The sequence below is a fragment of the Silene latifolia genome, chromosome 1, assembly GCF_048544455.1.
Source record: "Silene latifolia isolate original U9 population chromosome 1, ASM4854445v1, whole genome shotgun sequence".
NCBI lineage: Eukaryota > Viridiplantae > Streptophyta > Magnoliopsida > Caryophyllales > Caryophyllaceae > Silene > Silene latifolia.
Window position 1 is genome coordinate 50,863,174 of NC_133526.1, and position 72,089 is coordinate 50,935,262.

The 72,089-nt window shown below is 41.2% G+C and overlaps 2 protein-coding genes across 10 annotated transcripts; both read left to right on the forward strand.

The window, feature by feature from the left end:
* Positions 1 to 23,665: 23,665 nt before the first annotated feature.
* On the forward strand, positions 23,666 to 26,075 carry LOC141646555 (uncharacterized). Its single transcript, XM_074454426.1, has 3 exons — positions 23,666 to 23,745; positions 23,911 to 24,949; positions 26,061 to 26,075. The coding sequence occupies exons 1-3, from the start codon at positions 23,666 to 23,668 to the stop codon at positions 26,073 to 26,075; spliced, it is 1,134 nt and encodes a 377-aa protein (XP_074310527.1).
* A 12,489-nt stretch (positions 26,076 to 38,564) lies between these two features.
* LOC141605349 (phytyl ester synthase 1, chloroplastic-like) lies at positions 38,565 to 42,723 on the forward strand. Of its 9 annotated transcripts, XR_012526335.1 has the most exons (7): positions 38,565 to 38,722; positions 38,964 to 39,067; positions 40,009 to 40,082; positions 40,436 to 40,568; positions 41,197 to 41,297; positions 42,000 to 42,053; positions 42,214 to 42,723. XR_012526335.1 is itself a non-coding variant. In XM_074424072.1 (5 exons), the coding sequence occupies exons 1-5, from the start codon at positions 38,700 to 38,702 to the stop codon at positions 41,226 to 41,228; spliced, it is 366 nt and encodes a 121-aa protein (XP_074280173.1). In that variant the 5' UTR covers positions 38,565 to 38,699; the 3' UTR covers positions 41,229 to 42,723. The 9 variants fall into 9 exon arrangements, 2 of the variants coding, with proteins under 2 accessions (XP_074280173.1, XP_074280204.1); XR_012526340.1 differs by lacking the exon at positions 42,000 to 42,053 and having other exon boundaries at positions 38,565 to 39,067; positions 42,214 to 42,330; positions 42,440 to 42,723; XR_012526333.1 differs by having other exon boundaries at positions 41,197 to 42,330; positions 42,440 to 42,723.
* The last annotated feature ends 29,366 nt before the right edge of the window (positions 42,724 to 72,089 follow it).

Here is a 72,089-nt window from a genome sequence, read left to right on the forward strand (position 1 = left end):
TGCTACAACACTCTGTTTAGAACTCTTCCAGCTGACCGCAGCACCATTAAGAGTGAAGACGAACCCGGACTGAGATTTTGAATCGTCTCGATCCATTTGGAAGCTAGCATCTGCGTAACCGGTTGCGCATAGCTTAGTATCGCCTCCATAAGTCTTGAGGATATTTTTGACTGCTATCCAGTGTGTTTCACCTGGAGTCTTTTGGTACCGACTCGTCATACTCAATGCATATGCCACGTCTGGACGTGTGCATATCATGGCATACATGATCGATCCTATTGCAGAAGCATAAGGAACATGACTCATGCGCTCAATACCTTCAGGCGTCGTGGGTGACTGAGACTTGCTCAACTGTATCCCAGTCGTCATAGGAAGGTTCCCCTTCTTGGAGTTGGTCATGTTGAACCTCTCAAGAACCTTATCTAAATAAGACTCCTGACTAAGTGATAACGTCCGTCGTGTTCTATCTCGGTAGATACGGATTCCCAAAATACGCTGTGCCTCACCCAGATCTTTCATCTGGAAATGGTTCTTCAACCATTCTTTAACCGAAGAAAGGAGAGGAATGTCATTCCCAATCAAGAGTATGTCATCGACATACAATATCAAGAATACAATCTTGCTCCCACTCGACTTGATATATAAGCATGGTTCTTCGACCGATCGAGTGAAACCATACTCTTTTATCACTTGGTCGAAACGATGATTCCAACTCCGAGAAGCTTGCTTAAGTCCATAAATGGAACGCTTAAGCTTGCATACTTTCTTAGGATGTTTAGGATCTATGAAACCTTCGGGTTGCACCATGTACAACTCTTCCTCCAAATAACCGTTTAAGAAGGCGGTTTTCACATCCATTTGCCAAATCTCATAATCATGAAATGCGGCAATCGCTAAGATTATCCGAATGGAACGTAGCATGACTACAGGTGCAAAAATCTCATCATAATGCAATCCTTGCACTTGAGTGAAACCTTTTGCCACAAGTCGTGCCTTATAGATATCTGGTTGCGCGTCTACAGAACGCTTTATTTTGTAAAGCCATTTGCACTGTAGAGGTTTTAACTTATTAGGTAAATCAACTAGATCCCATACGTTATTCTCATATATGGAGTCTATCTCGGATTGCATGGCTTCGAGCCATAGCTTTGAGTCGGAACAGGCCATAGCACCTTTATAGGTTGCGGGTTCATTACTTTCTAGAAGTAAAACATCATTCTCCTCGACCATACCAATGTATCTGTCTGGAGGATGAGAGTCTCTACCCGACATCCTAGGTTCCTCAGGAATATCAACCGTATCATCAGTTGGAGGTACAGCTTCCTCTATCTGTTCCTCGGTTGTTGGTTCTGGAATCTCCGACAGCTCGAAGGTTCTATTAGTCGACTTGTTCTCGAGAAATTCTTTCTCTAAGAACGTCGCACTCGCCGCAACAAATACTCGATGTTCGGTTGGCGAATAGAAGTAATGACCAAATGTTCCTTTTGGATAACCTATAAAGTATGTCTTGACCGATCGCGGGCCGAGCTTATCCTCGTGTCTCCACTTGACATAAGCCTCGCAGCCCAAACCCGAATAAAGGACAAGTTAGGTACCGTTCCCTTCCACATTTCATATGGAGTCTTGTCGACAGCTTTAGACGGACTTCGGTTAAGTATAAGAGCAGCTGACAAAAGAGCATAACCCCATAATGAATCAGGCACGACCGTGTGACTCATCATGGATCGAACCATATCAAGTAAGGTTCGATTTCTCCGTTCGGACACACCATTTAATTGAGGTGTTCCAGGTGGAGTTAACTGTAGAGCGATTCCACAGTCTTTCAGGTGTTGATCAAACTCATTTGAAAGATATTCGCCACCCCGATCTGAACGGAGTGCTTTAATCTTTCTACCCAGTTGGTTCTGTACCCTATTCTGGTATTCCTTAAATTTCTCAAAGGACTCACTTTTATGCTTCATTAAGTAGACATATCCGTATCTACTCAAATCGTCCGTGAAAGTGATAAAATATCTATAGCCATCTCTAGCGGTAATTGACATAGGTCCACATACGTCCGTATGTATGAGTCCCAATAGGTCACTAGCGCGCATTCCAATACCTTTGAAGGAAATTCGAGTCATCTTGCCAATGAGACATGATTCACATGTGCCATATGCTGAAAATCCGAATGAGGGAATAGTCCCATTATCGACGAGTTTCTTTACGCGTTTCTCATTTATGTGTCCTATTCGACAATGCCATAGATAGGTTTGATCTTTGTCACCAACCTTTAATTTCTTATTATTCATGTGTAATACTTCCGTGGTTTGATCTAAGATATAAATTCCATTCATGGAAACTGCTTTGCCATAAATCATTTCATTAAAAGAGAAAATACAACTATTATCCTTTATTGAAAATGTAAAACCGTCTTTAGCAAGTACGGAAACAGAAATAATGTTCTTAGATAAACTGGGTACATAGTAACAGTTATTTAATGATAACTCAAAACCACTAGGGAGTTGGATTACATATGTTCCCTTCGAGGCGTGACTACTCGTGCTCCATTCCCGACTCGCAGGTCCACATCACCTTTTTCGAGAGGTATGATGTTCTTTAGGCCCTGCAAATGATTAAACAGATGAGAACCACAACCAGTATCTAGTACCCAAGTTCTGAAACTTGCATGGTTAATCTCAATCATATGAATATAAGATGACATACCAACAGGAGCGACACGGCCTGCTTTGATGTCCTCACGGTAGACAGGACAGTTCCTCCTCCAATGTCCAGTCTTGTGACAATGGTGGCACTCTATATCACCGCCCTAGCTCTTTGTCTTGCCCTGTGAGCCACTAGTCTCACCGGGCGCACTCTTACCGTTTCCTGGCTTTTTAAACTTTGGCTTACCTACAGCTAGGTCGCCATGAGCCTTGCCCTTACGTTTACTCTTGTTGTGAATCGTGAGAGCATCCTGCTTCATGCTCCCACTCAATTTCATATCCTTCTCGGTCTGTACGAGAAGGGAGTGTAGCTCATGAGGACTCTTTTTCAAGTCATTCATGTAGTAGTTCGCCCTGAAAAAGGCAAAACCATCGTGAAGAGAATGAAGCATTCGGTCAATGACAATGCTCTCACTGATTCTACAATTCAGTGACTCCAGTTTCTCGACATTCTCAATCATGTGAAGAATGTGTGGGCTAACCGGTTGGCCCTTCTGGAGTTTCGCATCAAAGAAGCGACATGTATGCTCATATGTGATGATTCTCGGTGCTTTTGAGAACTCATTAGTGAGCGTGGTGAAAATCTTGTTTGCACCTTGGGCAATGAAGCGTCTCTGCAAATTGGTTTCCATTGCAAAGATGAGTACGTTCTTTATCGCACCCGCTTCCATAACGAAATCACTATAAGCGAGTGACTCGTTGGCTCCTGCATTTGGGCCTGGGTTGACCGGTATTGGCTCGATTAAATACCCGAGCTTACCGTCGCGCATGGCGACATTCCGTAGTGCCGCCTCCCAGTCCGCAAAATTTGACCCATCATTCTTAAGTCGAGTGGACTTATTCATTTGGTCCATGAACATTTTAAGCCAGGACGAACGATCTAGTGTGGCACTAGGCATTGGGATTGCGTTATTTCCAGCCATTTGTTGTAATAGTATTATTGATAATAAGTGTGTTCTACACTGCGAAAGAAGAATAAAATAATAAGCATGCATCGTTTTTATTTTAAGTCTAATGAACTAATGTCATAACGCGAAGACTCAAAGACATTTATACTATTGACCTCCCTCAAGAATTATATAAATGACCCCAAGACTCAATTCTCTATAAATTGATATGCTAAACTTTTAGCTAATTCTACCGTTAGAATTCTTGGTCGATAAATTTCTGTAAATTCTATCTATAGTCCATCATAATCACGAGAAACTCTTCGGACTATGATGTTGAGGTAAACTAAGTCAACACAACTACTTACCCAACGTAGAAGGGGTCATATTAGGCCTACCGACGAAGAAGGGACTCATAGATGTTTGCCCTTATAAAGACTAATCTCAATTTCCGTTTTAGAGGAAGATCCCATCAACTTTTTAATTCATTTTAAGTGAACTATAATCTAGCATGCGAGAATGATTTAAACTAAGGTGATGGCTTAAAGACTGTGACATCTGCATGTCCATGAAAACTAACATACAACCTATATGAGTCAATTTTCATGCATTTTAGTAATAGGTGGTTTGGTTTTAGGCGGAAAATGATGCATAAACTAACATGTGAATGAAAAGCAATAAAATGAAAAACGTAAAAAAAAACAGTAAAAGTCCTAGTGTGGCCTATCCTATCAAAATGAACAATAAATACAAGTTTGGAATCCATCCTTGGACCCGAGAAGCTTGTCTTGATGTTCCATCTTGATCCATGTAGCGGGAGTGAGCTTGAATCTTCATCTTTAGTCTTCTTTGAAATTACAATAAATAAAATTACATAATTGACCTATTAATTACATTCTAATTTCAAAAACCCAAAACTAAAATAAAGGAGATTCGAGATCTCATAATTACATAAAAATTATGTTTCCTTCATTACGAAAACATAATTGACTAAGGCCACACTAAGTATTACAAATTACAACCGATTGCAAAATTAAATACGTAAATAAAATTCATTCATTCGATTCATTCAACATTATTAAAAGCATCAACTAAAAATAAATTAAACATACATAATACAATAAATAAATTATGTTGATTAATTTATCCAAACCACCTATTTAAATTGAATTAAGTGACAATTCCGCAATTTAATCACATTAATTTCATACTTAATCCATATTATACTTGTAATATGAATTCTATCCGTCAAAAATTTTAAACTGCTTTAAAATAACTCGGTATCATTAAATTGTGAACCGATTCACAATAACTAATTGGCCAAAATAAAGAAAAATAAAATCCAATTCTCTAAATTTTACTCGGCCCAAAAAAAACGAAAAGTCCTTTTTTTTTATTTGACACGGCTGAAAAAATAAAAAAAAAAACAACTCCTTTCCTATTCTAATTCGGTAAATAGGAAAAACAAGGAAAAAAAAAACTTTTCAAAAAAACTTTTCTCTATTTTTTTTTTCGGCAAAAGGCAAAAAAAAACTTTCCTAATGTTTTTTTTTTCTCTTTTTCACGGTTTACCATAAATAAAATTAACAATTTTTTTTTTTTTCGTAAACCCTAAAAAAAACAGCCTACTTTTTTTTTCTTTTCTTTTTGCGGCAATTATGCCCTAAAACAAGATTTGATGATCAATTGTTTACCTTTGCTATTAGAACATGATTAGCATATGAAATAAACATGATTAATTTATATGCCAAAAACTATATAGCAAAAACAATCTTTTAATCATAAACATGACGATTCCATTTGATTTTAACTTAATCTGCATTAAATCAAAAACTACCAATTCTTCATATGATAATTTTAACTGATTATAAACTATAATATGAAAAATAGAATGGAAAAACTATCATCAAACAGAAAAAAAAACGGCACAACAATAATGGCATAAAAATTTCGATCCAAAAAAAATCGAAACCCAAATTTTTCTTCTCGAAAATCTTATCGTTTACATACAAATTTTATGAAAATCATCAAAATTAAAATCGTAGCCTTAAGCTCTGATACCACTTGTGGGAAATAATTTGTATACTTCCCTCTAACATGAAGGATTATAACGATATAATAAAGATGATCTATGGTCATAAAATAAAATACATAAGCATAAGTAAAAAGATTTAGAATTAACCTCGGGTCCTTGCAAAATTGGCCTAAGAACAATATCAAAATTGATATTCGCCTATTAGTTGCACCCAAAACGATCTAAGATATACCCTTTGATTATGCTAGAAATCAATCTAAAATTTTCTGTAAAATTTTATTGTCTTTGTGTTTTTTTTTGTGATGAGAAAGAGGAGGCTAGGTCAGAAAAAGAATTAGGTTAGAAATAATTCTCTACCTTTCTCTTATATAGACCGAATTACCAAATTAATTAAGAAAAGGGAAACCTCCCTAATTTCGGCCAACTGAACCGAAAATAAAAAATTAAATTTCCTTATTTTTGGTCTTTCCTAAAATATATAAAGTGTGTTAAATTGTCATCTAGTGAGGATCGAACCCATGACCTCTTGGTATGTGTACCCTCACTATTACCACTATGACACATTCAACTTGTTGATATTAAATACAACTGATTATATTTAATAACGAATTAATGATTAATTCTTTCAAACTAACCTTATATATATATATATATATATATATATATATATATATATATATATATATATATATATATATATATATATATATATATATATATATATATATATATATTTAATTAAATATAACTTATTATATTTAATTTACGAATTGACAGTTAATTCGTCTCAACTTAATATTATTTAATTTTCATTAAATAATTATCTCATCAACACATTGACTAACTTTTTAGTCATTTTGGGCATCAATGTAATTATATTTCTATAACCACATTTCTCAAATACGTCCTATAGGTGTGACCTTTAGGGACCAGTTGATCACCGCCATCTGTATGATAATAACGTCAAACTTTCTAGCAAGCCAACCGTTATTAGGTAAACGTTAATCAACTGATTAAATATACGAAGTATACCCTTGTGAACCTGTAAGAGATTTACAAATGTTATCACACTAATTTGTGGAGGACACCAGCTCCAACACGTAGTGCACGTAAAAAAAAAAGAATTTGGTGCCAAAGAAGAAGGCTAATAAAGCGACTGAAGAAGGCAGTACCATGTACACCCCTGTTCCGCGCCTGATTTGAAATACACGGTTCCACATGAAATAGGTGAAACATTTTGGGAAGTTTTTTGGCTGAAGATGAACTGCTTGTTAGACCAGTTAATTTTGTGTTGACACTGTACTCATATATGTTGTAACATATATGAAATCAAATTGATATATCTGCGTTCATACACGTTACCATATTATGATGCTACAACTGGTCACATTTGTATAACAAGGTGGTCACATTATTACTTATACTCCAATGTCACCATTTTTAGTCATAAACTAATTATTTTGACTTGAAGTTTAGTGTATGGCTGTTTATTTTGGATAACTTGCGACCTTCAATATTTGTGTTTCTGTTGAAAATATGGGTTACCCTGATCACATTTCTAAAAGAAAGAGGTGACATTATTAGTTATACTCAAATGTTACCATTTTTTTTCATAAACTAATTTTATTGAAGTTCCTTTGCCACCTTTCAAAAGTGGCTTTTTGTTGATCAATATGAGGGCAATTTAGCTGTGGATGATACCATTGTTTAACAAACTTTTATTAACATTTGGTTGCATACTAAAGTTAACATTGTGACTTAACTGTTAACATGGGAACATCAGTGACTAATCATGGTGACATATATGTCATTGTTAAAAATTTGACCACCCTAGCAGAGACATGTTTCTATGTTGTTACATGTTAAAAGGCGAGCATTATAACCTGCTGACATTTATGGTCATGATAACAACCGTGGTTTATAACTTGCTGACATTTATGGTCAACATCAAAATGTTAATAATTTACACAACAATGTGACCATGTTTGTTCACATATGTCACAATATTCGTACATCATAAATTTGTTACAATAGGAGGAGTGCCAAACAACTTCAAAATGTTACTACAGTACTCGTAATACTAATACCAAATTAGTCTACACATTTGTAGATCATAAGTTGTTAACAAAACGAGGACTATTGAACAATCTCTTCACAGCACGAAGGACCAAAAGTGATGTCCCAAAATACTACATCATTATCAGCAAACGACAGTTATGTGCCCCTACTTCACTTCTTCTTACAGGCAGGCTTTGTTACTGGACAGCTCGGGGCACGGGTTACATCATTAGGGCAATTATAAACAGGAGCTCCTGGTGCACAGTCTCTAGCACGCGTGTACCTGAGCTCGTACGAGGGTGGTTGTCTGCCAATGTCATCTATCCCCAAGTCAAACGAGGGTGAGAGAACCACGTTCTCCAAATCCTGGTCCACCTGATCAAACATGGCAATGAAGTCAGCATAGAATACGGGGTCGTTATCCAATTTCTGCGTCAACGTCTCTGTTACTTCTCCCGTCTCTTCAACATCTGCGGGCTGCTGTTGCCGCGCCTGCTGAGACAGGGGAGGATCCACCGTCATTTCCACTACTATTTCACGATGTAAGCGTGATACCAACTGCTGGTACCTTTTGGACTAGTACCATTTCAGTACACGCGCCTACACATTCACCAATATTGATTATGAGCATATTTAACTAACTTGAATACACTAAAATAATGTTCAACACACATACATATAATGTCACATTTAAACAAAACTATATATCACAGCTATGAAGCTCACCTTTTGACATGTAATAACATTTAGTTAGAATGTCACCATTTTAAGTTCTCAACAAACACTTACATATCACAGCTACGATGGTCACATGTCAATAGTCTATAAGAATGTAACCATCTTTAGTCAATATGTCACCATATTTTTTAGTTTTATATATAGAGAACATGCTGATACATTTCATACTAAAAGATCTACATATCACCACTACCATTGCCACATTCTAACATAAGATCATTATATAACCATTTTATTTCAGAATGTCGCCATTTTAAGTTATACACATACACCACTTGCTGTCACAATTAATACTACAACACCTACATATCCCAGCTATGATGGTCACATGTTAACAGTCCGCGAGAATATATCCATTGTTTATCAAAATGGTGACATTGAGAGTTTTAAACACACAGGGTCACATTTTATACTAAACCAGGGTCACCTTATAAATCACAATGTAACCATCTTAAGTCCCAATTTCACCATATTAAGTGTTCCACACACCCAAAAGACTGTAACCATCTTTAGAGTAATGTGTTCCCAATGTAACCATCTTAAGTCCCAGTGTCACCATTTTAGCAGTTCATAAGATTTTAACCATCTTTAGAGTTTTAAACACACAGAATATGGTGACACATTTCATACTAAAACAACTACATATCACAACAACTATGGTCACATTTAAAAAATAAATCATAATGTAACCATCCTAACCCAGAATGTCAACATTTTAAGTTTTAAAATGACACATAACATGCCGTCACATTTCATACTATGATGGTCAAATTTAAAGATTCAATCAAAATGTAACTAACTTTAGTAAAAATGTCACCATTTTCAGTTTTCAACACATTACATGCTGATTAAGGGTCGTCTTCATATATCATACAGTATAAATTGATTATGAAGGCTAGACAAGTGTTGGTACTTACGTCGTTATACAGACGGCGGAGATCCTCGTCGGTAGGGAGGTTATCTGGTAGTGGTAAAGACACAGTCCTACATCCTTTATCATCTACAGTTGCACTGTTCTGGGCCGGACGAGTTGCTTCCTGCATGGTAGCTTTAACTTCAGGAACCACCCTTTCAACCGTCTGTTGGTAGAATGACTTTTCTAGATTAATGGAGATTGGGTATATCTTCAAATCCCACACCCCTATACCAAACCCCCTTGTGGACAGTGTAAGTTTTGTATTCCTCTTTAACTCGCTTCTTCAGTTCATCATATGTCCAATGTTGTATCAAGGGTAGTGTACTCAGTGCAGGTTCACCCATCCAAGTCAGTCGGTGAAAGTAGAGTAACTGAAAGAACATTATGCATCCGCCAATACTTTTGGATTCGTTGTCCTTCCACGACTCCACTGAATGGTCTAAACGATCCAGAACATAAGAGCAACAGTCCATCTTCGGAATGGCAGCTACATCCTCCACCACGCTAATTAACCTTGTGTCAACTCGTTTGTGAACGGTTGGGGACAGGAACGATCCCATTGCAAACAACACAAATATTTTCTTAAAATCTGATCCACCTTTTACCAATTGCAGCATCTCACCTCTAACCTTGTCCAATTGTATGTCTTTCTTCGGCAAAGCACTGAACCTCTCTCTCTAAGACTGCACTAACTCTTTATCGTCTTTAACCAGCAGCACATCCTCCCCCGCATACGGCAACATGAACACATCATAAACATCGTGTTTACTGATTGCGAAGTGGACAAACCTATTAAACAACATCAGCCTAGTATGCGTATCATAACGCTCCAACAACAAATCTACCATGGTATGAATAAACTTAGATGCCTTCAACTCAAGAAGCCCTCCGAACCCAATATCTTCAACGTCCTTCCTCTGAGCTGTCGATAAGTGCTCGATGACATAGTGTAGGAAAGCTGGTGACCAATGTCCCTTCACTCCCTTCAATTTCCTATATCCGGACACAATCAACTAGTCGTTAAAGAAAACAGTTAACATGGTTGCATGAAGAGGAATAGTCAAAGCAATCTCAATCAAATGGTAACAGAGTTTAAAGGATTGTAAACATACGTTCCTTTCTTTCTCTGTCGTTTTTTTCCCAGGCACTGGCCCATCTGTTAACTTTCTTTTTGAGTCTTGGCCAACCTTCACCTCCTTCGGGGTTTGCCCAACAGCTGCCACTTTGAGAGCCCCTGCTTGCACAAAAAAAGGGTTGATGGTCAAAGAATATGTGTACAAGTTACAATCACAGATGTCACCATGTTAGAATCAAAGTATGTCACAGATGTTACCATTTTAGAATATTAATCTCACTAAAACAAACAGACATATTAGACGTAAGATGGTCACCTAATAACCCTAAACAGACATATAACTGATGTTACCATTCTAAGAATAACATTGTAACCATTCTACAATGACTTCTATAATGCAAGATGGTCACATGTTAACACTAACGAATATGTCACCATAATTAACATGGTCACATTTCCACTACTAATAAATATGTCACTATGTTTTTCATAGATGTCACCAAATTAAGCTAAGCTATGGTGGCCACTATTTCAACAATAACACATATGTCACAGTGTTAAGCAATAAATGAGACCATGTTAACATATAAGGAAATCTCAGACAAAAGTTTATTTTCTAATAAAATTGGTCACATAATAAAGAGTTTATTGATACGTGCATTTTGTATAGTCTTTTTAGCCTATTTTATGCACGTATTTCTACGCTTTTATCGTGGTTTTATGCTACGAAATGCCCCGTATATGCTACTTTGGGTTATTTTGTCTTAATTGCAGGAATGAACCAGAAAGTAGCGAAATCAAGTCATTTACCGTCCATTTTGCATGCATTTGGAGGAAGAGTAGATTTGGAGCGGGAAATATTGCTGTCTTGGGATGCGTGAAGGTGTTCCGGGAGCTAAAAGGACAAGTCAAAGTCAAACTAGCATGAAATACAAGCTGCTGAAGTCAATTATCACTCGATCGAAGACATTCTTGGTCGATCGAGTGGTTTTAGGTTGAATAATCAGTCGATCGAGTTGTGTTCCTACTCGATCGACCAGTTCCTGTATAGCCTTACTCGATCGAGCACCCTTCTTGGTCGATCGAGCTGTTTTTGAGTCAAGTTCACTCGATCGAGTGATTTAAGTGGTCGATCGAGTGGATATTGATGACGGGCTGGGCTTCTTAGTTATTTTCCGTCATTAGGTTTAATCCTACTCCTAATTTCTTATAAATAGGAGTAAGGGTTGTCATTTGTAATCATCCAATAATCCGGGGATCACGTTGCTTTTCTCCTTTTTCTCTATACACTGTTACTTTGTTCTCTTATTTCCGGATCGCTTAATTTCAGTAATTCTTCTTCCCTTATTCACTTTTTAATGTTTATTTCTTCTTTTATTATTGTTCTTGTTTATTTTATCATGCATAGCTAATTCCCGTAGTATGTTAGGATTAGGGAAGCCGTGGTAGCGATGCTTTAACTGTATTAAATAGATTAGCCTTGCGGTAGGAATTGTATTAGGCAATTTAATTGTTATCCGGTCGAATGTATGCATGCAGGAGACCATAATTCTAGTTAACCCCGACCTAGATCGAAAGATTGGAAGGGAAGGCTTGCTTAATTACAATAGGGTATTGCAGTGAGGGCGAAAGTTAAGCTGTTTACACTCTAGGGCGGTTTAAGGACCGAAAGGTGACGACCATAGCTCTTCCTATCAATAGTCTAATCGCCTTAATATTCCTGATATAATAGATCTAATAGCTGCCACGGTGGACCGACTCTTAGCATACTTCTTTCTCTTACTATTTATTCATTTCCCTTGCCTCAATCATTAGTATAGTTAATTCAATCAAACCCCCAATTGTGACATTTAGACGGATAGAATCGACAAATAGATAGTACACCGCCTCCCTGTGGAGATCGACCCTACTTACCGCTGACTTCTGTTAGTTGTACTTAGGTATTTTATTTTTGGTACGAAACGACAAAGATCAAATTTTGGCGCCGTTGGCGGGGAGGCAATCTATTTATTTATTTGTTTAATTTTATCTCTTCTTTAGCCTCAAGGGATTTTTCCCTTGAGGCCGTTTTAATCTTTTGTTTAGTGCTGTTTTGATAGGCCTTACAGGTACTACCTAGACAGTTCTAGGTGAAAGATAGTCAAAGGGAAGGCTTGAGTACCTTTGACCCACCACCGATGTCCCATTTTATGGAACAGACGGTGATTTACCGCGGAGATGTGGTTCTGCACGAGCACAATGCAAACTGTAGTTGTGCCGCCACATCCGCCCCCAAATGGCCACCGCAACAAGATTCCCCCGATATACAAGAAGAAGACCTTGCAGAGCTGAAATTCTTGATGGAGGAACTTGCATTCCAAGTGCAAGAATATGTCTCGCGATTTGATGAGCTCGAGTCTCAGCTTGCTCAATTAGCACCGAGATGGAGAGAGAAGAGATCGCGGAGCTGACATATTTGATGAGAATGCTTGTATCACAAATGCAAGAGAGTGATAGATATATGGATGCTCGAATCCCTGAACTGGAGTCACAAATAGCTCAGTTAGCAGCTGAGATGCAAGAAGAAGAAGTTTATCTTGCTGAGAGCGGTTTTTCTCGTAAGGAAACCGTGTTGCCCAATGATGAGGATGACTTCTATGACTCGGACGACGAGTTCCTATCATATTTCACTACCCCACGCGAAGATTTCAGCGCTGTACAGGAGGAATCACTCGATCGAGTGATAATTATTGGTCGATCGAGTGACTTTCCAGAAGAACTTGCTCGATCGAGTGAAAATTCTACTCGATCGAGTGGAATGCAGGAGGATAGTTCTCGATCGAGTGAATTGCGGGAAGAAATTGGTCGATCGAGTAATAATTCTGCTCGATCGACTGATTTTGTCATTGGGAGCTGTAATTCGTCATTTGGGCTTGATTTAGATGACGACTTTGATGATGACAACGGTTATGGTGAGTCTCCCTTATTCAAAGCCGAGCTGGATGCACTTGAGGCTGAGATTTACGGGACGGATTCCACTGAGGGCGACAAAAGGACAAATTGAGTCGGTAATTACTCCTAGCACGGAAGAGGTAATAAATTCTTTTATCTATGATTCCGTCATTAAGAGTGATCCACCTGAGGTAGTAAACGGTAATTTTATTATTATTTGTAAATTGCCTCGTCTTATTCATGCGTCCTTTTTCAAAGCTATACCCCCTCATATGTGGACGCATAAATTAGCAATTTCTCACCATCCTTGTCATTCTAAAATTGTTAATCTAATTTGGAGCCCTAAATTATTGACAATTGCTCCCGCGCTCCTTTATTTGGTGGATAAATTTAGGAGCGCCCATAGGAAATTTGTTAGACTTAAATGTCTACATATCTTTATTTCCTACCTTGCTATTCCACTTTTGTGCTACTTATGCTTTTGTGTAGCACATGCGCAGATGTATGATTTGATGCTGCGCGCTTTGAGCTGTTTTGATCGTGATTAATTAGAAGGCTCGAAGAAAAAGAAGGTCGAGCTGGACTGATCTGAAGCTAGCGCTACCCGGGAGGCAACCCGGAGATTTTATTTTGTTTTTATTCAATTTCAGTTGTAATAAATGGTTCTTATACCATAAAACTATCTCAGTAAGCTTGTTTTTGTTAGTTTGCGGGCTGTTTTAGTTCCATTTTGCAGGAATTACATCGAGGACCAGTCGATCGAGTAGTCATTCTACTCGATCGAGCACTTTAGCTGAGAGATCTTCTCGATCGAGCAGTCAATCCTTTTGATCGACCACCTGCAGAAACAAAACCACTTGATCGACCACATCACCATTCGATCGAGTTGTTCTTGGATGCCCACTCACTCGATCGACCACTGTTGGACGGATATCGAGTGTATTTGACTTGGATTAGCTTCCTGAGACGGTTTTCCGGGCCCTTAGCAACCTCCCATTTCATGGTCGGTTTGGGGAGGTCCCCTTATTTCGCGCTATCTTGTAAGTTTCCCGCTTTTACTCTCTTTCTCCTTTAGTTTGCATTTCCTTTCCATGTTTTGGTACAATGGGGGCATTGTACGGTTTGGTTTGGGGAGGTTATGCATCCATATCTGTGTCTGCATTTTGTTTTTATTGCATTTCTGTTATCACGTTTAATTTTCTGTTTGCATTGTTTTTATTTCATTAAAATCAAAAATTCCATAAAAATTTAAAAATTATTGAAATTCAAAAAAAAAAAAATTTTTTCACGTTTATTTTAGCATATAGGTTGAGTCGGAACGGTAGATTTCAATGATGATATTGCACTATAACTGTCTTTTTGCTTAAGCCTTGCATTGAACTGTTATCTTTTAGCTTTGTCTTTTGCATGTCTACGAGTTAATGTTTAATTTAGCTGAACGAATAGACTTGACCTGAAATTTTGGCAACCTACTTATAATTTCTAAGATTTAGAGCCGTATAAACTGGTGTCATTTATGACTAGTTTCATGTAGGATTGTGAGTAGTTACTCCTTGCATAGCATGTTCATCAATTTGCACATATATGAAATTCAATTGCTTTTTGCCTACATACATTCGGGTTAGTGGTTGGTGTCACATGCAGGGAGGTGCTTACAAATTCCCTTTCTTTCATTTTTACCCATTTAACTCCACATTAGCCAAATTTGCCAGTTGACCCTTAGCTACATCCAAATTTAGCCTGCCTTGTCAAGCTAGTTTAGATTGTTGTTTTGCGGTATATATTTCATTGCATCAAATGTTGGCGCATATTCTGTTGATTCGGAGTTGGTATCTATGAAGAAAGGGAGGATGAGGAAAAAAGACGTGAAAAATAATGAAAGTGAAAAAATGAAATGAAAAGAAAAAAAAAAGAAGAAAAAAATGATGTGAAGAATGAAGAAACCGAAAAATAAATAGAAAAAGAAAAGAAAAAGATGTTTAAAAATGGTTGACGGTTTCTGCTCCTATGTTCTATCTTATATCATTTGAGGAGTGTCTGCAGTTGGGTTTGGTGAGATTTTATGCCAACTGAAGGGCATGTGCTTAATTCATAATTGAGTTAGAATCGGATGTTGATATATGGTTTTGTTTAGGTACTAGCTTGGCCGCCTATACCTCCACATTCCCATAAATGTTTTGCCTTTTCTTACCCATTGCCTCACTTTACCATATTTTTGTAAGCCCTCGGCTGTGACAGGACCTTGTTTGGTTGGAATGTGTGTTCGGTAGTTAGAATTGTCTATCATATTATTTGCATGCATGTTTATGTGGGTCGCAGTTAGGTGAGTGACTGTCTTTTCTTCTCTCTTACATATGCTTACCCTTTGCTTCATGAGAGAAAGAGTGACCCGTGAGAGTCCATTATTTAAGGTCTTACAAGGTCGACGGTTCAGCTTTATTTATAAACATCTTATAACTCGTTTGCATTTGACTGTTTAGCTATAAGTTTTAGTTTGCTTGCATTAAATTGGCTTAAGTGGGCATTTGTAGCTAGCTCTGAGTTATTTTTCCGTTCCATTAGCGTATAGTTTTGAGTTTACTCGGGGACGAGTAAAGGTTTGGTTTGGGGAGATTTGATACGTGCATTTTGTATAGTCTTTTTAGCCTATTTTATGCACGTATTTCTACGCTTTTATCGTGGTTTTATGCTACGAAATGCCCCGTATATGCTACTTTGGGTTATTTTGTCTTAATTGCAGGAATGAACCAGAAAGTAGCGAAATCAAGTCATTTACCGTCCATTTTGCATGCATTTGGAGGAAGAGTAGATTTGGAGCGGGAAATATTGCTGTCTTGGGATGCGTGAAGGTGTTCCGGGAGCTAAAAGGACAAGTCAAAGTCAAACTAGCATGAAATACAAGCTGCTGAAGTCAATTATCACTCGATCGAAGACATTCTTGGTCGATCGAGTGGTTTTAGGTTGAATAATCAGTCGATCGAGTTGTGTTCCTACTCGATCGACCAGTTCCTGTATAGCCTTACTCGATCGAGCACCCTTCTTGGTCGATCGAGCTGTTTTTGAGTCAAGTTCACTCGATCGAGTGATTTAAGTGGTCGATCGAGTGGATATTGATGACGGGCTGGGCTTCTTAGTTATTTTCCGTCATTAGGTTTAATCCTACTCCTAATTTCTTATAAATAGGAGTAAGGGTTGTCATTTGTAATCATCCAATAATCCGGGGATCACGTTGCTTTTCTCCTTTTTCTCTATACACTGTTACTTTGTTCTCTTATTTCCGGATCGCTTAATTTCAGTAATTCTTCTTCCCTTATTCACTTTTTAATGTTTATTTCTTCTTTTATTATTGTTCTTGTTTATTTTATCATGCTTAGCTAATTCCCCGTAGTATGTTAGGATTAGGGAAGCCGTGGTAGCGATGCTTTAACTGTATTAAATAGATTAGCCTTGCGGTAGGAATTGTATTAGGCAATTTAATTGTTATCCGGTCGAATGTATGCATGCAGGAGACCATAATTCTAGTTAACCCCGACCTAGATCGAAAGATTGGAAGGGAAGGCTTGCTTAATTACAATAGGGTATTGCAGTGAGGGCGAAAGTTAAGCTGTTTACACTCTAGGGCGGTTTAAGGACCGAAAGGTGACGACCATAGCTCTTCCTATCAATAGTCTAATCGCCTTAATATTCCTGATATAATAGATCTAATAGCTGCCACGGTGGACCGACTCTTAGCATACTTCTTTCTCTTACTATTTATTCATTTCCCTTGCCTCAATCATTAGTATAGTTAATTCAATCAAACCCCCAATTGTGACATTTAGACGGATAGAATCGACAAATAGATAGTACACCGCCTCCCTGTGGAGATCGACCCTACTTACCGCTGACTTCTGTTAGTTGTACTTAGGTATTTTATTTTTGGTACGAAACGACAGTATCATTTATAATATGTCACTATGTGTTATGTAGATATGTTATGCTGTTAAGCTCATGTCACAATATCTTCACTATATTATATAACCATGCTAAGATATTTACTGTACACTAAAGTGGTCACATTTCATCACAATGTTCAGAAAACTCAACACATACGTACATTTTTAAACTATGGTGGTCAGTTTTTAAACAACAACACATATGTCACACTGTTAAGCAATATATGTCAACATGTTAAGATTTATGAAAACTCAGACAAAACTACATTTTCTATCAAAAAGTGGTCACATAATAAACATTTTATAAAATGTCACTATGTGTTATGTAGATATATTATGCTGTTAAGTTCATGTCACATCTTCACTCTATTATGTAACCATGTTAAGATATTTATTGTATAATAAAGTGGTCACATTTCATCACAATGTTTAAAAAACTCAACACATGCATACATTTTTAAACTATGGTGGTCACTTTTTAAACAACAACACATATGTCACAGTGTTAAGCAAAATATGTCACTATGTGTAAGTATAAATTTTATGATGTTAAGCTCATGTCACAATATCTCTACTCTGTTATGTTACCATGCTCAGATATTTACTCTACACTAAAGTGGTCAGATTTCAGACTGTATATATACCACAAGGATATGTTATAGTATTCAGTTTTATTCATAACAATAGATATGGAGCATCCACTTGTCAAAGTGGTAACATTTCAACGGTGACTAATATGTTACCATGTTTTAAGCATATCTGTAACCCTGTCAAAGTTTGGTAAAAAAAACCCAAACGAAGCCCTATAACCCTCACTACGTCACATATCTCAGATAAACCAGTGACATTTCTCGATAAAATGGTCACATTTCTCAGATAAATCACTGACAGCTTACCATCTACCGTGCTTGTGTCTTCCTTGCTCATCTTCTTTGCACCAAGAGCAGCTGCCATTTTCACGACTTTATTCAGCACCTCTGCCAAATCACCATCTTCGCATTCCGACACCTGCTTCTCCTCCTCACCACTGCCTTCCCTCTACTCGTCACCACTGCCTTCCACCCTCACCACTGGCTTCCCCATCTTTCTCACCACTGGTTTCAGTCTCCTCTGAAATGTCCTTTGATTCATCCATTTCTTCCCTTTCAATCGTTTCCACCGGTCTCTAATGAAATCCTAGATTTCATCTTCTCTTTACCCTTCTGCATCGGCTGCTTCCCTTTTCTTTTCTTCTCATCTCCTATCCATGAATATTGGTATTAATCAATTTTATCAACCAAAATAATTTCTTTAACATAATCTGACTTCACCTGACATTATTGTAACCTAAACATTGATGTCACCTAACCATTTTTGTGAGCTTATCTAAACTGACCGTTTTTACAACATCCATATAAAAAACAGTTACAAAACCAAATCTGACCTTTTTTAACCATTTTAATTATATTAATGTCACCATTCTTTAGTAAATAAAAGTCAACATGTTCAACAACTCCATTAATTACATCTACTTATGCATGCATGGTTAATACACAATATTGAACAATAAAGACCATTTTTTTACTTAATCTGACACACCATTCTACAATAAACAACATTCAACAAATGAAATAATATCATACCTTCCATATTTTTCTTCGGGGGTATCATCCTCGCCATTTGTTTCTTGCCCATCGTCTTCGGGAGATTAATCAAATGTTCAAATATTGAACAGATGAAGCTGATGACGGAGATTTTGAAGCTAAAAGACTGCTAAAATGGCGATTAAAATGGGAAAATGACGATTATTGTTGATGATAGAGTGAGAGTGATGAGAGAGTGATAAAAAATAGAAAAATTGATGTGAGACTGATGAGAGAGGGTGAGGTAGTGTAATTATTTGCCTGACATCAGACGAAATATTGGGAGTTCCCCAATTGTTTACTATTTTTTTTTTTTTGCTTTTCCAAGAATTCCATAATTAAAATAATAGGTAGACATGGCCCACTAGTATCCATATTACTCAATATGGTATTGATTTCGCTCGTCTTCACCTTATGACGGATATACTCCGTCACAAGGGAGACTAATTGTTGTTTAATATACTTCATCTGTTTTGTATATATGACTTTTGTATTTTCGAGATTATTATATACCTTTGGTTAATAATATTTAAAAAAAAAATATATTTGTTAAAAAATTATTAAATGACAAGTGGAACAAATTGAGTGTAACTTGATCAAAGACCAAGAAAAAGGACAAGTGGAACAAATTGAGAAAAAAATTATTTAGGTGGGGTCTCTCCCATTTACTCCCTCCGTCCCGGTCATTTGTTATCCTTTGGTTTTGGCACAAAGACCAAGAAAAGAGAAAGGGGCCAATTACTAAATGACAAGTGGAACAAATTGAGTGTAACTTGATCAAATTACTCATCAAATTCATTCTTAAAATAGAAAGGACAACAACACAATGAGACACCCCAATATGAAAAAGGACAACAAATGACCGGGACAGATGGAGTACTTGGTAATTAATTAATTACTCTCACGGATATTTCATTAACTACTCATTAGTTCAATATGTTACACTCTATTATGCTTTCATTAATAATTTCATGAAAAATGAGAATATAACTGAATATCTCATGTGAATATGTTGCTAATCTTACAATATATGAATTACTAATGTGTGCCCTTAGACACACATTAGAAAAACCCTTATCCTTGATTTGATTAATTATAATCTTATCTTATATATGAAGCTCACAAAAAAAAACAAGTAAATTGTTTAGACAAATAATTTCGGCACAAATTTACGAGAAAAAAAATCATATGTAACAAAAAAGAACATAAAATCTAAGGAAGTGGTGAACTTAGAACATTAGCTATATAAATTTAAACAAATCGAAAAACAAAATATAATCTCTCATGTGTGTTAAGTGCTGAAGTTAAATTTCGAGTTTGTAGAGAGTATGAGGTAGATCATTTAAATTTACAGAGGTGAGTTCGGGACTTCGGGGTGGGGTGTACACGGAGGGTGCATAGGGTTTAGTTATCTTTGATTGCTATATTCGTTATCTATGTTTTCGAAATTATATATTATTTGAAATATGGATGATTATTATAGTTGTACCTTCCAACTGGTTTTAAAATTGGAAAATCATTGTTGGGATTATCGTTTAAAACATATATACCTATATTAATTTATATGTCTTTTTATATTGATTTCTTAGATATAATTATTCTTATTTTAAATTATAATTTTGTGCAATTTATTTTTTATATTTATTCATTTTGTCAAATTACTGGATATCCAATCACGTGCAATTATGCACGGGTTTAAAACTGGCTCATACGAAAAGCTCATGCATATTCCCCTCAAAAAAAAAAAAAGCTCATGCATATAAGTATACCTATCATAATTCATAATACAATATTTAATTAGTTTATATTTTAAGAACTATTGAAGAGAGAGAAGGTCATATATATAAAAACAATAGGTCTTGGTATAGACGGGTGGGCCGAACAGACGGGTAAATACCTCTAATAAAATGGGTAGGGGGGACAAGGTGGGGTACCCCCATGTGTTTCCCACTTTATGGCAAATGGGTATTTTGTGAGGGAAAGTGGTATCCGTCTATACGTATAGACGGATAGTGTCCGTCTATAATGAGAATTTGTGATATAAAAAATAGAGTATATGAACTTGTCATATGTTGTTAGCTCCGACTGATTTAAACAAAGCTTTTGACCAATTATTTTGACGTGATTGAGAGGTTTGTACTAATATAATTGCAATAAGAAAACTTGGATATTATAAAAAGTCAACTATTAACATAAGAGATGTATGTTTCAAATGTATAAATGGATATGTTCTATGTCCTATATTCTGGAAGGCTACAACTTGTAGTAGGAGGATCCCATCAATTTATCAAATCATCAAGGAAGTAATTTGCAATGGAAATTCGAATGAACAACGGTGAAGGAGAGTTTAGCTACAAACAAAATTCATCCTCTATTCCAGTTACGCTTTATTCTTTTAACCTATTATAATTTCTTACAACTTTATAATGTCAACTTTTATTTTCACTTCCATCGTGTTAGCAAATGGTTGTCACCTTTTTAATTTCACAATTACTCATTTAAAACCGGTACTATATGTCTTAAGCTTAAAATGGAACAAATAGGTACCAAATCACATGGCACGTTGCCTAAAAAATGCCAAAAGTTTTTCTTTATTAGCACCATCTAATAGTATTTGACCCAACAGTTATGTTCATTTTAAGTAAAATGATACGAATTGTTAAAGTGATTATGGATCAATCTCGGTCAATTTTTAACCAAATATGGTAATCTACCTAAAATACCAATTAACATGTCGCGTCTTAAGTATATGTAGTTTGTATATTTGTTGTTTTTGCCATATTGATTGGCACAACTAAAATCGATGTATCACTAGATGTTCCATGTGATTTTGTGAAATCTACGGCCTAATATATATGCAGGGAAAGGTATTTACTCATAAACTCAGACGTATGGTAGAAAATGCGATTAAAAATCAGGTGATACGTGTTAGGGATAAAATATCACTTATTTGTATGGTTGACGTGACAAAGGATCATTGGTAGATGGAAAGTGGAAGGGATCGCTGACGTGGCGCAAGGAGAGCCGCAAGATCAAAAAGCAAACAAACACAAGTTGGCAAATAAGAAAACACGCGTGCAGAAGGAAAGCTAACAACTAAGTCAACCAACAACCCCCTATTCTTATGGGTTGACCAAGGATATACGAGCAGAAATAGGATGGAGGTTTTCTTACTCTGAGTCTGACTTGAGCAGTATAAAAGCAAGAGAAGAGCAACACTCAGGGGCATTCGAAAATCATCTCAAGCAACTCGTCATTCCTCAAAAATCCCGTCTATACTTGGCAATAATTAATTAGCTAAAATAATCATTGTATTTTCTTAGTTGCATATTGACCCTCGATTATAGTGCAAAGTTGGTGGGATTCCGATTCCCCCCGCGGTTGTTCCCACACCGGGTTTTCCGCGTCACCAAAAATCCTCCGTGTCATTTTCTTTTATTTCGTCTTTTCTTCGTTCATTGTCATTGTTGCATCTAAACCGTAATTGGCACTATATTAATCACTATCACTCACATAATTAATTCGTAACCGGTAAATTTTTACGAAAACAATTTGGCGCCCACCGTGGGGCATAGTGTTCATTTTCTAAAGCCAAATCTCGCAAAACCGAACCAGCCGTCACCATGTCTGGAACCAGCCAGAATCCTTCCAGCAGCCAGAGCATGTTAGCCCTGTCTTCTGGAGCAGGACCTACTTCTGCATCCGCAGGATCAGTCAGTGCATCCCCAGCGTCCAGTCAGATGATCCCCGTTAGCATGTCAACCAGAGCCATACCCTAGACTCAGAAGCCACCGCACATACTCAAGGCAGCAGGCCCACCCAGTCACTCTAGATCCAGCAGGGAAAGCAGCCCCAGCAGAGATGAAGCTGTGTCCAGAGCTCCGACCCAGGAAGGATCGGGCGCAGAGGTTCTCAGAAGCAGAGGGCTCCCAACGCTTGATCCGATGCAGGTGATGATTCATGGGATGAACACTCTGCGTCAGGCCGTTGAGGATGTGAGGAAGGACAACTAGAACCTGATTTCTCAGATCGTAATAGCATTCCAGACCAAGCCAACATCAGCACCAGAGGCTCCGACCCGAACCAACGGTGGAGGATCGAGTCGATCAATTCCGTCAGAACTAGTCACCATACTGGACCTTGCAGGAGTAACACCCAATGAACCAATTGAGCCCAGAGGACTGGGATGCCTGTCATTTGACAACCCATCCAGCCTGCAGCAGACATCAGGTAATGCTTTGTTTAACACCCCGTCAGGATCTGATCTTCCACCTTTTTCAGGTACCCCCGCACACCAGACATCAGGATGGCAATCAAGACTTGTCATCAATGCAGCAGCCCCATCTTGTGGCCAGTTCACCAGTGGAGCCTGGATCGGAGGACTACAGTAGACACCAGGATGGCAGCCTGCATCCATAATCAGTGCCACCCTAGTAACCAGTCACCCACCATCATGCCAATTTTCTGGAGTGCCCTGGCTAGGAGGTACACCTGCTGGTTCCTTCCAGCCTATTTCTAACCCTCTTGCAGGAGCAGGTAACTCGCTGGAGCAGCAGTACCAGGAGCTAAGGGAGTTGATGTACAGGATACCACGCGTAGCCCGTCCGTTGAAGAAATCGGCCCGAGACAGCTACGCAGACTCACCTTTCGTGGACGACATAGCCCTAATCGGTGTTCCTAAGGGATGTGTGCCGCCGGCCATGATGCTCTACTACGGAACCACGGACCCGCTCGATCATATCAACCAATACAAGCAGAAAATGATGGTGATAACCGCAACTGGATCCTTAAAGGAAGCTTGTATGTGTAAAGGATTCGGGTCAACCTTGTCTAGAGCAGCTCTGTAGTGGTTCGTCGGCCTGCCCAACAAGAGCATAGCCAACTTCGCCGACCTAGTCAATGCATTCAACCAGCAGTTTGCCAGCAACAAAAAGCCGGAGAAGCAGACTAGTGACCTCTACCGGATAGTGCAAGGGTTTGAAGAGTCCACCCGTGATTACTTGAACAGGTTCAACAAAGAGAAGGTGGCTATCCCGAGTTGTGATATAGCAACCGCTATACAAGCCTTCCGCCGAGGACTGCACCAAGATTCAGATCTTTACAAGGACCTGACGAAGCACCCTTGCACCACCTTTGAGGAAGTACAGTCAAAGGCAATTGCTGTCATAAGGCTAGAGGAAGACTCTACACCCATTAGAGGCGTCTATGATTCAGATCCAGTATCCAGAAAAGATCCAGTAGAGAAGAGGAGTGAAAGACCCAAACCCTACAACAGGAGTGTAAACAAAGTTTCTGGAAGTTCTGAAGGAAAGAGCGAAGCAGATCTGCCTCCGAAAGTAAGTGAGTATGGTTTTACCACTAATCTTGCAGGGTTATTTAAAGCTTTGAAGGAGTTGGGACATAGAGTCAGATGGCTAAAACCTCCAGCAGAAGGATACTTCAGCAGCAGAAAGGAAACAGGCAAGAAGTGTGAGTTCCACGGCAGCAACACCCATGACACCGACGAATGCCATTCCCTCAGAAAGGAAGTCAAGTTCCATTATGATCAAGGAAACCTGGATCACCTCTTACCCAGAGGCACAACCAGAGTGAACTCAGTAGATCAGGTTCTGCCATCTCCTCCTCCTCAATGCACTAGAACTGTGAATGTTATTACAGGTGGATCGGAGCTGTGCGGACTGACATATTCAGCAGCAAAGAGGCACGCAACCAGAACTAAGGGAGACATACCAGAAAATTCCTGCAGGATCAACTGCCAGAATCTGCCATCAGTTACCTTTGACGAAACAGATACAGAGTCCGCTCTAGAACAGCACCACGATGCTCTAATCATCACGCTCCCCATAGGAAATTGCGAGGTGAGAAAGATCTTGGTGGATACCGGAAGCTCCGTCAACTTGATCATGTTAGAGACACTCAAAGGCATGGGATTCACCGAGAAAGATCTAGCAAAGAAGGCGGCCCCCTTGGTTGGTTTCAGTGGCGAAACAAAGTATTCCCTGGGAGAAATCGTCATCCCAACCTATGCCGGAGCTGTAAACAAGCAGGTAAGGTATCAGGTTATTGACGGACCCTCTACTTACTGTGGACATGGCCCACCTGCGAGCCCACTTCGATCTATGGACATACAGTGGTCTTTTGAAAGCCACGCTCGGCGGCGTAAAAATGCTTTCGACCGGATCGTTTTAGATCGGTCGGTTTCGTCTCGGTAAGGGTCTCGAAAAGATTAGAGATGTTCGGAGTCGCCACCAAGCATTTGTGGGATGCTTGGAACCCGTTCGAATCCACTTTATACCTCGGTAAAACGAAGCACAAAGCAGGGTTTGACATAGGTACTAAAGATAAGGAATCGTCCCTCTTTAGCATCCTATCTCTAGAATGACTCTCGTACGCCCTGGAGGTGAAGGTACGTATTGGGAAGCCCTTTAATCAGACACCCAATCCTGCCCGCTGTAGCGGCCTCTACTGATCGATCTTGGTTGGTTGAATGCAAAAGTTGATAAAACGGTTTAAATGCATGAATGCGCATCCAATAATTTAAACCTAACATGTGAGAGCTTTCTAAATCGGTTGATTTAATCCAAGTATCATGTATAAGATATCGGGTTGGATTTATGGTTGATTTGCATGAAAGACGGAAATTAAACATCCATTTACCGTATTAGGTTTATGGTGCATAACGTGATCCCTTTGTCTTAGTAAAGCATTTTGCAAATATGATTTTGAATGGGCAAGTAGTCATCTGATCTGTCCTATATCCGGGCTAACCGGAGTCGGGATCGTCCTAGACTAATGCTGGAAAAGGGAACAGGCCCTGTACCAGGCGGCTAAATGAGGCGCAAGCCAGCCGGCGGTACAAGGGGACCATCCCTGGTTTTGAAAATGAGAACTGAAAGGCCTGTTTCAGGCGCGGGTCAACCTACAGTTATATGCCATATTCTGGCCATTTAGAAAACGTTGTAAAACGTGTTGAAAAATGGGTATTTGAACCCGGTTTGGTTTGAAAGGGTCGTTTAGACCGCATTTGTTAATTTGAAGAACTAGACTAGAATAATCATCATGATTTTGACGTTATTTCGTGTCGGGTTCGACTTGACAGGCCTGACATGAATAGTTTTGAAAATAATTATGAACTAATTGTTTTAAGTTCATTTGAAGGTAATTAGCCGATAGTCATCATCGTACCTGGGTTGAAATCCGGCATGGTATGTAGAACCAAGGATGACTTTGTGTTGGGGACCAATATGTTTATTTTGGAAATGTAAAGAAATGATGAAAGGCTTTAAAATACCTCCCAAAATGTAAAGAAATGAAATAAAAGGGTTTAAGTACCTTTTAAATGTTATTAACCAAATATTATCACTGAAACACGGATTTAACCGTCATGGTATGAGGAACCAAGGGTGAAAAATTTTTTATGGTTAAAAGAAATAAAATAAAATAAGAAGGTTTGAAAATATTTGAAATGGTAAAAACCGATTACAAATATGAAAATGAATTAAATGGGAAAGACGAGAACAAACACGGTTGAGTTCTGACCTGGACACCCCATTTAGGCGCGGGCAAGCCGGCGAACCAAGGGGCTTCTGCCCCAGGCCAAAAATCGGTTTTGGCTCGTTTATCCCATGGTTTGGATCGTATTATACATGTTTTAGCATGTTATAGTCATGAAACAAATAAAAACATGATAAAAAGAGGATTTTTACACCTTCATACTTACATGTTTGGTTATGGCGAGTGACCGACGTAAGTGTAACAACTCGTTTGGTCGGAAAAAACTCGGTTTAAAACCGTTTTGGTAAGTAAAAAGAGTGTTTTAAGATTAGTGACGGTGTAGTGTCGAAGTGGTCGATCAAGTGATTTAATGCACGATGACGGTACCAAACAATGTGTAAGGCTTGTATTTACGATCGATAGGTCGTAAATACGCGTCGGATTGTGACTTAAGAAGTCGAGTCGAGAATTTTAAGGGAGAAAAGAGGGGGCGGACACTCGCGTCAGTTTTCAAATGGGGGCATTTGAGAGGTATTTATAGGAAAATGAGTGGTTGTGTGAGTTTTGAGCGACGTGGCCACCTGGGCTGCTCAAAGAGGCGCGAGCCACGTCGCGGTTCTTCGAGGTGTCTTGTCGCTTTCACACAAATGCAATCATGATTTGTTCTAACCTAGGATTTGTAGTCACATGTTTGGTACTTGACCATTCACGAATCCGGGAAATTTTAGTATAGAAGGCTTTGAATATTTTGTTTTTGGTGGTTGACTCGGTTTGACTCGTTGTTGGAGTCGGGATTTGAATTTTTGAGTCGGTTTTTGGTCCGGTGTCGGTTTTGACTCTAGTTAGTGTCATTGCGACCCCGTCGTCGTGCATTAAATACTCCAGGTATTTTTGAAATGTTTTATTTTCGAAATCGTTATAAGTTTTTCGATGTAAAGTTGTACACAAGCTGTAGATCAAACGCCGCGATTCCAAAGCATGTTATAAACCGATAATCATCGGGTGTTTGTTGGAGTCTCAGCAGATACTAGGTATCTACAGAGCCCCCACTTTGACTGAAGCTTGGACATAGCAAAAGTCAAAGTAGAGCCCCTAGGTCAATCGAAGATTACAACCTGGAGACCCGAGCGACGTCGAGGCGGCTCGAAAGGATTCGGGCCAAGGACCTGCCGTCGGGAAGGGCGACGCCAAGGCGAATCGAGGGTACGACCCAAGGACCTGTCGTCGGGAACAATTTAATTAGAGTCTGTCGACTATCCGTACGGGTCATTTAAAGTTCGTTAGACTACGAACAAAAGCTCACCAGCCATAAGAAGGAGTCATACCTGAGGCATCTTTGGATACGTCCTTGCATGTTTGCGGACTAAGGCTCGCCAGCCGTGGTGCGTATCTGAGGAGGGCTCGCCAACCGCGATGCGTAGTAAGGCTCGCCAGCCATGGTGTGTACCTGAGGCGGGCTCGGCAGCCGTGACGTGTAGCAAGGCTCGCCAGCCATGGTGCGTACCTGAGGAGGGCTCGCCAGCCAGGGTGCGTAGTAAGGCTCGCCAGCCATGGTGCGTAGTAAGGCTCGCCAGCCACGGTGCGTAGTAAGACTCGCCAGCCATGGGGCGGTCGGTTAATGGACCGTGAGAATAGCCGTGTCAAATGGGCTTGTTTTGAAAGTAGCGAACTCATGATGCCGCCGTGGAAATAGTGAATTCGAATCTTCACTATCACTGTTTTTTGAAATGAGCGGGTTCCGCGAGGAAACCCTCTGTTGGTATTTGAAGGAATAGTGAATTTGGAATCTTTACCATTCGTTGTTCTTTTTCGAATTTGAAAGGGGCGGTTTTGATCGCCGTCTGTTTTAAATTTTGAAGGAAATAGCAAATTTTAAATTTTGCTATCACGTTTGGAGTGACGGTTTATGTGCCGCCGTTGACATTTGAAGGAAATAATGAATTTGGAATCTTTACTATTAATTGAAGTGACGGTTTATGTGACGCCGTTGACATGTGAAGAAAACAGCGAATTTGGAATCTTCACTATTAATTGAAGTGACGGTTTATGTGCCGTCGTTGACATGTGAAGGAAAATAGCGGAATTTAATTTTCGGCCATGATTTTGAAAATGACGGTTTTAATTGCCGTCGTTTGAAATTTGAAGAAATAGTGAATTTTGAATTTTTCACTATTATTTTGAAAATGACGGTTTTAATTGCCGTCGTTGAAATTTTTGAAGAAATAGTGAATTTTGAATTTTCACTATTTGTTTTGTATTTGAAAAATGATGGTCCTTAATGTCGTCAACGAAAACTCGAAGTTTAATATGGGAAATTGGGCCAAAGCCCAAATTTCGGTGAAAAAGCAAGAGGAGGCCTAATTGAGGTGCGAGTTACCTTGTGAACCAAAGGGGCTTCTCTATTTTTGTGTAAAAGACGCGAGGTTTGGATTCATTCCATTCCTCATTCATCTTCAACCTTCGACACGAAAATCCCACAAAAATCGCCATTGTTGGACCTTTGCTCACTTCCATTCGTGCTATCAACCATAATGTCATCTCAAGGTATGTATTTCCTCTTGAATCCATTTGAATTTGTTGGTCTTTAGCTTAATTGAATTAGGGCGAAATTTTACCCTAGAAAATCGATTTGGGCGTTTTTGATTGAGCCCATTTCGAGTGAAATTGGTGATTGCACTAGGTTAGAAACCTGTTTAGGAGCATAGGGGTGCTTTTAGTTTCCATTTTGGTCCCCGTTCCCGCTCCCTATGCCCGAAAAACGGGAGTGAGGCGAAGGAACCGTCTCATTTCACAATGCTAAGTTTATTTGCTTGGGTAGTGGGTCCCACAAGGTTGCATTATAGTCGGGAAAGGTCATATTTGCCATTATGGACCTTTGTTGGGTATTGTGGGAAAAATTGGAATTTTTGCCTTTTGTGACGTCTTATGTCTGACAAAATAGGCGCCTGTTTGGGCTTGAATTGAGTCAGTTTGCCTTGAAATGGACCTTATTGGTAGTTTAGGTCACCTTGAGGCGTGATAAAATCACGTTTGCCTTTTTGCGGTCGTTTTTGAACTTTTGACCGGTTTGCGCTCAAATTAGCGTATGAATTGCCTTTTTGAGCCGTAGAAAAATTTTCCATTGCATTGGGAATGTATTTTTGGTTTGTTGGCGGACCTTGTATGGGTCTTGAAATGCCGTTTTTTTTGTGGTTGTTTTGACTCGTCTTTTGCTTGAAAAGAGGGGCGAGTCGTTTTTTTATGCGTTTTTGTGAATTGTTTTGTTGCTTTTTTTTTGTGAGGTGTTTTGTTTGGCTGGGTTTGGGCGGGATTGCCCTTGTTTTGCTTTGCAGGTTGTTGTTTTTTTTGGATTTGTCTATTTTACGCCGTCATAATGCCGAAATTTCGGCTGGCGTTCTTTGTTTGCAGGAGAGTGTTCGGAACAGGCTGGGTCCTTTGCTGCGACTCTTGAGGAGTTGTTCGGGACGGGGCCGGTTAGTACTCTGGCTAGTGCACCCGCCGCGGTAGAGGAGGATGTTACCGAGGAGGAGGGGCCTCCTGAGCAGACTGTTGGGGCCACAGGGGCCGTTGAGGAGCGTGAGGTGCCCGTCGTTGGGGCTACTGCCACTGGGAGAGCTCAGACTGGGTCTGAGGCTGGTACCTCCGGGAGGAGGGTTTCCACGAGGCAGCGTCGTCCCCGGGCGACCAGACGGACGTTACGGAATGTCACCAGGGTCGTTGAGATGGGTCATATCCACCACGTTGAGTCTCGTGGCCAGAAGAGACGGAGGGCGGAGACAGTTGAGGATGATGCCAACGTCGCGAGTTGGAGAGCGAAACGGGCTACAGCTCCGCGGGGGCTGAACCTGCGGGCGGCTCCTGCTTGGGCCGAGGGTTTTGTCGGTAGCCAGCTGTTGCTTCGACTGGACAGGCATATCTCTTACCATGCCCACGAGGGCTTGGTGAGTTGTGTCCCTCGATTGAACTTTTGTCACTTTTGAAGTGTCAGGCCTGAATAAGCATTCTGACAGTGTTTGTTTTTGATTTCAGGAGATCGGCACCATGAGGACTTTCTCGGGCTTCTCTACCTGTCTGGGCCTTTACGAAGTTCTCCGAGCTGGGACGAGGGCGTTGATAGAGAGGTCGGCTTTGGGGCCATTGGTGGCCGTTTAGCGGGATATTCACAGGTCTTCGATTAGGTCGAACCTATGTCTGATCCGGGCCATGTTGGATCGGTACTGGGATACGACGTCGTCGTTCCATATGGAGTTCGGGGAGGTCGGTGTGACATTAGAGGACTTCGCCATGGTATCCGGCCTTCCCTGCGGCGAGGTGCCTGTTGAGTTTACCGAGACGCCGGAGGGAGTGTCCTCTCCTACGGTTGTGGACACAGCCACCTACACGCCAAGCCGATCTGTTGGACATATAGCGTTCTTTTGAAAGCCATGCTCGGCGGCGTAAAAATGCTTTCGACCGGATCGTTTTAGATCGGTCGGTTTCGTCTCGGTAAGGGTCTCGAAACGATTAGAGATGTTCAGAGTCGCCACCAAGCATTTGTGGGATGCTTGGAACCCGTTCGAATCCACTTTATACCTCAGACAAACAAAGCACAAAGCAGGGTTTGACATAGGTACTAAAGATAAGGAATCGCCCCTCTTTAGCATCCTATCTCTAGAATGACTCTCGTACGCCCTGGATAAGGTCGTCCACTATCCAAAGTTTCTGAGTAAGAGGTGAAGGTACGTATTGGGAAGCCCTTTAATCAGACACCCAATCCCGCCCGCGTAGCGGCCTCTACTGATCGATCTTAGTTGGTTGAATGCAGAAGTTGATAAAACGGTTTAAATGCATGAATGTGCATCCAATAATTTAAACCTAACATGTGAGAGCTTTCTAAGTCGGTTGATTTAATCCAAGTATCAAGTATAAGAAGTCGAGTTGGATTAATAATTGATTTGCATGCAAGACGGAAATTAAACATCCATTTACCTTATTAGGTTTATGGTGCATAACGTGATCCATTTGTTTTAGGAGGGCATTTTGCAAAGATGATTTTGAATGAGCAAATAGTCATCTGATCCGTCCTACATCCGAGCTAGTCGGAGTGAGAATCGTCCTAGACTAATACTGGAAAAGGGAACAGGCCCTTGTTGGAGCTTGTGTCCTCCACAAATTAGTGTGATAACATTTGTAAATCTCTTACAGGTTCACAAGGGTATACTTCGTATTTTAAACAGTTGATTAACGATTACCTAATAACGGTTGGCTTGCTAGAAAGTTTGACGTTATTATCATACAGATGGCGGTGATCAACTGGTCCCTAAAGGTCACACCTATAAGATGTGTTTGAGAGATGTGGTTATGGAAATGTAATCACATTGATGCCATATATGACTAAACAAGTTAGTCAATGTGTTGATGAGACAATTATTTAATGAAGATTAAATAATATTAGTTCAGACGAATTAACTGTCAATTCGTAAATTGAATATAATAAGTTATATTTAATTAATGTATATGATGTAAGCTTGGACGAATTAATATTTTAATTCGTAATTAAATGTAATCGGTTATATTTAATCAACAAGATGAATGTGTCATAGTGGTAATAGTGAGGGTACTCAAACCAAGAGGTTATGGGATCGATCCTCACTAGATGAAAATTTATATTTAACACATTTTATACATTTTTGGAATAACCGAAAATAAGGAAATTATACTCCTTATTATTTCGGTATTTGGGCCGAAAATTAGGAGAAGAAAAATCCACCCTAATCTTCCCTCATACACGGTTTAAGAGGTAGAGAGGAGTGTATTTTCTAACCTAATTTTTTTAACTCATTCTTGCCTCTCATCTCAACAAAAACACAAAACCCTAATTTTACAGAAAATTTGAGGGATCGATTCTAGCAAAATCAAAGGGCATTTCTCATATCGTCTTCGGTGCAACTGATAGGAGAATATCATTGCGATATTGTTCATAGGCCATAAAAGCTAGGACCGAAGGTTATTTCTAAATCCTTTATGCTTTTGGTTTATGCAATTTCGTTTTATGACTCGTAATCATCACTTTATAATTCGTTATAATCCTTAATTTAAAGGGATGCATACAGATAAATCCCACAAGTGGTATCAGAGCCAAGGCCACGAATTTTATTTTGATGATTTTCATAAAATTGGATGTAAACGATATTTAGGAATTTCGAAAAGAAAAAAAAAGTTTCGGCTGAAAATTTTTTTTGCCGTGAGGTATTTTTTAAAGCCGTCTGTTTTCTGTTTTTTTTCTTTGTTTTGATGATTATTTCCATTTCGATTTTTCATATTGTTGTTTAATCAGTTAAAATTAACATATGATAAATTGATAGATTTTTGATTTAATGAAGATTAAGTTAAATTGTAAATGGAATCGTCATGTCGATGATATAAAAATTTGTTTTTGCTATATAGTTTTTGGCATATACGATTAATCATGTTTTATTAATTCATATGCTAATCATATTCTAAATAGCAACTATAAACGATTTTCTTCATCGATTTTTGTTTTAGGGCATTTTTGCCGGAAAAGAAAAAAAAGGAGGCATTAGGGTTCTTGTTTTATTTTGAACCGTGAAAATTTTTTATCCTGTTACGGTTACTGTTCACAGTGGGCAGATAATAAAAAAAATATTTTTTTTGTTTTGTTTCGGTTTTTTCAGAAAAACCGAGTTTAAAAGGAAAATAAAAACGGGCTGTTTTTTTTGTTTTTGCCATTCAACCGAGAAAAGATAAAAAAAAAAAAATTGTTTCTGTTACTGTTCACGGCTGGACAAATAAAATAAAAAAAAATAAAAAATTTGTTTTTTTTTCGGTTTTAGCTGTAAAACCGAGAAAATGTCTTTTTATTGGGTTGTTTCGGTTTTTACCGAGATAACTTTTAAAGAATTTTTTTTTGGTCAATTAATTATTGTGAAGCGGTTCATAATTCATAGATACCTATTTTTTAAAGCAGTTTAAAAGATAGGAATTCATATTACAAGTTTAATGTGAATTAAGATTAAAATTAATGTGATTAATTGGGGAATTGTCACTTAATTTGATAATTTAAATAGGTGGTTTGAATAAAATTAATCTACATAATTAAAGAATTATGTCTTGTATGTTTAATTTTTTTTAGTTGATGCATTTTATTTAGTTGAATGAATCGTTTGAATGATTTAATTTACGTATTTTTGCAATCGGTTGTAAATTGTAATACTTAGTGTGGCCTTAGTCAAATTATGTTTTCGTAATGATGGGAACATAATTTTTAATGTAATTTGAGATCTCGAATCTCCTTTATTTTTCTTTAGTTTTTGGGTTTTGAAATTAGAATGTAATAAATAGGTTTATTATGTAAATTTATTTATTGTAATTTTCAAAGAAGACTAAAGATGGAGATTGAAGCTCACTCCCGCTACATGGATCAAGATGGAACATCAAGACAAGCTTCTCGGGTCCATGGATGGTTTCCAAAGTTGTATTTATGTTCATTTTGATAGGATAGGCCACACTAGGATTTTTTTTGTTTTACGTTTGACCGTTCTTATTGCTTATCATTCACATGCTTGTTTATGCATCATATTCCGCCTAAAACCAAACCACCTACTACTAAAATGCATGAAAATTGACACATATAGGTTGTATGTTAGTTTTCATAGACATACAGATGTCACGTGTTTTTTAAGCCATCATCTTAGTTTATTCATTCACGCATGCTAGATATTAGTTCACTTAAAATGAATTAAAACAAAGTTGATGGGATCTTCCTCTAAAACGGAAATTGAGACTAGTCTTTATAAGGGCAAACAACTATGAATCCCTTCTTCGTCGGTAGGCATAATATGACCCCTTCTACGTTGGGTAAGTAGTTTGTGTTGACTTAGTTTATCTCAACATTATAGTCCGAAGAGTTTCTCGTGATTATGATGGACTAAAGATAGAATTTACAGAAATTTATCGACCAAGAATTCTAACGGTAGAATTAGCTAAAAGGTTAGCTTATCAATTTACAGATAATTGAGTCTTGGGATCATTTATATAATTCTTGAGGAAGGTCAATTGTATAAATGTTTTGAGTCTTCGCGTTATGACACTAGTTCATTAGACTTAAATTAAAATCGATGCACATGCTTATTATTTATTCTTCTTTTCGCAGTGTAGAACACGTTTATATTACTGTTACAACAAATTGCTGGAAATAACGAAATCCCAATGCCGAGTGTCACACTTGGACGCGAGTCCTGGCTTAAAATTTTTATGGACAGCGTGAATCAGTTCACACGTCTGAAAAATGACGGGTCCAACTTTGCGGACTGGGAGGCGGCACTACGGAATGCTACCATTGCTGACGGTAAGCTCAAGTACCTAACTGAGCCAATACCGCCAAACCCAGGCCCAAATGCAAGAATCAACGATATTGATGCTTATAGTGACTTCACTATGGAAGCGGGTGCGATAAAGAACGTACTCATCTTTGCAATGGAAACCAATTTGCAGAGACGCTTCGTTGCCCAAGGTGCAAACAAGATTTTCACCACGCTCACTAACGAGTTCTCAAAAGCACCGAGAATCGTTACTTATGAGCATACATGTCGCTTCTTTGATGCGAAACTCCAGAAGGGCCAACCGGTTAGCCCACACATTCTTCACATGATTGAGAATGTTGAGAAGCTGGAGGCACATAATTGCAAAATCAGTGAGAGCATTGTCATTGACCGAATGCTTTCTTCTCTTCATGATGGTTTTGCCCTTTTCAGGGCGAACTACTACATGATTGACTTGAAAAAGAGTCCTCATGAGCTACACTCCCTTCTCGTACAGACCGAGAAGGATATGAAATTGAGTGGGAGCATGAAGCAGGATGTTCTCACGATTTCCAACAAGGGTAAAGGTAAGGGCAAGGCTCATGGCGACCTAGCTGTAGGTAAGTCAAAGTTTAAAAAGCCAGGAAACGGTAAGAGTGGGCCCGGTGAGACTAGTGGCTCACAGGGCAAGGCAAAGAGCAAGGGCGGTGACATTGAGTGCCACCATTGTCACAAGACTGGACATTGGAGGAGGAACTGTCCCGTGTACCGTGAGGACATTAAAGCAGGCCGCGTCGTTCCTGTTGGTATGTCATCTTATATTCATATGATTGAGATTCACCATGAAAGTTTCGGAACTTGGGTACTTGATACTGGTTGTGGTCCTCATCTGTGTAATCATTTGCGGGGCCTAAAGAACATCATACCTCTCGAAAAGGGTGATGTGGACCTGCGAGTCGGGAATGGAGCACGAGTTGCTGCAGTCTCGAAGGGAACATACGTAATCCAACTCCCTAGTGGTTTTGAGTTATTTTTATAATTGTTATTATGTACCCAGTTTATCTAAGAACATTATTTCTATTTCCGTACTCGATATAGACGGTTTTGCATTTTCAATAAAGGATAATAGCTGTATTTTCTTTTCAATGAAATGATTTATGGCAAAGCAGTTTCCATGAATGGAATTTACATCTTAGATCAAACCACGGAAGTATTACATGTGAATAATAAGAAATTAAAGGTTGGTGACAAAGATCAAACCTATCTTTGGCATTGTCGAATGGGACACATAAATGAGAAACGTGTAAAGAAACTCGTCGATAATGGGACTATTCCCGCATTCGAATTTTCTACATATGGCACGTGTGAATCATGTCTCATTGGCAAAATGACTCGAATTTCCTTCAAAGGTGTTGGAATGCGCGCTAGTGACCTATTAGGACTCATACATACTGATGTTTGTGGATCTATGTCAATTACCGCTAGAGATGGCTATAGACATTTTATCACTTTCACGGACGATTTGAGTAGATACGGATATGTCTACTTAATGAAGCATAAAAGTGAGTCCTTTGAGAAATTCAAGGAATACCAGAACAGGGTTGAAAACCAACTGGGTAGAAAGGTTAAAGCACTCCGTTCAGATCGGGGTGGCGAATATCTTTCAAATGAGTTTGATCAACACCTTAAAGACTGTGGAATCGTTCTACAGTTAACTCCACCTGGAACACCTCAGTTAAATGGTGTGTCCGAACAGAGAAATCGAACCTTACTCGATATGGTTCGATCCATGATGAGTCACACGGTAGTGCCTGATTTATTATGGGGTTTTGCTCTTTTGTCAGCTGCTCTTATACTTAACCGAAGTCCGACTAAAGCTGTCGACAAGACTCCATATGAAATGTGGAAGGGAGCGGTCCCTAACTTGTCCTTTATTCGGGTTTGGGGCTGCGAGGCTTATGTCAAGTGGAGACATGAGGATAAGCTCGGCCCGCGATCGGTCAAGACATACTTTATTGGTTATCCAAAAGGAACGTTTGGTCATTACTTCTATTCGCCCACCGAACATCGAGTTTTTGTTGCGGCTAGTGCGACGTTCTTAGAGAAAGAATTTCTTGAGAACAAGACGAGTAATAGAACCTTCTAGCTGTCGGAGATTCCAGAACCAACAACCGAGGAACGGATGGAGGAAGCTGTTCCTCCAACTGATGACACGGTTAATATTCCTGAGGAACCTAGGAGGTCGGGTAGAGTCTCTAATCCTCCGGACAGATACATTGGTATGGTCGAGGAGAATGACGTTTTGCTCCTAGAGAGTAATGAACCCGCTACCTATAAAGGTGCAATGACCTGTTCCGACTCAAAGCTATGGCTCAAAGCCATGCAATCCGAGATGGACTCCATGTATGAGAATGACATATGGGATCTAGTTGATTTACCTAATAAGGTAAAACCTCTACAGTGCAAATGGCTTTACAAAATAAAGCGTTACAGAGACGCGCAACCGATACCTATAAGGCACGACTAGTGGCAAAAGGTTTCACTCAAGTGCACGGATTGCATTATGATGAGATTTTTGCACTTGTAGTCATGCTACGTTCCATTCGGATAATCTTAGCGATTGCCGCTTTTCATGACTATGAAATTTGGCAAATGGATGTGAAAACCGCCTTCTTAAACGGATATTTGGAGGAAGAGTTGTACATGGTGCAACCCGAAGGTTCTTGAGAAGTTCAGCATGACCAACTCCAAGAAGGGGAACCTTCCAATGACGTCTGGGATGCAGTTGAGCAAGTCTCAGTCACCCACGACGCCTGAAGGGATTGAGCGCATGAGTCGTGTTCCTTATGCATCTACAATAGGATCAATCATGTATACCATGATATGCACACGTCCAGACGTGGCATATGCATTGAGTATGACGAGTCGGTGCCAAAAGAATCCATGTACCTACGGAGGACTAAGGATTGGGTATTGACTTATGGAGGAGATACTAAGCTATGCGCAATCGGTTACGCAGATGCTAGCTTCCAAACGGATCGAGATGATTAGAAATCTCAGTCTAGATTCGTTGTTACTTTTAATGGTGCTGCGGTCAGCTGGAATAGTTCCAAACAGGAAGTTGTAGCAGATTCTACTACTAAACCATTGAAATATGATAAGCATAGAGGGCACGTTATTTCCATGAGAACTAAACGTGTACCTGAGTTATAGTAGTTGATTATGAATTCGATACGTTATCTTTTTCATATACTATTTATAACTTCGTTGTTTTTTTATAATATTTTGTTTTTCATGTGGATTGTACTGACAACATTGAACGCCACAAAGTGAACTGAATTACATTATATTTTGTTTGGTCCGTAATCGCCTCAAAGAGCTGATAACTCTGACTATTATATTGTGCAGCCGATTGATGGTGGGTTCAACGAGCCATAAGTCAAACGGTTGACTGATCGATCACAGATGCGAGATTATAACGATACCTCATAGGACAAATTTTTGGTGACAACGTAATGGAGTCCTAAATGTTTAAAACCATTCGGTGCCAGGTCGTGGATAGGACATCCATTGTCACTAGTAGAAAAAATCCTATTGACATCGCCACAAAAACATCGGTTTTAGTTGAAACGATGTAAATGTTCATAGATAACATCGGTTCTTATAAAAACCGATGTAAAACATGTAGACTTTTATTCCCTTACATCGGTTATTTTAAAAAACGATGTCCAAAAATATTTGTACCATCGGTTTTAACATAACCGATGTAAATGTCGTGTCATTAACATCAGTTTTAAATAACCGATGTAAATTAAAACCATTCTCAATTAATAGACAAAAAACTACCCTAGCTTATTATTTCCCACGACCGACGACCCTTTACTTTCTCATCCTCGCCTCTCCATTTACACAAACCCTAAACTCCAAATCAAAAAAATCGATACTCACATTCACTGCCCTTTATCTCACCACGACACCACCCTTCTCCTCCCGCCACACCGCCATGCCACCGCCAACAACCACCAGGTCGTCCTTCCCCCTTCTCTTTCTTACCTCCTGTCATTCCTTCCATCGGCCTTTTTCTCTCTTTCTCACTTCCGCCGCCTACGACCCACCACGACGCCGTCTGTCGACGACCCGCCCATCAATGTCCTTCCGCCGTCCGCCGCCTTGCTCCTCCTTTATCTTTTGCGGTCATATTTCCGATCTCACTTTTTATTATGTGGTTCCTAAATTACTCATTTTTCATGTTTATTTGATTTACCAGTGGGAAGGATAACATGCCAAGTGAAGATGAAGCAAAAAGGCTTTCACGTTTGCTCAAGAATTGTGAATCTCGAACCTTTAAAGACAATGGGCACACTTTTGCTGGTACGTTCTCTTTTCTCCTGTAATTATTGAGAGGAGGTTGATCAAGCAGGTGCTCAAGCAGGTGCCATCAGCCTTGTTGTGTGAATGAAGATATTCAATCCTAGTTGACACCAAAGTCAAGGGAGCATTTGGCTAATGCTAACTCGACAATAAAGTTCTTTGGGAATGCTGACATCACTTAGCTCTCTCTATCATATAGGAACTGTTGAGATGTCTTCTGATCTAATCCCATTTCAAGGGTTTTTGTGGTGATAATCTAGATCTTTTTTTTCGAAAATAAGACCCCTTAGCTGAAAATGACATGCTTAATTTAGTCATGAATTTTTACTGGGTAAGAATCAAGGAACCATATTTGACCATCTAAGCTTGTGTTTGGTCATTGTTGCTGCCGGGCTTGTAGTTGTGCATGTGCATAATATCTTTTGTGTATGCATTTTCATTTGTGCCAGCTCATGTGGGTTAGGGGCGCTTGTATATCTCCTTATGTATGTGTTAGCATGAGATGGATTGGGATGTGGTAATGTACTTTACCGTGTGTATTTTTTTTCCCCAATTTCTTTCTTTAAGGTATTTATGTATAATAGAAGTCCTTCCTATCACTTGTACAATGGTCTAGCAATCTGTATTGACAAAGTAAAGGGTGAAGACTATTAACCTGTTTTTTCTCTCTTTTGGTCAGGAACCATGGCGAAAAGCCATTTGTGCCTGAACTATTTTAGAGTTCTGAAGCTACTGAGCTTTGTTCTCTTAATTCTTGCTGATTTCATTGATGACTCCTAAGAGTAGTGCTTGTATTTTATTTTTTTATCGTCTTTACTCTGACTTGGTTTGTATTTACAGGTATGTTGACCCTAAGCAATAAAGCTTTGTGTTTTGAGTCGTTGGGAGTAGGTCAATATGAAAAGCCTGCAAGATATGATCTCTCAAGGGGTTTGAAACAGGTTATAAAGCCGGAATTGACTGGGCCTCTTGGTGCTCGACTGTTCGACAAGGCTGTGATGTACCGATCAACACTGTAAGTATTAGGGACATTTTTACTTAGTTCAATATCTTAAACAAGAAGTATGAACTTGTTTGGTTTTCTTGTAATTCTCATAGTAGTATAATACTTATCAAAGAAACCTGGGATTAGTAGTAGTAGTCTTATCGTTATTTCATTATCGAAAAGTATTAAGAAGAATACATGGGTGTTTCTTATGTGTTGCTTCAGTTAAATACTTGAAATTTGAAATCAATGTATCCTACGAAAAGAAGCTACACGAGGTTACTCGGGGTAGAGTAAAAACTGGTTTTGGATAGAGTACAGACAGTGCTACATTCTTTTGGATGTTAATGTGTACTGATGAAATGGTGTGTATTCTGAAATAGGAGGATGGCATTAATCTACTAACAGTCATTAAAGCCACCAACAAATATGGCCGTTCAAGGAGCCTTGATTTTGTTACTGACTTTGTCCTCCAAGTCTGCAAGAATACAAAGTTGATTTTGATAAAGTTGCCGGGTAATGAAACTTGCATTTACATTCTTTGAAATAGACGATATATGATCGCGCACCAAAACTTTTATAAGATGGTATGAGTCTTTTCAAAGTCGGGTTATCTAGAATATGATCGTACTAAAACTTTTATAAGATGGTACTGCAACATTACTGACTTTGGAATACCATGCGCTATTTCTGCTGATATTTCATATCTACCTGCATGTGAGTATTCTTTGCTGCCTACAATTATAGTTTCTCCTTGCCTTTTTACTCTTCTCTGTATCACTTGGGCTTCTTGCTTGTATTAGATATGTTTTGATTGATAATGAGAGAGTCTTTGTGATGCCATTATCATTGAAAATTGTGCTCTCTATTAATGTTCTCTAATGTAAAATCTAGTATGACAGGTAAATTGAACCAAACAGGATCCCTTGGTTTAAACATTGTGCTAGAATTAGCAGCTGTTCGTAAAAATATTACGTCCTCATGTAGGTTCTTAACCTATGTTACTCCGACACTTCAATTAACTGCCTTCGACACTTCAATTTAGACCACATAATAATTCTCTACTGATTGTCTGATGTTTTAGTTTCAAACAAGTTAATGTTGAGTTTAGAACATAGTCGTCCCTCACAGTTTCTGGTTGCAGTTGTTTGCTGGTGCTGGTGCTGGATAAAATAAACTGGAAGACAAGTAAATATTCTGACAGGACTGTTGGTGCCTTACATATTTTTCAGTCTCGTTTTTCAGGTGACGCTTATCGACTAACGTGCATTTGTCCTACTTATCCTTATCCAACGACTTTTTACATCTGTAATGTTGTACTGTTGTATACACTTGCTTGTGCTGTTGTGCAGTATCATTCCGATCAATTTAAATTATCGACTAAGTTTTTCATCACGGGTCATCTCAAACTGTCTCTGTTATGAACTAGATCAGATTTTCAAACCATGGTTGTAAATCTGGTGTTGTACTGTTGGATACACTTGCTTGTGCTAGGAATATTGGTTAGGTCTCTTGGAAGGCAGCCTCTGTGCATCTCTGTCCTCTGAGTTGATTTTGCTTATTTTCTCGGAAATTTGTACTCCGTATTTGTTAACTGTTTGTGTTTTATGAGAAACAGGATCCTTTGGTTTAACATTGTGCTAGAATTAGCACCTGTTCATAAAAAATTTACCTCCAAATGTAGGTCCTTGACAATTGATCTGTTATCAATTCAGAGGACGTCGACATTACCTTGGAGCTTTGTTCATGCTGTTTTGATTCTATAAAACATGTTTCGGGCTAAAACTCCCCTGTAGTTTCTGGCAGTGAATAAGATACTATACGGTGTATGTTTATGTTGTTCAAACCTTTTTTCTATTTTACACCTCGCCCCTTATCCTATGTTGCCATTATCCTTTCTTATTGCATGTTAGATTTATCCATCTTTATCCCTATTTGACACTAAAGGTTGTTTACACATGATCCATTGTGAGCGATGCTTGGAAGTTCCTCCTTCATAATGTAAGGAGCTCATATATCTTGGAAGTTATTGCATGTCTGGGTTTCATTCAATTAGCTTGCTAGTATATGTTGTACTATACTAGCAAGCTAATTAAATGTTAGAAAAAACGTGTGGTAGAGTTAGAGAAATAGACGTTAAGGTATTTGCTTACATTTTCAGAGTACTGCCCTCAGAAAGGTGGGTGAATATAATGCTGAATGGCACTGATCTCAGAAAGAAGGTGGAGTGATCACAACAACACCAACTTGTCCCCTTACTTTTTCTGAGAGTACTGAGGTATTTGCTTACCATTTTAGAGTACTATCCTCACAAGTTAACTTTGATAGCTTATTAAATGCGTGTATATATTACTACTGTTGTTTTCTTCCTACAACATCGAGGACAGCGAAGCCTCCTAATTGGGTATTGATGAGACGATTTTCAAAGATTTATTCACGAGAGTCCTGCTATAGAAACCGATGCAGCAAGCTTCAGTTTTCTGCGGATGATGATTACAATTTTTTCAAGTATATGGAACAAACAAGGAGTATTACACTATTATATTAGTTTTTTAATTTTCATTTTGTATCTTACTATCAATATTGTCATTATTTAGTCAGAGGTTTCTACATGTATCTATTTATATGTAAATCTAAAAATATTTATTTTCAAAACAATGTATATTTATACATTATGGGTTTTGGAAATGTAATTTTATTTAATTGATTGAAGCTCTCATTTGAGGCGTTTTCCCCATTAAAAACGCCTCAAATGTATTTTTTTTTAATAATAAAAATACCTATTTACATCGGTTTTAGTCAATAAATGATGTAAATAAGTACATCGGTTCTACACCAAAAACGATGTAAATTAGATGCTATTAACATCGGTTTTACTTAGAAACCGATGTAATTGAAACACAATTAACATCGGTTTTCACCTATAACCGATGTTTTTGTATACTATTTACATCGGTTCTAAAACTGATGTTAAAGTAAAAATACTAAATACGTCGCCCCCAGAAACATCGCCACAAAAGCGATGTAAATGGGGTAAAAAAACCGATGTCAATGAGACTTTTTCTACTAGTGTGTGTTCCTAGAGTCGATTCTTTTGACTATCGACTGTCTCTTGAGATTAAGGCAGTTTTTGGGTGACTTTGGTTTCTTTCTCACGGTCTGCCGTAATTGGAGGCTAAGTAGATTTTTTCTGGGTCATTTCATACTGTGCTTACATCTGCAGGATTGGAGTTGAGGAAAATATCCAACCCTTATCAGGTATAGTTATTTCTCAGGGCCACTCGAGGAGTTGTAACTGAAATGCATGGTCATGCTCGAATGATGATTCGTTTATCAGTTAAGTTACTCTCTAGTCGGGGAAACCACTCTTAATAATGATCGCTTGTAAAATACGACCTTTGTGAATACGTATTTGCAAATTGTTTTACATTGAGTGGGAGAAATTTTAGGATATGAGAATCGGTTATCGCACATACACTTGTGAGGACAAGTGGGAGTTTGTTGGAGCTTGTGTGCTCCACAAATTAGTGTGATAACATTTGTAAATCTCTTACAGGTTCACAAGGGTATACTTCGTATTTTAATCAGTTGATTAATGATTACCTAATAACGGTTGGCTTGCTAGAAAGTTTGACGTTATTATCATACAGATGGCGGTGATCAACTGGTCCCTAAAGGTCACACCTATAGGATGTGTTTGAGAGATGTGGTTATGGAAATGTAATCACATTGATGCCATATATGACTAAACAAGTTAGTCAATGTGTTGATGAGACAATTATTTAATGAAGATTAAATAATATTAGTTGAGACGAATTAACTGTCAATTCGTAAATTGAATATAATAAGTTATATTAAATTAATGTATATGATGTAAGCTTGGACGAATTAATATGTTAATTCGTAATTAAATGTAATCGGTTATATTTATTCAACAAGATGAATGTATCATAGTGGTAATAGTGAGGGTACTCAAACCAAGAGGTTATGGGATCGATCCTCACTAGATGACAATTTATATTTAACACATTTTATACATTTTTGGAATAACCGAAAATAAGGAAATTATACTCCTTATTATTTCGGTATTTGGGCCGAAACTTAGGAGAAGAAAAATCCACCCTAATCTTCCCTCATACACGGTTTAAGAGGTAGAGAGGAGTGTATTTTCTAACCTAATTTTTTAACTCATTCTTGCCTCTCATCTCAACAAAAACACAAAACCCTAATTTTACAGAAAATTTGAGGGATCGATTCTAGCAAAATCAAAGGGCATTTCTCATATCGTCTTGGGTGCAACTGATAGGAGAATATCATTGCGATATTGTTCATAGGCCATAAAAGCTAGGACTGAAGGTTATTTCTTAATCCTTTATGCTTTTGTTTATGCAATTTAGTTTTATGACTCATAATCATCACTTTATAATTCGTTATAATCCTTAATTTAAAGGGATGCATACAGATAAATCCCACAGCCCTGTACCAGGCGGCTGCATGAGGCGCGAGCCAGCCGGCGGTACAAGGGGCCTCCCTCTCGTTTTGAAAATGAGAATTGAAAGGCCTGTTTAGGCGCGGGTCAACCTACGGTTATATGCCGTGTTCTGACCATTTGAAAAACGTTTAGAAAACGTGTTGAAAAACGGGTATTTGACCGGATTTGTTTTGAAAGAGTCGTTTAGACCGCATTTGTTGATTTGAGGAACGGGACTCGAATAATCATCATTATTTTGAGAATATTCGGTGTCGGGTTTGACTTGACAAGCTTGACATGAATAGTTTTGAAAATAATTATGAACTAATTGTTTTAGGTTCATTTGAATATAATTAGTCGATACTCATCATCATACCCGGGTTAAAATCCGGCATGGTATGTAGAACCAAGGATGACTTTGTGTTGGTGACTAATATGTTCTTTGAAAATGTAAAGAAATGATGAAAGGCTTTAAAATATCTCCCAAAATGTAAAGAAATGATATAAAAGGTTTTAAAGCACCTTTTAAATGTCATTAACCAAATAGTATCACCGAAACACGGATTTAACCGTCATGGTATGAGGAACCAAAGGTGAAAAATGTTTTATGGTTAAAACAAATAAAATGAAATAAAAAAGGTTTGAAAATATTTGAAATGGTAAAAACCGATTACAAATATGAAAATGAATTAAAGGGGAAAGACGAGAACAAACACGGTGGAGTTCTGACCTGGACACCCCATTTAGGCGCGGGCAAGCCGGCGAACCAAGAGGCTTTTGTCTCAGGCCAAAAATCAGTTTTGGCTCATTTATCCCATATTTTGGTTCATGTTATGCACGGTTTAACATGTTATAGTCATGAAACAAGTAAAAACATGATAAAAGAAGGATTTTTACACCCTCATACTTACATGTTTGGTTATGGCAAGTGACCGACGTAAGTGTAACAACTCGTTTGGTCGGAAAAAACTCGGTTTAAAACCGTTTTGGTAAGTAAAAAGAGTGTTTTAAGATTAGTGACGGTGTAGTGGTCGAAAAACGCGTCGGATTGTGACTTAAGAAGTCGAGTCGAGAATTTTAAGGGAGAAAAGAGGGGGCGGACACTCGCGTAAGTTTCAAATGGGGGGCATTTGAGGGGTATTTATAGGGAAATGAGTGGTTGTGTGAATTTTGAGCGACGTGGCCACCTGGGCTGCTCAAAGAGGCGCGAGCCACATCGCGGTTCTTCGAGGTGTCTTGTCGCTTTCACACAAGTGCAACCATGATTTGTTCTATCCTAGGTTTTGTAGTCACATGTTTGGTACTTGACCATTCATGAATCCGGGAAAACTTAAGGTAGAATGTTTGAAATGTTTTGTTTTTAGTGGTTGACTCGGTTTGACTCGTTGTTGGAGTCGGGATTTGAATTTTTGAGTCGGTTTTTGGTCCGACGTTGGTTTTGACTCTAGTTAGTGTCATTGCGACCCCGTCGTCGTGCATTAAACACTCCAGGTATTTTTAAAATGTTTTGAAATATTTTATTTTCGAAATCGTTTTAAGTTTTCTGACGTAAAGTTGTACACAAACTGTCGATCAAACGCCGTGATTCCAAAACATGTTATAGTCCGATAATCATCGGGTGTTTGTTGGAGTCTCAGCAGATACTGGGTATCTACAAAGCCCCACTTTGACTTAGGCTTGGACAGGGCGAAAGTCAAAGTAGAGCCCCCAGGTCAATCGAAGATTACAACCTGGAGACCCGAGCGACGTCGAGGCGGCTCGAAAGGATTCGGGCTAAGGACCTGCCGTCGGGAAGGGCGACGTTAAGGCAACTCGAGGGTACGAGTCAAGGACCTGGCGTCGGGAACAGTTTAGAGTCTGTCGACTATCCGTGCGGGTCATTTAAAGTCCATTAGACTACGTACGAAAGCTCGCCAGCCATAGGAAGGAGTCATACCTGAGGCATCTTCGGATATGTCCTTGCACGTTTGCGGACAAAGGCTCGCCAGCTGTGGTGCGTATATGAGGAGGGCTCGCCAACCGCGATGCGTAGTAAGGCTCGCCAGCCGCGATGCGTAGTAAGGCTCGCCAGCCGCGATGCGTAGTAAGGCTCGCCAGCCGCGATGCGTAGTAAGGCTCGCCAGCCATGGTGCGTACCTGAGGAGGACTCGCCTGCCACGATGCGTAGTAAGGCTCGCCAGCCATAGTGTGTAGTAAGGCTCGCCAGCCATGGTGCGTAGTAAGGCTTGCCAACCATGGTGCGTAGTAAGGCTCGCCAGCCATGGTGCGTAGTAAGGCTCGCCAGCCATGGTGCGTAGTAAGGCTCGCCAGCCATGGTGCGTAGTAAGGCTCGCCAGCAATGATGCATAGTAAGGCTCGCCGGCCATGATGCGTAGTAAGGCTCGCCAGCCATGATGCATAGTAAGGCTCGCAAGCCATGGTGCGTACCTTAGGAGGGCTCGCCAGCCGCGATGCGTAGTAAAGCTCGCCAGCCATGGTGCGTAGTAAGGCTCGCCAGCCATAGGGTGGTCGGTTAATGGACCATGAGAATAGCCGCGTCAAATGGGCTTGTTTTGAAAGTAGCGAACTCATGATGCCGCCGTGGAAATAGTGAACTCGAATTTTCACTATCATTGTTTTTGAAATGAGCGGGTTCCGCGAGGAAGCCCCCTGCTGGTATTTGAAGGAATAGTGAATTTGGAATCTTCACCATTCGTTGTTCTTTTTTTTTGAATTTGAAGTGGCGGTTTCGATCACCGTCTGTTTTGAAGGAAATAGCAAATTTTAAATTTTGCTATCACGTTTGGAGTGACGGTTTATGTGCCGCCGTTGACATTTGAAGGAAATAGTGAATTTGGAATCTTCACTATTAAATGAAGTGACGGTTTATGTGCCGCCGTTGACATTTGAAGGAAATAGTGAATTTGGAATCTTCACTATTAATTGAAGTGACGGTTTATTTGCCGCCGTTGACATTTGATGAAAACAGTGAATTTGAAATCTTCACTATTACGTTTGAAGTGACGGTTTATGTGCCGCCGTTGACATGTGTGGCGAAAATAGTGGAATTTAATTTCCAACTATTATTTTGAAAATGACGGTTTTAATTGCCATTGCTAGTGAATTTTGAATTTTCACTATTATTTTTGAAATTGACGGTTTTAATTGTCGTCGTTTGAAATTTGAAGAAATAGCGAATTTTGAATTTTCGCTATTATTTTTGAAATTGACGGTTTTAATTGCCGTCGTTGAAATTTGAGAAAATAGTGAATTCTGACTTCACTATTTGTTTTTGTATTTGAAAAAATGACGGTCCTTAATGTCGTCGATGAAAACTCGAAGTTTAATATGGGAAATTGGGCCAAAGCCCAAATTTCGGTGAAAAAGCAAGGGGAGGCCTGATTGAGGCGCGAGCCACCTTGCGAACCAAAGGGGCTTCCCTTTTTTTTGTAAAAGACGCGAGGTTTGGCTGCATATCATCCTCATTCATTTCGTCTTCAACCTTCGAAAATCCCGCAAAATATCGCCATTGTTGGACTTTTGCTAGCTTCCATTCGTGCTATCAACCATAATGTCATCTCAAGGTATGTATTTCCTCTTGAATCCATTTGTTTTTGTTGGTCTATAGCTTAGGGCGAAATTTTACCCTAGAAAATCGATTTGGGCGTTTTTGATTGAGCCTATTTCGAGTGAAATTGATTATTGCATTAGGTTAGAAACTTGTTTAGGAGTATAGGGGTGCTTTTAGTTTGCATTTTGGTCCCCGTTCCCGCTCCCTATGCTCGAAAAACGTGAGTGAGGCGAGGGAACCGTCTCATTTCACAATGCCAAGTTTATTTGCTTGGGTAGTGGGTCCCACTAGGTTGCTTTGTAGTCGGGAAAGATCATATTTGCCAATATGGACCTTTGTTGGGTATTTGCGGGCAAAATTGGAATTTTTGCCTTTTGTGACGGTCTTATGTCTTACAAAATAAGCGTCTGTTTGAGCTTGGATTGAGCCAGTTTGCCTTGAAATGGACCTTATTGGTAGTTTAGGTCACCTTGAGGCGTGATAAAATCACGTTTGCCTTTTTGCGGTCGTTTTTGAATTTTTGACCGGTTTGTGCTCAAATTAGCGTAAGAATTCCCTTTTTGAGCCGTGGAAAAAATTTTCCATTGCATTGGAAATGTATTTTAGGTTTGTTGGCGGACCTTGTAAGGGTCTTGAAGTGCCGTTTTTTTTTGTGGTGGTTTTGACTCGTCTTTTGCTTGAAAAGAGGGGCGAGTCGTCGTTTTTTTTTTGCGTTTTTTTGAATGGTTTTCTTTGGTTGGATTTGGGCGGGATTGCCCTTGTTTTGTTTTGCAGGTTGTTGTTGTTGTTGTTTTTTGGATTTGTCCATTTTACGCCGTCGTAATGCCGAAATTTCGGCTGACGTTCTTTGTTTGCAGGGGAGTGTTCGGGACAGGCTGAGTCCCTTGCTGCGACTCTTGAGGAGTTGTTCGGGGCGGGGCCGGTTAGTACTCCGGCTAGTGCACCCGCCGTGGTAGTGGAGGATGTTATTGAGGAGGAGGGACCTCCTGAGCAGACTGTCGGGACCAAAGGGGCCGCTGAGGAGCGTGAGGTGCCCGTTGTTGGGGCTACTGTCACTGGGAGAGCTCAGACTGGGTCTGAGGCTGGTACCTCCGGGAGGAGGGTTTCTACGAGGCAGCATCGTCCCCGGGCGACCAGACGGACGTTACAGAACATCACCAGGGTCGTTGAGATGGGTCCTATCCACCATGTTGAGTCTCGTGGTCAGAAGAGACAGAGGGCGGAGACAGTCGAGGAGGATGCCGACGTCGCGAGTTGGAGAGCTAGACAGGCTACAGCCCCACGGGGGTTGCACCTGCGGGCGGTGCCTGCTTGGGCCGAGGGTTTCGACGGCAACCAGTTATTGCTTCAACTGGACAAACACATCTCCTACCGTGCTCACGAGGGCTTGGTGAGTCGTGTCCCTCGATTGAACTTTTGTCACTTTTGGAATTTCAGGCCTGAATAGGTGTTCTGACGTTGTTTGTTTTTGATTTCAGGAGATTGGCACTATGAGGACTTTCTCGGGCTTCTCTACTTGTCTGGGTTTTTACGACATTCTCCGAGTCGGGACGAGGGCGTTGATAGAGAGGTCGGCTTTTGGGCCGTTGGTGTCAGCTTGGCGGGATATTCACAGGTCTTCGATTAGGTCGAACCTGTGTCTGATCCGCGCTATGTTGGATCGGTACTGGGATACGACGTCGTCGTTTCATATGGAGTTTGGGGAGGTTGGCGTGACTTTAGAGGACTTCGCCATGGTATCCGGCCTTCCCAGTGGCGAGTTGCATGTTGAGTTTACTGAGACGCCGGAGAGAGTGTCCTCTCCTGCGGTTACCCGTCTGATCGGTACTGCTTTGCCGGAGCCTTCCGACGTCATTCCGTACTTGATTGCGAGTTCGTACGTGAAGGACCACTTCACTGGGAGGGTGGCAGGTGTTACTCCGGCGCCGTTGGAGAGTCCGGAGGCAGAGGTTGAGGCTGACACGAAGGAGGCGCGGTTGTGGTTGTGGTACTTCTTGGGTGCCACGTACTTTGGCGACAAGGGTGAGCGCTTGTCGACCAAAGTGCTTCCTCTCCTCACTAACCTTGACACTTTGGGTCAGTTCGACTGGGTTACGCCGACCCTGGCGAGTTTCACCAGGTACTTGCACGCGGCGGTGCGTCCGGAGTCAGTGAGGGACGGTAGTGCCCCTGCTTTGGTTGGTCATGGCCTCATCTTTGAGGTACGAGTATTTTTGTAGTTTTCTTTTTTTTAGTTTGATTTTGATTTTGATTCTGGCAAATTTTTTGAGAAATTGGCTGATTTGTGTTTGCTGTGTTTGATTACAGGCTTGGTTGTATGCTTACTTCACCCCTCTGCACCCAGGGACCACAGGCGGTGTTCCCTCGACTTACCCTGCTGTGAAGGGTTGGACGGTGGCTCGGAAGAAGTCGATTAAGTCGACTTACGAGAACTGCAGGCGTCGCGTGAACAAGCTTCGGATTGCTGACGTAAGTTCTTATTCTCTTCTCCCTCTTCTTAATAGAAATAGATAGAGATAGGATGACTAGGTAGCTTATGAAGCCCCCAGTCGGATGAGTAGCTTTGTCTTGAATGCAGTTTGTCGGGTGGCCTTGGGAGCACTACACGGGCGTACCGGCTGCTGTCAGGGAGCATTTGCGGTCTCGGAGCTCCCTGCGTTTGTACCTGGAGACGGCAATTGAGCCGGTTTGGTACCTGGGCGAGCGTTTGGCTCGTCAGTGCTTCACCGAGACTTTCGTCGTACCGGTCGACCCGCCTAGGGTGTTGTTCCAGCAGTCGACCCCTGATGAGGTTGAGGAGCACCTTCACGGTCAGGGAGGTGAGGAGCTGTTGTTGCGGGACGTCCACTACGACACCTTCCGATTGTCGAGGCTTGCCTGGTACCCGATCGAGGTATGTTTTCCTTTGTTCTTTTGTTTTCATTGCCCCTTTTGATAAGAGGGTTTGTCATCCTTGATACGGATCCAAATTGTAAGGAGTCGACTTGCTGATGAGGACTCAGCCCCCAGCTTTCCCGATGGAGACCACCTTTCAGGGACCGGGTGGCGAGGAGCTTCAGCTGCGCTTACCGGAGCCTGCGGTTGCCGAGGTGACTGAGGTTGGCATGGAGTGGAGGTTGATCGTCCTAAGGGTGAGTTCCTGACTTGAACGATTTCCCCAATTATACTTTGCCTTACATTGTATTGAATGACATTTTTGATTTGTAGGTGACGACTATTAGTCATCAGGATTTGTGGCGGATGGCTAACCGCTGGAGGGCGCTTGCTGGTGACCTGGCTGCGAGGGAGGCTCGGCTTTCTCAGGTACTTTTTGTGTGTTGTTTTTGTGTACTTTGTGTTGCATTTCGCGTTTTTTAGATCTTGATGATCTGTATTGTGTTTTGTAGGGTACTGCGGATCCGGCGGAGTATGCTCGGGGTCCGTGCTGAGTTGGGGGTAGCTAGATCGACGGTCGAGGCCCGGGAGTTGGGGATCATCCGTCGAGACCAGGATTTGAGGCGTCGTGAGGACGAGTTACGGAGCCGAGACGCGGAGATTGCCTCTCTCAGGGCTCAGTTGGCTGCACCGGAGGAGCTTCACGTCGAGATGGAGCAGGAGACGCTGGAGAGTTCTCCGGAGAGGGAGCCTGAGCAGGTGGTGGTGTCTGCGCTAGCGGCGACTCCTCGTGAGATCGGGACTGGTCCGACGGGAGACGCTGAGTAGTTGTAGTTGCTTGTCCATGTCTTGGACTCTTATTTTTATATATTCATATTTCGCGTGATGCGGTTTGTATATATGTGTTTTTGGATTGTGGTTCATTTTGTGATTTTTGGCTTTTTTGTGTTGTGTTTCGGAGGAGCGTTGTCGGCTGTCAATTCTCCTTTTGTTTCACACTGGTTCCTGCATCGTTAGTGTAGAAAAACAGGCAACAGGTAGCACGTATACACAAACGCAAAAAAACATTTGATTGAAAAAAAGGCAAAATTTAACCAAGATGACTCGAAGTTAAAAATTGATTTTTGAAATTTGAAATGAATTTTGAAAATTTTTGCGACAAGTCGTCACGTTTAGATAAAAAAGGAATTAATTTGAAAATCGAGCAATTAACTCGTGTCTTGAATTAAATTGCATCGGAAATGTTGAAATTGATTTGTGACTCGAAAAATTCAAACTCAAACCGTCACGGATGAATTTCAGAAGACAATTTTTACGAGCATATTTGATTTTTGAGGTCAAGACTCGAATTTGTGAGTGCTTGAAATTTTGAGGGAAACTGACGTCGTGTTATCAATTTTCAATTTTTTATTTTGATGGAAAATTGTGAAAAAAGCGAAAAACATTTCGGAATTTCGACTGACATGGAAACGATCCGTCGCGGATCGGGGCGACTAGCCCTTCCCCCCTAACAAAAGAAAGAAAAATCCATATGTTTAAAGCTGCGTCATGGAAACCGTGTCGGATTTCGTAAAACGCGAAAACAAGGAAATGTGAGTGTGAGGAAACACAAAAATGTCCTGGATCATCCCGAAGAGGCGCGAGCATTCTGGCGGGAGGTTTGAGGTGTCAGGAGGAAACACAATTTGAAAGAGACAAGTCAAAGCGGGAATCCTGGGAGAGGGCCTAATAAGGCGCGAGCAGCTTGGCGATGGGAGCCAGCTCTCCCCTTTTTCTGAAAAACGCGATGATCGTTTTTGTATAAATAGTGATGTTTGCACTTCATCATTTCATCATCCGAAACACAAAAACATCTCTACAAAACTTCTTCTTCTTCTTCCACAAAAATATTTCATGGATGCTTTTGAGAATGCATTGCGACAATGGTGCCGGGATTTGTCGCCTCCCGAAAAGTATCAACTCGTTTGCATGGGAGTTGGTCAATTGTTGGTGCTCCGTGAAGTCAAGGTGCAACCTTCATTTCTTGAAGCATGTTCTCGGTTTTGGGATTCGAAACACCATGTTTTCGTTTTCCCGAAAGGTGAAATTTGTCCTCTTGCCAAAGAAGTTGGAGCCATTGGTGGGTGGCCGGGTTGTGTTCTGGTGCTTCCTCCGACTCGGTTGTGCTACAAGGAGAAATTCCGTTCCATGTTGGGTTTGTCGACAAGTCAAGTCAACTTTCTTCTTGGTCCACATGGTGTGGATATGTTGGCTCTTATCAACATCTTTTCAAACCGATTAGATGCCAATGTCTCGGAGGTGGCTAGGAGAAGGGCTCTTGCCTTTTGCCTTATCCATGTGTACCTCTTCGTTGATGTTTTGAAGAAGGAGGGGCCAAAATGCTATGGTAGCATGACCCTTATACATGTGGTTGAGCAAATGGAGCATGGTAGAGATCCTTCGTGGTTGGTGCTTGGAGAGATCATCCAAGCTTTGGACAAGGAAGGCTCTTGTGGAGAAGCTCCCTCATTTGGGTCCCCAATGATCCTTCAAGTGTGGCTATTGGAGAGGCTAAGGTGTGTAGAGCCTCCGGTTAATCTTTCTTCTTATTCCTTCCGTCACCTTACCATGAGGAAGAAGTTGTACCCGGATAGTTTTGCTTCTACCAAGGCCTATTGGGCCGCAAGACTGGCGGAGGAGGGTGGTCCTCACATCGTTGGGTGGTGCCGTGGTGGCACTTGAGGTCCTTCACGGGGTTGCCCGCTTCGGGTGCTAGTCCTCATTTTTTGATGGTGGTGGGTTTGAAGGTTGTTTCCTTCATTTATCCCGAAAGGCTCATGAGGCAAATGGGGCGTCAACAAAAGGTGCCCGCTCAAGATACTCTTGTCCAAGAGAATGTTTTCTGGAACTCCGAGTTTGTGGAGGTTTTCAAAAGATGGTGGGCCACTCGGTCGCTTTGGGAAGTACCAAACCCCGTTGCCACGACATGGGTGACTCCCGCTTATGTCAAGTGGTCACGTGCTCCGTCCTTAGAAGAGAGATCAAAATTTCGTAAGGACGAGGTCGTCGACTTGAAGTATCGAGAGGTTGGCAAGGCCAACCGTGCTTTCTTTGAGGAGTATGTTGATGGAGCTACCCCCGATGTGATAAGAACACCGAAGAGGAGGAGTTCCGGCCCCATGAATATGGTGGGCCGTGCATTGGCTCTTTTTGGGTCAAACATGGGGTCTTGTGCTAGACCGGAGGCTGTCGCCGTCTTAGATCCGTTGAGGATCCGTTCCGAGGAGGAAGTCCATGCTAGGCGGGCCAACAAGAAGAACAAGGGGAAGATGTACCCCGAGGGAAAAGGCAAGGGTAGAATGGAAGAGTGAAGACCTCCATTACCCGTTTTATTATTATATTGTATTATTGTTTTGAGTTTTTATTATGTTGTACTAACTAGTTATTGTGTGTTTTGTGCTAGTTTTATTATGTGAGGTGTTTTAGTTGACACCTTAGCTTCGATAAGTTCTAGACTCGTCGAGCTTTATTTGTTGTTGGAATTGTAACCCCTCCCATTATTAATTAAATAAGAGGATTGCTCGTGTCGAAAATTGTGAACGCTCGTTTCTTCCATCCATTTTGTAAAGGCAATTCGATTTGAATTATCCTAAACATTTGCACTTGGGCAAGTGGGATTTTGTGGGAAGGGAGAAAGGCTTATTTTGTATTTTGTGGGAAAGGGAATGTTTTTCCCGTTTTTTTTGATGTGGGTAATGTTTTGTATGTGGGTGATTGTTTTGATTATGGGATGGTTGTTTTTTTATTGTGGGGATGGTTGTATCCTTCTTGTGTAAGAAAGGATTGCCTACGTTTTCACCCGAAGAGGTGAAATCAAACCATGATCGTAGTTCGAAATATTTTGTAAATTTGATTGGGTTTTGTGATTGTATCCCTCATGCATGAGAGGGACTGCCTACGTATCCACCTGAAGAGGTGAAATCAAACCATGCTCGTAGTTCAGGGGTTTTTTTGTTTTAGTGCAAATGGATGTTGCCTTTGACAGATCAAAGGACATTTGAAACGGGCAAGGTGCCGCAGCCTAGACTCGATAAAACATGCAATTTCAAATCAGAACACGTTGAGGAACTTGACTTGAACAGGGGTTGAGGTGGTTTCTAGTTGTAAAACTAGGCTAGGTCGTTGGTTGTTATGGTTCAAGGGTAGTATTTCTTGAGTTGGTCTAGGTTGGCCGGGTTTGTAAAATCCTCCCCATATAGGTCACTCAGTCTCACTGCGCCCCCCGAAAGTATTTTCTTGACCAGGTATGGCCCGGCCCAATTGGGTTTAAATTTTCCCCTCGGATCGACGGGTAATGGTGCTCGAACCGACTAGAGGACCAACTCGCCTTCCTTGATGTTCCTGGGTTTAACCTTCTTGTTGAATGCCCGTTGTATACGTCGTTGGAATAGCTGGACGTTGTGCAAGGCGTTGAGTCGCCGTTCGTCTAGAAGAGTGAGTTGCTCGTACCTTTGACGGGTCCATTCCGCCTTAGCGACTTGACTCTCCAGTAGGATACGTAGAGAAGGAACCTCTAACTCTACCGGTTGAACCGCCTCCATACCATATGCTAGGTACAAGGGTGTGGCGCTTGTCGGTGTTCGAATGGAGGTTCGGTATCCCCAGAGTGCGAATAGGAATTTGCTTGGCCAATCGCGGTAGTTGTCTTGCATTTTCTTGATAATGGTGACAAGAGTTTTGTTCGCTGCCTCCACCGCTTCGTTGGTTTGGGGACGGTAGGGGGATGATCGATGTCGTTTGATTTTGTATTTGTCCAGCAAGGCTTGAGTTTCCGCCCGGAAGTGTGAGCCTTGAACGCTGATGATTTCATGGGGTACCCCATATCGGCAGATGATGTTGTTTTGAATGAACTTGGTCACTTGTTTGGTGGTCAAGACTGCATATGACTGTGCTTCCACCCATTTGGTGAAGTAGTCGATGGTGACGAGGACGAAGCAATGCCTTGGTGCCTACCGGGTTGACTTTCCCGATGATGTCGATGCCCCAGGTTGAGAAAGGCCAGGGTGACGTTATGGTGTATAAAAGGGATGGTGGTATATGTTTTATGTTGGCGAAGATTTGGCAATTGTGGCAATGTTTGACGTAGTTACGACAATCAGCTTCCATGGTGGTCCAGTAGTAACCTAGCCGCATGATTTTCCGGGTAAGCATCATTGCGCTCATGTGAGGGCCACATTCTCCGTCGTGAACCTCTCCCATGACTTTTTTGGCTTTGTGATGGTCAATGCAAAGGAGGAGAATCCCTTGGGGTGTTCTTTTGTATAGTTGATTTTGGTTTATCACGAATTGTGATGCAAGTAAACGAATGGCTCTTTGTCCTTTTTTATCAGAGTTGGGAGGGAATTCGTTTTTGGTTTTGTAGTTGAGGATGGCTTGGTACCAAGGTTCATCATGGCTTTCCTCGTCGTCATTGATGGCACAAATGTGAGCTGGCTCGCTCCTTCTTTCGACACATAGGGGCATCGATGTCATGTCGTCAGGTATGTTGACGAGCGCGGCAAGTTTCGCCAGGGCATCAGCAAATTGATTTTCCTCTCGTGGCAGGTGGAAGTAATCGACTTGGTCGAAGAACTCGGCCTCTTGATTGATCTTTGCTCGGTAGGGAGTTAAGCTGTCAGATCGGATTTTCCATGATCCGGACACCTGATTGATGATGAGCGAGGAATCGCCGTGGACCCTCAGTCTCTTGATGCCAAGTGTGATGGCTGCTTGTAGGCCGATGAGGCACGCTTCATATTCAGCGGCATTGTTGGTGACGGCAAAGTCTAGCTTGACCGAGATCGGAACATAATCTCCCTTCGGTGATATTAGAAGGATTCATACCCCGAAACCTCTCAGATTAGATGCACCATCGAAGTATAGGTCCCATGCGTCGGAATCGGCACAAAGGATGTCTTCGTCAGGAAGTAACCATGTGTCGGTCGTTGGATCTTCGTTGACGGGATTCTCTGCTAGGAAGTCGGCAACTGCTCTTCCCTTGATAACCTTGAGGGGTACAAACTTGAGATCGAACTCGGACAGCATGAGTGTCCACCTAGACAGCCTTCCGTTTAGTACGGGTTTTTCGAAGATGTATTTGACCGGGTCCATCTTGGAGTAGATGTGGACCGTGTAGCTGAGCATGTAATGCCGTAGCTTCTTTGTTGACCATACTAGGGTAAGGCATGTCTTCTCCAGTTAGGTATACCTTGTCTCGTACTCAATGAACTTTTTGCTGATGTAGTAGATGGCTCGTTCTTCGTTGCCTACTGTTTGTGCTAACATTGCTCCCATGGCTGTGTCGGTAACAGTCAGGTATAGGGACAAAGGAATCCCCGGTTGAGATGGCATGAGGACAGAAGGCTTGGATAGGCTTTTCTTTATCCTGTCGAAGGCCTTTTGACAGTCGTCGTCCCAATCGGTGTAGCAATATGTACCCCACTGTGTAGTGAATGCAGTCTTGTGCATGTCTTCCTCAGCCATTTTAATCTGGTCCTACCCAGCATACCCGTCCATAAATGATAGGAGAGCATGCTCCGTAGTATTGTCCACCAGAATGTCAACATGTGGCAAAGGGAAGTCATCTTTTGGACTCGCCCTGTTCAGATCCCTGAAGTCGATGCAAACCCGATTTCTCCCGTCTTTCTTTGGTACGGGCACAATGTTGGCCACCCAGTCGGAGTATTCAGACACTTTGATGAACCCAGCCTTGAACTGTTTGTCCACTTCTTCCTTGATTTTCAGGGCCCATTCAGGATGCATTCGGCGTAGCTTCCGTTTCACGGGTTTGGCTCCGGGCTTAATGGGTATCCGGTGCTTTGCAATTTCCTTGTCAATCCCGGGCATATCTCTGTAGGACCAGGCGAACACGTCCTTGTATTCGTGGAGGAGGTCAATGAACTGTTGTCTTTCCGAGGGGTCCAGGGTTATGCCTATCCTAAGTTCTTGAGGTGTGTTGTCAGTTCCTACGTTAATAGGTTCGGTCTCCTCAATGATGAGGGTTCTGGTTTCCCGTTTGTCAAGTTCTTTGGCTAGGTGAGGTGGGTAGTCACTCAAGTCAAATTTCTCATAGTCATTCAGAATTGCATTACAGTTAAATTGAGACGAGTCATAAGCAAACTTAGCGTTCATTAAGTTGACACGAGCGAAAAGCTCGGAGAGGACAGACATCTTGTGGTCAGTCAGAGGCGACACAGCAGAGGAGGTGATCCCTGGAATAGGCTCCAGGTTGTCACCTTTCATGGGAGTAGGGATGACCCTATTAGACTCAGCCTCTAAATCAGCCACGACCTTGTGATAAAACAGTGGGAAGGGGACCTTGACTGGGACATCAGGAGTGTTAGGAGCTATGACAGACTCTAACTCTGACTCAGACTCAGATTCTTCTTCACTTCCGTCCTTGAACATAGGGCCTTCTCCAGTTGTGATCTTTAGAATACGGCCTTGGCGATCGGTCCACTTGACGGTCTTCCTCCAGCCCTGTGTAGCTTTCTCCGGGTCAGTGTCGGAGATCAAGGCGGTTAGGTCGAATTGATTGTCCTTCAGGGCGATGTTGATGATGTCCTTATAGTCGAGGTGCTTGATGTTATCTTCTCCAAAGAGGAGAGTGACAGCTTGTCCGTCGAGGCATGACGACGGCCTAGACTTGGTTGAAGCAGCTTCGGTGTTGTCGGGGATGAAGTAGCAGTCCTGGAAGACTTCCACACCCGGGTACCTGGCCTTGGCCACGGGGTAATAGATCGGCTCCGGAAAGCCATGATAGAGCTCGGACTCTCCCTCGGGGACAAAGTATCCGTTGAGGGTCAGATGATAGAGACGGAGGATAACTCCGTGCTTCTTGCGTTTTCGAACTAGGAGGTTCATCTCCTGGATATCTTCATCGGTGGGCTCATATCCCACTCCGAAGGGAACATTGGGGGCCTTAGCCTGTTTCAAGGGAAGTAAGGTGCTCTTCAGTGGGTTGAGGGGTAAACCCAGGAAGTAACCCTGGCACATCATGATACGGTTGACTGTGAGGTTGGCAAACGGGTCACAATCAAAGGGTGTTGATTCATCAGTTTTGGCATTCATGGCTTGGAATCCCCACATTTGATTGTCATCCTCCTCAATGGCTTGGGAGGCTATTCCCTTTCTCATGAAGGCTTTGATCGGGGAAGCGGGAATTGTGATTGTTTTCCCGTTGAAGGGGACCCTGATTTTCTGGTGGAGAGTTGAGGTAACTGCCTTGACGGCGTGAATCCGGGGACGTCCCAGGAGCATATTGAAGGAGGCGTCGATGTCGACCACCTGAAAACTGGTTTGTCTTTATAGTGGTCCGGTCGCGACAGCCAGAGTGATAAGCCCCGCGACCTTGCGACGAGTGCCGTCGTAGGCGCGTACTCCTTGATTTGTTGGGACCAAATCAGCTTCCTTAATACCCAGCTTGTGAGCAGTCTTGAGGGGAATAACATTCACCGTGGACCCGTCATCTACAAGGACCATAGGCACATTCTTCTTGAGACATTGTACGGTAATGTACAGGGCAAGATTATGATTGGCTCCAAAGGGAGGGATATCTTCGTCGGAGAAGACGACTGGGTTGTTCAAATCAGGGGCGTCCCTCGTCATGTGCGCCACTATTTCTTCAGGGGAAGAAGTGGAGGGCAAGGTTAACTTCCCCAAGGCCTGTAGCAAAGCTTGTCGATGCTCAAAGGATGTCGCGATCAGTTGCCAAATTGAGATTTCGGCTTTTGCCTTCTGAAGCTGTTTGAGGATTGAATTCTCAGGAGCTCTTGGTTGAGTGTCTATGTCCGGGACGACTTGGTCGTTCGTTGTTGGAACGACCATTGGATTGTTCGGATTCTGATAGGGGCGTCCGGACCGGGTAAGGTGACCGATCTCTTTCGCCCGTTTCTCTTTCTCTGGGACAAGGTAGACATCTTCAACATCATCTCTCCAGATGCCATTGATTTCAGGATCTCGAAGGCACCTTGGAGGGGTATTCCTCGGTGGGCAGTTTTTGTGAGGGATATTTCTGTGAGGGTAATTTTTGTGAGGGTAGTTTTTGTGGGGGTGATTATTGTGAGGGTGGTTATTGTGAGGTGCATGCTAGAATGGTCGGGGGGCAATCCATCCTGGTGGGGGTAGTTTTGGGTGCTCGAGGGACTCTCCCTCGGGCGTGGTGGTGGAGGATTGAAGATAAGTCGACGGTATGCATCATCAAGTCGGGTGATCCTTTCGTAGAGACTTGTTATGGCTTCCTCAACCTGTTGGAACGTAGTGAGCATAGTGGCAGCACTGAACACAAATACCCCATCCGATGGATGTTTTTCCAAGGTGTTCACCTCGTCATCAACTGGCAGGATGAGGTGTGAGCAGTCCAGAGTTGGCTCATCGTTGGAGATGGCGTGGATTCCCAGAGGATTTGTTTTGTTGTTTGGCTTAGTCGGCGGGGGTAAAGGCAAATCCCCTTTCTCAGTCATGTCTTGGATGATGTGTTTGAGTTTGAAGCAGGTTTCAGTATCATGCCCCTTCCCTTGATGGTACTGACAATAGGCATTGGGGTTCCAGAAGCGGGATTTCTTAGCATCGGTCGGATCCGGGGTGGGTCCGATTGGTTGTAACTTCCCCTGGTCCATGAGCCTCTTCAAAGCACTTGCATAAGTCGACCCTATATTAGTGAACACTCTCTGGGGGCGCTCAGCTCTCTTAGCAGATGGTTCAACGAGGTCGACTTCATCAATTTTGTTCGTTTGGTCGTAGGGACGGGATCCGGTTGTGGTGGATCCTTAGTAGCCTCTGCCAGTGGTCTTGGCCAAGACGCCTTTCTGGAGGTCATCTTCAATGCGTGTCCCCAGAATTTGCAGATCCTGGAAGGTCTTAATATTTTGGTACCTTAGTAAGTTGGCGTATACTGGGCAGAGATTGTTGACGAACTTTTCCACCAAAGTTGATTCACTCGGCTTACTGACCAATTGGGTACTCACCCTCCTCCAACGGGTTAAGAACTCGGTGAACCCCTCCTTATCGTTCTGGGTTAGAACCTCGAGAGTACGGATATTGGCTTGGATTTCAACATTGTCGGCATATTGTTTGGCGAATTCAACTGCGACCTCATCCCAAGTAGTTAGGTTTTTTGGATCAAGGGAGTAGTACCACTGGCGAGGGATCGGTTCCAAAGAGGACGGAAAGATCCGGGTGAAAAGTTCCTGTTTGACCTCCTTAATGGCCATGTAGTCTTTGAAGGCACGGATATGATTGAGTGGGTCCTCCACTCCTTTGAACTTAGGTACATCAGTTAGGGTAAAGTTTTTGGGTAATTGATCCCCAATAGGTTCGAACTTTCGGTTGTTCTCAAGATGGATATTGTTACCCCGGTCTAGGAGCTGTTCTTCCAAGAGCTTTAGCCTCTTCTCAGTGTCAATCAGAGGTGGAGTACTATGTTCGCCAGTTTCCTTGTTCTCTAGGGCGTTGATACGGGTCTCGACGCGATCCAGGGTGACCTTAAGAGCGGTGAGCAGGCTGGCTAGCTTATCAGTCGTGACATCTCTGTTGTTATCATTGTTAATGTGGTTGACAGACGAAGTTGAAGACGAGGCCATGGCTCTGAGGAAAAAAAACGGCTCACATTACAACTCAATCCGACACGGTTCAAAGATGTAGATACCTCATTTCTGCACCTCCCGCCAACCACCCGGTGATGATTGGGCCGCATGTTTGGTACGCGGAACGATTTGTGTCAATTCGTAAGTTTATCGTCAAGTGATCGCTCAAACATTTTTGTCTACCTCTTAATTGTCATCTACGTGCCGATACGGTCGTTTTGGCAGTAATTAGAGTACATTTGGAGTCCGGGCCTAAAACCGTCTTCATTTTCTGATAACCGTTAAAATGCCGAGTAAGAATGTTCTGGAATATTCCGGATATTTCTATTCCATATTTTACAATATTTTAATCTTTGGCAAACAATTTCCCGTAATATTCACACAAAATATTAAGGAAAACAAAATTATTCCGTTATTCCATAAACTAAACACGGAAATCTTTCTTCCGCAGGAGGAAACCACTTGGGAAAGGACGTAGCAGGTGTTGCGCCTCTTCCAAGAGACGCAGTGTCTGCTGTGCCTCTTCCCAAGTCCTTTTCTGCGTATTTTTCGTATCTTTTCATATCTTTTCGTGATTCACTTCCAAAGTTTCTCCGAAAACCCTATTTCCTCCGCGTGATTAGTATAAATAGAGACCTTTGGTCTCACATATTTCTCACGCGAGTGTCCGCCCTTCTCTTCTCCCTTTGCATTCTAGACCACGTTCTTACTTTTTGGCGCCTACGTGCTTGAACATTCGACCACGTAAGCTCGGATCTTTCTGAGTACCAGCCTCGTTTTGCATGACCGACCAATTTGACCAACTCCACCATAATCAACTTAATCAATCTTAGTCTTTTTCCTCTCACAAGGGCACTTTCGTCTACATTCGAGTCGAGCATCACTAAACGTAAACTTAGTTTATCTCGTTTCGTCAAACATGTAAGTCTGAGGGTGTAAATCCTTCTTTTATTTATTGTTCTTTATTGTTGTAATCATATTGTAAGATTTATGTCGAAAATACAATTAAAACCGATTTCTAAAACCCTTTGTTTAAATCCTTTTTACGGATTAACAGGAGACAGACGTCGAGAAAGGACGCAACAACTGTTGCGCCTCTAGGAAAGGACGCAGCACTTGCTGCGCCTCTAGGAAAGGACGCAGCACTTGCTGCGCCTTTTCCTGAGGTTGCCGCCGTTCTTGCTTCTCTTCTTCTTCCTTCGTCTTCTGTTGGTTTCGTCCTTTTGTTTTCTTTCGCCTTTGTTTGTTCTTATTTCATCCACATGATAATTTAACATATTGTTCATCATCATTAACATATAATTTATCATTAAATCCAGACTCAAATCCCAAATAGCCAATATTTGCGGGTTTTCGTCATTAAAGTCAAACCGGGTTGTAGAAATTCGATTCATTCATATTGAGTTTCTGGAATTCGACCTTTGATATATTCTTACCTGTTTATCATCGCGTCCATCATTAATTCGTCATATTTAACCTAATTATTCTGTTTAATCCTTAATTTGCTAATTAACCCTTTTTAAATCTTGTAATTAATTCGTATTAATCGGTTTCATCCATGTTTATTGCTTTCATGACCATTAGTCACATGTAAATAATCTGCTAATCACTTTCACTCGAGTCAAATAGCATAATCAAGCCTTAAAATCACCAATTAACATTAACGATTTGCAATTCCGGCTTCACAAAGAATCGAGACAAGGAATGACGCAGAATAAATGCGCCTCTTCCAGAGGGCGCAGCTCTGCTGCGCCTGTTCCTGGTTGATTTATGTCTCTGAACTCCCGTCTTGCTTTGACCTAGTTTTAGCTTACGTATTAATTAACTACTATTCGTATTATCACCTTTAATTCCTGTTCGTTAATTTGTGTATTTTTTTCTTTTCTCAAATTATCCGTTTTAGAAGTATTTTCGACATAAATCATTTAATCCAATGTAATTATTGTAATTTTTTTGTTGTATTTATTTTTCTTGTCTTGTATTGTATTGTATGTTTTCACATGTAATCGATCCTAAATCTCAACTTTGACCCAAATGCATGTTAAATTACGTGTTCACTGACTTAGCATTAATTCTCACATGTTAGGTAAAACGTTGGATGTTGCATTGCATGCATATAATCGACAATATATCGAGTATAGACGATTTTCCCTAATCATTAGTAGAGGCCGCTATCGAGTCGGGCGGGATTAGGTGTTCGATCAAAAGAGCTTCATAATACGTACCCTCACCCCCTTACTCCAGATCTCTGTGAACATCCGTGTTCATTGGCATCCACGAGAGTCATTCTAGACATAGAATGCTAAGGGTAACGAGTTCTTGGTGTTCATGTCACTACTTTGTGTCTTGACATGGCACGAGGTATTCGAACGGTTTCCAATTTTCCACAATAAATTGGTGGCGACTCCACAAATGCAAACGCTTGTTCTTCCCCAAGCGCCCCCGTGGGCCCATTGTCCACAGTTTGGCGACTCCGCTGGGGATAATACACTTACGTATAGCCAAAAGGGTGAAACTTGAACAAGGTTAGGGAATAGTTTGTACAAGACAATTGTCGGTTTTCATAACTCGGTCTTCCTAGATCGTTTCATTCGGCCTTCCTAGGCCCAACCCAACCCATTCGACCAATCGTCCCGTCTAAACGGTCCTAATTCTTATTTGGGCCTAAGGATGGATAGCAATTGACGTCATCCATACCATGGTACTTACTCTTGTTTGTATCAAGGACTTTCACTACTTGAGGAAATGGACTAGGAATCGGCCTTACTCTTGTTTGGTACGAGCCTCTCCACAGACTTCGGGTTTGATTGTTCGGTATGGCAACCCACCATTTAAACCAAAACCCTTCTAAATGCATTCAGCATCTCTTATAATGCTTGTATATTGTTTGTACCATATGTGATCACAATTTTCTAAACGAAACCATGACGATTTTTGTAAAAAACGAAATCCTTCTTTAAAATACAAAATTTCGAAATTGGGCCTAACATTAGCGCATAACAAGCCGAAACTCTGTCCAATTGTCAAGTCAAAAGTTCGGGCCTCAAAACCCATTTCAAAACCTCACTTCGAGTCTACTCCTACAACTACACTAAAGTTGACTAGGACCAACATTTTTCAAACTTTGTCATTTCCTCAAAGCTCACTTACACAAGTGGCACACTCCCACTTCACGAGTCAAAACATTTCTTTTCAAGTAAGTGTGCTAGAGTGGTCGATCGTATTTTTATTCGTCGTCGATCTCTTATTCAGTTTCCAAGATGCCTGAAACAAGCCACGCGAACTTCAACCAACTCCAGAATGATAATGATCAAATCCTAGCCGCGCTAGCTCGTATCCAAGTTCCTCAAGACCAAGTGTATGATCGCCTCGACACCATTGAAGGCCGAATATATGCCGTAGAAACGAGGATGCCTCCTCGAGAAAGTGAAATAGCCGATGACTTCGTGAACAACTTCGGTGACGAAAACCCTCCCATAGGTATGACTGCAGCTGAGAAACGACTCCAATACTTGGAGGAACAATTGATGTATCTCAAAGGGGATGACATTTATAGGGAGAACAATCGCAAGTATGAGGCCGTGAGTTCCAAATTGCCAACCAACTTCAACATGACGGATATCCCGAAATTCAAGGGGCACGAAAACCCTTTGAACCATATCCGTGCCTTTAAGAATTACATGTCTATCAAAGGCATTAAACCGGAGATGTTCTTAAGGATCTTTCCTTCATCTCTTGACACCATCCCAAAACAATGGTTCTATTCGCTAGAACAGAAGAAAATCGCTACCTGGGACGATGCCGCAATCGAGTTTGCTAAACAATATGTGGATAATGCTGAAATCCAAGTCAACATGCGCTAGGTTCTTACCCAAAATGACAAAGAAGGTTTCACCGATTTCCTAAGTCGGTGGAGGAAGACTAGTACTCAACTTGTTGAACGCCCGGATGAAGCCACCCTCGTGGAGAAATTCGTGGACAACCTAAAGCCCATCTATGGAAATCATTTGAGGTATCAAAACATCAAAACTTTCAAAGACTTGACCGTACTAGGGACAAGGATCGAAGATGACATTCGTAAAGGGCTCTTGTCCAAAACGATAGGTCGTGGATATCAAGGCTCAACAAGTCGTTCTTACGGCTCTACTAGCAAGACTGATGAAGTTAACCTCCTCGAGCCATCTAAGAAGAGTACCCCTCCAAGGAAATTCACAAATCTAGGGGACACATATTCCAACGCTCTGAAAAGGTTAATGAAGCTTGGCAAACTTCAACCCATAGGCCCTACACCCGAACCAGAAAAGAAATCCAAATTCTGGGATGAGAATTCGTACTGCAAATACCATAGAGGTAAGGGACACGATACAGAAAAATGCTACAAACTGAAAAATGTACTTCAAGATATGATTGAGGACGGTCGCCTACCCCTACCACCTGGAGGTAAGCCTAATAACACTCAGAATCCTCTTGGAGTTCTGATGATCACAAGTGAAGAATCTACCATAGATTGTTCACGCCTCATTTCTCCAGTCAAAAATGAAATTCATACAATAGAAAGTGAAGGGAACTACTCTACCATATCTCCAACCATCACTGATTTCATTACATGGGCAAAGAGTATAGATAGGCAAGTCGTGGAACTAGAGAGTGCAGTGACAACCTTACGTGGCCCCAACGCCACACCTAAAGAACGTGCACCACTAGTCTTCTCTCAAAACACTACAATGCAAGAAGTAATAGCCATGGTTGATGAACTAGTCGACCAAATTATCCATTTAGAGGCTGAAATCATGAGAATGAGAGAGCTTGCTACTGTCAATGGAATATGGGCCGATGATGATGAAGACGAGTATCTTACTGAACACTACTTAGTCAAAGTCAGTGAGGAGATAGTCCAAAATTGTGAAGATCAAGATGTAGATCACCTCACTCGTTCAGGGCGCCCATACCAAAACACCTCTAAAAATGGTCCCATAGCAAACGGTCCAACCAATGTAGTCGTACCAAATGATAACGAAGAAAGCTCTACCGACCATTTGCTAAAGCAATTACAGAAGACAAAGGCTGATCTTTCAGTCTGGCAACTAGTGTCAAGCTCATTCCCACATCGCCAAGCTTTACTGCAAGCTTTGGCCAAACTAAATGTGGCACATAACTCCACACCCGACGACGTGGTCAACTTGGTCTTCCAAGAATCACCAAAGCTAAGTAATCCTATTACTTTCTCGGATGAGGATTTGCCACCTTTCGGTGCTAGTCATAACTTGGCTCTTTATATCACTGTCATTTGCTTAAAGAAGAATGTGCCAATGACTTTGGTAGATAATGGCTCCAGAGTCAATGTCATACCCTTGAAAACGGCATACAAGTTGGGCATGAAAGAATCAGATTGGACCCCTACCAACCAAGGTGTTCGCGCATATGATGGTACACTTCGAAAGGTGGTAGGACTTGTTAACCTAACCATAGCCACAGGGCCGATTGAGCGAAAGGTCAACTTTAAAATAGTGGACATTGAGGCATCCTTTAACATACTTCTGGGAAGACCCTGGATTCACGCTTCCAAAGCGGTAACATCCACACTCCACCAGAAAATCAAAATCCCACTAAATGGTAAGGTGGTGACGATCACTTTGTCACCCATCAAGGCAATAATCGAAAAGAAGTCAAGCAATCAAGTCCTTACAGATCCAGTACATGAACTTGGGGGCTTTCATATCATAAATGTCATAGAGAGTGAGTTGGCACCGTTATACTTCAATCGCTACTCTAACTTAGTGGTCAACCACATACTCAAAACCCAGGGATACTTCCCGGGAATGCCTTTGAATCCTATCCGAAGGAACACCATTGCACCACAAAGAGGGCAATTCGCAAAGAATACCCCTTGGACTAGGATACAAACCCAACAAAGAGGAAGTCCTCGAAATGCTCACTCAATTTCAAAACCATATGAATGTGGGAATCCAAATGCGACCTTATCTCTCTACCTTAAATGGATATTTCGTTAAGGAAGGAAGTCAAGAACTCTTTCACGGATTTCCCGAGCCTTGGCACTATCTCGAAAGGAAGCTAGCCGGAATCGAGATCTTTCACGATTGCTACTTCATTCCTCCAGAAACGGTTCCTACCGTCAAGACTCGTCAAGCACCTTGCCTAGACGAACAAGCCGTGAGTCTACTCTTTGGAGAAGATCGATTTGTTAGAGCCGCGCAGGATGAGATCATTACCATGATACTTCAAGACGATCACTTCAACCCTACCGCGATAATCACAGAAACCAACACCAATCAGCAGAAAGGATGGAGAAAATCGATCAAGTGGACAAACAATCAAGGAAGACTCTTCAAGCTCACTACTGGAGAAGGAGAGATGCTCAAAGGAGAACCAGAAGACGATGAATTCGAGTCAGAGTCAGAGTCGCAGTCGCAGTCAGAGTCGGAGTCTAGAGAAGTTCCTAAAGAGTCTCCTCCTGTCGTCATTCCCACTCCCCTCGTTTCTCCTAGCCTAGTGTCTAATAGCAACTGTAGTTCGGGAAATGTCCCAACCGATGTCCCTTTACCGCCACTGACCACAGATCAGATGGCTTCTTTGTTTCAACTTTTCTCAAATCTTAATATGAATAAATCAGGTTCTGCTTACTCTTCGTGTTATCTTGAATGCAATTCTGTTTACGATGATAATGAGAATGACCCAGACCCTGACTCAATCGAAATACCTCCCTACATAGCCAAAGAAATACTACAAGAGGGGGAAGGGGGGACCAGTGATAGAAAATACTGAACCCATCAACGTAGGAACTGAACTAGAACCCCAAGAACTTAGGATAGGGACAACCTTGAGCCCCACCGAAAGGGCCAATTTCATAGACCTCCTACACGAGTTCAAAGACGTTTTTGCTTGGTCCTACAAAGATATGCCAGGGATCGACAGGGACATTGCAGAGCATAGAATCCCAATCAAACCAGGTTTCAAACCCGTGAAACAGAAGCTTCGTCGAATGAGGACAGAATGGGCTCTCAAGATCAAAGAAGAGGTCGATAAACAATTCAAAGCCGGGTTCATCAAAGTTTCCGAGTACTCAGACTGGGTAGCTAACATAGTACCCGTACCCAAAAAGGATGGGAGAATCCGTGTTTGTGTTGATTTTAGAGACTTAAACAAAGCAAGTCCTAAAGATGACTTTCCTCTACTACATATCGACATATTAGTAGACAATACGGCAGACCACGCGTTACTATAATTCATGGACGGATACGCGGGATATAACCAGATTAAGATGGCCTTAGAAGACATGCATAAGACCGCCTTTGTTACTCAATGGGGAACCTATTGCTACACGGTCATGCCGTTTGGGTTAATCAACGCCGAAGCTACATACCAACGCACCGCAACTACACTCTTACATGACATGATGCATGAAGAAGTTGAGGTATACGTAGACGACATGATTTTCAAGTCCAAGGAAAGAGAGGGACATATTGCGAACCTTCGCAAATTCTTCTCAAGGCTACGGAAGTACAACATGAGGCTCAATCCTCAGAAATGCGCATTCGTGGTGACATCTGGCAAACTCCTGGGATACGTCGTTAGCCAACGAGGTATGGAAATAGACCCTTCAAAGATCAAAGCTTTATCGAAATGCCGCAACCTCAAACGGAGAAAGAAGTTAGGGGATTCCTAGGCAAGGTACAATACATAAGTCGATTCATATCGAAGCTCACCATGATCTGCGAACCCATATTCAAGAAATTAAAGAAAACAGATCACACTATGTGGGATGATGACTGTCAGAAGGCTTTCGACCGAATCAAGGAAATACTAGCCAAACCGCCAGTGCTCATGCCACCCCAACGAGATCAACCTCTTGGTTTATATCTCACGGTAACTGAAACGGCCATGGGCGCCATGCTAGCTCAAACTGTAGGAAAAGAAGAAAGAGCCATCTACTACCTTAGTAAGAAATTCTTGGAATACGAGTGCAAATACACGCCACTCGAGAAGACATGCCTTGCTCTTGTGTGGGCAACGAAGAAGCTACGTCATTACATGCTTAGCTACTCCGTCAAGATATTCTCCAAAATGGATCCTGTCAAATACCTCTTCGAGAAACCCGTTCTCAATGGACGTCTAGCGAGATGGACCCTGATGCTCTTAGAGTTCGATCTCAAGTATGTACCTTTGAAAGTCATAAAAGGGCGCGCCGTTGCCGAATTCTTCGCAGAAAATCCCATCAATGATACACAAACGATAGACACCTGGTCGTTTCCGGATGAGGATATACTCCAAACGGATGTAGACTTCTGGGACCCCTATTTTGATGGAGCATCGAACTTAAGAGGATTTGGAATAGGAGTGTTGCTCATTTCTCCTGAAGGCGAGCATACACCAATCTCTGTCAAACTCGACTTCGAGGTGACAAATAACGCTGCAGAATACGAAGCCTGTCTCATTGGATTGCAAGCGGCAGTAAGTTTAGGCATCAAGAATCTTCGAGTACATGGGGATTCCTCTTTGATCATCAATCAAATTATGGGATCTTGGAAAATACGAAACGAAAGCCTGGCACCTTATCAAGCCAGAATAGACCAAGTCGCCCAATTCTTCGATCAAGTAACCTACTTACATATACCTCGAGAATAAAATCAATTTGCGGATGCTCTTGCAAAACTCGCATCTTTGATTAATATGTCGGATAGCATGGTAGAATGCCTTTATGCATCGAACGACGGTCAGAACCAGCTTATGTGCACCAAATCACCGATGAAGAGGAAATTACAGAGGAGCCTTGGTTCCAAGCAATCCTAAACTTCAAACTCCATGGCACCTATCCACCAGAAATGGACAAAAGGGGACAACGCGCCATCCGTTTGCTAGCTTCCCAATACGTCCTCATGCAAGGAGAGTTATACAAAAGAACACCTCTTAGTGTAATCCTACGTTGTCTTGATCATTCACAGGCACGGAAAGTGATGGAAGAAGTCCATGATGGAGAATGTGGCCCTCACATGAGTGGACCCATGATGGCAAAGAAAATCACACGTTTAAGATATTATTGGACCACGATGGAATCTGATTGCATCAAATATGTGAGACATTGCCATAATTGCCAAATCTTCGGGAACGTGCAACATGTTCCTCCTTCGTTGCTTTACACCATGACATCTCCCTGGCCATTTTCTGCTTGGGGAATTCACATCATCGGTAAAATTACTCCAGCCGGAATAGGAGGTCACTGTTTCATCCTAGTAGCAATCGATTATTTCACCAAATGGGTAGAAGCGGCTTCCTACACCAGTCTTACGGCCAAGAACGTGGCAAAGTTCATACAAACCAATATCATCTGTCGATATGGTTGCCCACATGAGATCATCAGTGACAATGGATCACATTTCCAAGCTGAGACTAAACAATTGCTAGCCAAGTACAAAATTAAGCATCACCACTCATCGCCATATAAACCACAAACCAATGGCGCGGTGGAAACAGCAAACAAAAATGTTGTCACAATTCTCAAGAAAATGATTGACAACTATAGAGATTGGCCAAGCAAGATACCCTTTGCTTTATGGGGATACCGTACCTCCGTTAGGACGCCTACTGGGGCTACTCCTTTCTATTTAACCTATGGCATGTAAGCCGTACAACCAGTCAAGCTAGAAATACCATCCTTGCGTATTCTACTCGAAAGTCAAATCCCAGAAGCCGAGTGGAAGAGGGATAGATATGAAGAACTCAACCTCCTGGATGAACGAAGGTTACATGCATTACATAATGTGCAAACATACCAGGCGCGTATCAAACGAGCCTTCAACAAAAGGGTTAAGCCAAGGAACATCAAGGAAGGAGACTTGGTCCTCAAATCCATTAGGGCTCTTTTACCTGTCGATCCACGAGGAAAATTCAAACCCAATTGGGCCGGGCCTTTCCTAGTCAAATCCATACTTCCAGGGGGTGTGGTTAGGATCACATACCTAGACGGGAATGAATTTTCCAACCCAATAAACCTTGACCAACTGAAACGTTACTACGCCTAGAATAGGAGCAAAAACGCGCCTCGCGTGACCTCACGTGTCACTCTTGTGGCACGAAATAAACGGCCCCTGGCCAAGCTGAATCAAGCTAATGTCATCTTGCTCTTGCACTTTGACAATTTGTCATTCTCATATCATCAAATAAACTAAATTGCATTTTAGGAGTAAGTAAAGCTCATGCTTATTTTCTAAAGTTCATTACAAGCTCTTGCTTAGAACAATTATTCTTTTACATTTACTCGAACTACGCGCAAGGGTTTGATTTCATTTTTTTAATGAATACGTAGGCAATCCTTCACGGGATACAACCCATTTCATCATTTTAAATGTAAATAGAAGGACATTTGCGAATGCACTTGAAATTCGAGAAGAATAATGAAAAGAAAATCACAACGGTTTCATAACCATTTAACCTTTTTATTTCATTAATAATAATAGTACGTTACATAATAAAATCATAATAAAAGATAAATAGGCTAGGATTCTAAAAACCCCACCTTCTTATTG

Bases quoted from the DNA above. Each gene is read 5' to 3' on its own strand.
- LOC141646555 (XM_074454426.1), top strand. From the start codon at position 23,666: ATGGTGATAACCGCAACTGGATCCTTAAAGGAAGCTTGTATGTGTAAA. The intron at 23,746-23,910 runs GTAGTGGTTCGT...TTACTTGAACAG, and splicing joins ACCTTGTCTAGAGCAGCTCT to GTTCAACAAAGAGAAGGTGG.
- LOC141605349 (XM_074424072.1), top strand. From the start codon at position 38,700: ATGCCACCGCCAACAACCACCAG. The intron at 39,068-40,008 runs GTACGTTCTCTT...GGTTTGAAACAG, and splicing joins CAATGGGCACACTTTTGCTG to GTTATAAAGCCGGAATTGAC. The intron at 40,569-41,196 runs GTAATGAAACTT...TTCTGGTTGCAG, and splicing joins GATTTTGATAAAGTTGCCGG to TTGTTTGCTGGTGCTGGTGC.